At 35.1% G+C, this 59364-nt stretch overlaps 1 protein-coding gene across 1 annotated transcript; it reads left to right on the top strand.

Moving 5' to 3' along the window:
• Positions 1-24792: 24792 nt before the first annotated feature.
• Positions 24793-28049, top strand: LOC115716965 (silicon efflux transporter LSI2). Its single transcript, XM_030645891.2, has 3 exons — positions 24793-26397; positions 26490-26679; positions 27685-28049. Exons 1-3 carry the CDS (start codon positions 25075-25077, stop codon positions 27942-27944), a joined length of 1773 nt encoding a protein of 590 aa, XP_030501751.2. The 5' UTR covers positions 24793-25074; the 3' UTR covers positions 27945-28049.
• Positions 28050-59364: the final 31315 nt, after the last annotated feature.

Here is a 59364-nt window from a genome sequence, read left to right on the forward strand (position 1 = left end):
TAAATTATAGAGTTTTCTAAATAGTTTTTCGACCTAACAATATATTGGGTTAGTGAAAATTATGAGAAAATGCAGAACAAATGAAAACACAGCTCAATGGAGTCTGTGGTGAATACTTTCATATATATAGGCAGGGGAATGAGCAATACAAAGAGAGAGAGACCATATAGGTCATTACACGTGTAAAGTGAAATGCACAAAGATAAATGATACCGTTAGAATCAAATCTTATGGGGATTTGCAATTCTCTAACAACCTGCAATCCTAACAAACTTGACAGCAAGGACAGAGGAATATTCTTGTGCTGAATATTCCCTTCTATGGCTGATCAATTCTTTTCACACCACCCCTCAAACGAATGGGTGATAATGTAACTCTGAGTTTGCCAATCAAGAATTGAAAACGAGAAGGAGACAAAGCCTTAGTCAAGCAGTCAGCAATTTGATCAAAAGAGGGGACATATCTAATTTCAATCTCCTTTTGAAGCACTTTGTCACGGATGAAGTGAACATCTAATTCAATATGCTTTGTTCGTGCATGGAAGACTGGATTTGATGCTAGAGCACTGGCACTCATGTTGTCGCACCATATAATGGGAGCAGTGGCTAATTTAAACTTCATTTCTTGCAGCAGCTCTTTCACCCAAGCAATTTCAGCTGCTAACTGTGCAAGTGCACGATATTCCGATTCGGTGCTCGACCTTGCAACTACGGTTTGTTTCTTGGATGTCCAAGATATCAATGTCTCTCCAAAGAACAAGCAGTAGCCTGCAACCGATTTGCGATCATCTGGGCAGCATGCCCAATCGGCATCCGAGAAACCAGTTAGAGTTAGCCTTTCGCTGGGAGCAACATGAATGCCCTGATACTGAGTACCCTTCAAGTATCTTAGTATGCGCTTTGCAGCACTCCAATGCACTGTGGTAGGACTTTTAAGGAATTGACTTAGCTTATTCACCGCGAAGGAGATGTCAGGTCTCGTATGGCTTAGATATTGAAGTGCGCCAACAATGCTTCTGTATTCAGTTGCATTGAACAGGGGTTGACCATCTAAAATTGAGAGAGTCTTCCCAGCTGTCATGGGAGTGGGACTTGGTTTGACATTCTCCATTTTCACTTTTTGCAGCAACTCTCCAATATACTTTCCTTGAGATAGGTAAATCCCTGTTGAGTCTCTGAACACTTCAATTCCAAGAAAAAAGTGTAAGTGCCCGAGATCTTTTAGTGAGAAGATTTTGTTTAGCTTGGTGATAAAATTGTTGACTTCTGTGGTGTTATTTCCAGTTACAATAATATCATCAACGTAAATCAACACCATTATCACATGGCTTGTGTGCTTCAGCATAAAGAATGATGTGTCGACTCTAGAATTTACAAAGTTCCAATTCACCAGAGTATTTTTGAGCTGATCGTACCAAACGCGTGGGGCTTGTTTCAATCCATAGATTGACTTGTGTAATTTACAAACATGGTGCGGCTTGCTTGGATCTTCAAAACCTTGTGGTTGCATCATGTAAACATCTTCTTCGAGAGAGCCATTGAGAAATGCATTATTAATGTCGAGTTGTCTTACATCCCAATTGTATGTTACAGCAAGAGTTAACACAACTCTCACTGTACAAGCCTTGATTACGGGGCTGAAGGTCTCTCCAAAATCAACTCCGGGTCTTTGGTGGAACCCCTTAGCAACCAAGCGAGCCTTAAGCCGTTGAATAGAGCCATCACTATTGTACTTAATCCGAAATACCCACTTGTTCCCTACAATGTTAAGCAGGGAGCTAAAGGGAACAAGTGTCCATGTACCATTCCTTTTTAGAGCCAAAATTTCATCGGACATAGCATGAAACCACGCCTTATGCTGAAGTGCACTAGCAACTGTCAGAGGTTCATTGACATCAAGAGAAAAGGAACTCTGACCAAGAAAGACTCGAGGCTTGAATACACCAGCCTTGGCTCGTGTGGTCATTGGATGCGTAGGCTGGAGTGAAGCAGGTGCTGGTGCAGCAATTTGAGATGGTGGAGGAGAGTCTGCAGGAAAATTCAAAGAACCAGTACCAGGAGAACTAAGGGAATAATCAATTGGAGATGCTGGCTGAGGAGAACTTACCTCAAAAGGACATGGAGATGCTGCGGTGGGACACCCAGTATGGTCTGTATCAGCAGGTGAATGGTCAGCAGATGCAGAACTCGGAGGTGAATCGAATGGCACAGGTTGGGAAACTGAAGTGGAAGCAGTAGGGGAAGAGGAGGCACACGATGGTAAAACAAACCAAGAGTGTGGTGCAGCCATGGTGAGTTGTTGTTCAGGTTTGTAGTTGTTTAGAAACCCGGAAGCAAAAGGAAACTCAGCCTCATTAAAAACAACATGCCGAGAAAAATAAATTCGTCCATGAGGGCTCAAACATTTGTAGCCTTTATGAACTGTGCTGTATCCAAGATTTACACACTTGATAGTGTGAAATTGGAATTTATGAGTTTGATACGCACGAAGACAAGGAAAACATGCCACTCCAAAGACTTTGAGGAAATTATAATCAGGGAGTTTGGAGAAAAGAACTTCATATGGTGACTTTCCTTTAAGAATTGGAGTGGGAAGTCTATTAATTAAATAGACTGCAGATTGAAATGCCTCAGTCCAATACTTTAAAGGCATATGTGCTTGAGCTAGCATGGTGAGCCCCATTTCAACAATGTGGCGATGTTTTCGCTCGGCCCTTCCATTTTGTTCGGAAGTATGAGGACATGAGTGTTCAAATAGGATGCCATTTTCATTGACAAGTTGACTAAAGGGTTGATATTCTCCTCCTGAATCAGACCTTAAGTGCTTAATTTTAGAGTTAAATTGATTTTCTGCCATGAGTTTAAAGTGAGTGAAAGCTGCCAATGAATCTGATTTTTGTTGTAGAGGATATAGCCAAGTGTATCGGCTATAATCATCTACAAAGTGTATATAAAATTTGTAATTAGATTGTGATGTTATAGGGGCTGGCCCCCACAGATCAGTGTGAACAAGTTCAAGGACACTAGAGGCATGGCTTGTAGAATTTTTAAATGGCAAAGCATGAGATTTGCCAAATTGGCATGCATCACAAAAGGATTGAGTTTCATTAGATTTAACTCTTACATTGGACAACTTAAGAACTTTATCTAACACTTGAGATGATGGATGGCCAAGCCTTCTATGCCAAACATCTCTAAGAGAAACAGAAACATTAACAGCATTACTACTAGACTTAGATAAACTAGACACGACAGAAAGAGCAGATTTGGGCACTGGTTTAAGACTCGAGTTATTTGCAGCAGTGAAGTGATACATACCATCCTTAAGCGTTCCCCGAAGCACCTCCTTCCCTGTTAGCCGATCCTTCACACAGCAAAATTCAGCAAAGAATTCAATAGAGATATCATTGTCAGCTGTTAACCTTGATACACTAATCAAATTCTTAGCTATTTGTGGAACATGCAGTAAATCATTTAACAATAATCGAGTTGAATCACTATAGTGTAAGGCACCAGTTCCAATATGAGTTATTTGCAACTTACTGCCATTACCAACTGTTATAGTTTCCTTACCACCATATTCTGTTTTGTTTGATAGTTTGCTGCCATCTGAGGTTAGGTGATTGCTTGCTCCACTATCAATATACCAGTTATCATCCTTAACCAGATCTGGTGTGGCCACAAGAGCTTGAGGTTGGTGTCGGTTTTGATTGTTCTCCATGCCTGGAACTTGTCCCATATAAGCATCATCATGTCTATTATAGCAAATAGCAGCTGAGTGGCCATACTTGCCACAAATCTGGCAAGTAGGCTTTGAGTTATTATTCCTGCCGCCTCTTCCTCTGCCTCCTGGTACGCCTCCACGATTACCATAGTTATTTGAGCCTCTTCCTCCTCCTGTGTTGCTGAGATTTGATGGTTTTCGAGGATAGTTGGGATTTTGGGGTTTTTGTGCCATGTTTGCAGATGGAGATGCAGCAGTGCCGTTGAGAAGCTTGATCTGAGATGTCATTTCATTTAACCTTTCCAATCTGCTATCAAAACCCAACAGAATGCTCTGCAACTCTTGCCATGTTGTGCGTGGTCTGGCCTCTACTTGAAGAACAATAGGTAAGTAGCTGATGTCTAATCCTGAGAGCACATTTGAGACAAGATGTTTCTCAGGATATGATTCTCCGGTGAGTGCAAGAGAGTCGGCCCAAACCCTCTTCTGTCTCAGATAATCCGTCATGCTCATAGCCCCTTTCTTTGCTGTCTGAATCTTGTTGCGAATGTCATCCGCATGAGCTCTGGAATGAGCTCCATAGAGTTCTTCCAAAGCTGTCCAAAGTGAGGCGGCTGTCCTGCAGCCCATAACTTCCGACGCTATGCTCTCTGTCATCGATCCATATAGCCACCCCATCAGTAGCTGATCGTGAACTATCCAACTCTCATGGTCTGGATTTGGTTGTGGAACGAAGCTTGATGTTTCATCTGCTTCTGGTTGAGCTGTAAGAAACTCAGGTGGACAAGCCTTTTGGCCATTCAAGTAGCCATCCAACCTATGCCCACGAATGATAGTTGACACCATGGTTTTCCATAGTGTAAAGTTTTGTCTGTCCAATTTCAAAGAAAATGGCTGACTTAGGGTATTGCTGAAAGGATTTGCTCCTACTGAAGTATTAGACGCTGTTGCGACTTGCAGAGCAGCTGGGTTGGTTGTGGATTGGTTAGGAGCTGTGTTGATAGGTGTTTGGACAGTAGGATCATCGTTTCCAGGGATTTGACTCTGGTTGGTAGACATGGAGAAGATGGGCGACGGCCTTTAGAGGCTCTGATACCAAGTGAAAATTATGAGAAAATGCAGAACAAATGAAAACACAGCTCAATGGAGTCTGTGGTGAATACTTTCATATATATAGGCAGGGGAATGAGCAATACAAAGAGAGAGAGACCATATAGGTCATTACACGTGTAAAGTGAAATGCACAAAGATAAATGATACCGTTAGAATCAAATCTTATGGGGATTTGCAATTCTCTAACAACCTGCAATCCTAACAAACTTGACAGCAAGGACAGAGGAATATTCTTGTGCTGAATATTCCCTTCTATGGCTGATCAATTCTTTTCACAGGGTTAATAATAAACAAGACAAACTAGAAAGAAATTAACTGAGTACATGTGTCTTGTGTCTATATTATATAGACAGTGTTTTAACATTTTTATGAGGTGTCATGCTAGTACAATTTAATTAATATTTGGTCTAATTTATTTTATTTTAATAATAATTATAGAAAATAATTAGCTATTTAACATCATTGATAATATAGGGTCCTTTTGTTCTTTTTATACATATATATACATGGATAATAATAGTTTGCATGTAAGCTACGTGGACGAAAAGTAGATATACACATACCTATTGTAGATGTATATACGTTGGTACGTGTCAAGTTAGCAAGATGACACGTCATGCACATTTGAGTAGTGCAGTTCACTTAATTAAGAAAAAGGGGTTAGAGATTTTCTTTGTTACTTACGTTTACAACAACAAATCAAGTTGTTTTGTTTTGTAGTATAAGGAAATGTAATTATATACATAGTTAGAAATTCAGGTAGCTAATATGCTTGGGGAGCCCAACAACTAAATTGGACCCGTTTGGTGCCATTTCATAATAATAATTTCTTATTAATGTAGGTTTAAGTGGCTTTCAATTTATTATTATTTAAAGAGCTTAAATGTTCAGTGTACGTACCTAAAAAAAGATATTAATGATTTTCATCTTTCCAAATGGGAAACGAAATCTCCATAATTATTTGAGTAAAAGGATTCTCATATAATTGCAAATTGAGCTAAAGTTGAGATAGAAACCAACTTACTTATAACTTTTTCAACCTAGCTATTAAGAAAAGTATGAAATTAATTTATAATGTCAAGATAAATAAGATCTCACCAAATAATATACTTAAAATGAAGCTTTCAATGTTCGAAAAAGTGGACTTAAATAGACTTAATTGTGATTAGAATTCTTCATAAGTGGCAGCCTGCTTTAACCCCACTTTATTGTATAATCAAAATAAATACTACTTAATTAAATATATCATTTTCAGGTCAAAGTATATTATATTATCATGACTCAAAATACTAAAAATTAAACTAAGATTAAGAAATACTATGAATAATAAATAATTAAAAACCAGTTAAGGTATTAGGGTGACAATTAAGCTACAGAAACACATTAACTTTCAATAGAAATCTGAGGAGACTATAAATAATGAAAAGAAAAAATATGAAAAATGCACACTGAGATACTACAAGATATAGATGTATATTTATGAATAGTATAGTCAAATAATTATTTTCTTTGCGAAAAAAAAAGTCAAATATAATTATATATGAAAAACACTAATAATTTAGTAATAATTGCTCGTCCTCATCTAAGGACAATATATGATAATCGAACATAGAAAAAACCAAACATTTTCGAAACAAAAGTCTGCAATAATTTCAATGTTCTTGACTCGCTAACTAAGTCACATTTTCACATTCATTTGTCAATATTACATATAAGGCTCAAAACCAATTGTTTTATTGTTTTTAGCTGTGCTATAAATGATAATTGTCACATTTCTTGCTAGATCTCAACTCCAATAAATAAATAAAATTGGATGCCATGATAGAAAATATTGAATAAACTTATATGAACAATTTTACCAAAATATAAATCCAACTTACAAAAAATAGTTATTTTTAGTGACAATTTTTTAATTACAACATAAATTTTTTGTGACTAAATGTGATTTTTAGTCACAACAAAAATTTATTTGTGACTAAAACATAATATTTAACTACAAGTTGTCAGTAATTTAGTTTTAGTTACAAAAAGTATTGTGACTAAAAACACATTTAGTCACAACAAATTATAATTTTTGTGACTAATACTTTTATTCACGGATTTTTTAGTCACAACATAAGAATGACAATTTATAATTAGTCATAACCTTTTTACTTTTACTCACAAGTTTTGTTGTTGTTAATTTCATTTTTGGCATATTTAATTGACAAAAATATTTTATTATTTCCTATTAATTTCGGCTGGTATGTATTAATATGGTTTCCTATTTTGTGTATTCAAACTTGAAAGGAAAGTTGTCTAGCTTTCCTATTTTTTGAAAAAAAGTAAAAATGGTAAGTTTGGTTACCAATTTCTTTTTTATCTAGCCAGCTGTATAATTTGATCCTTTGTTGAGTTTCCCATTTTCTCAGATCAGATTTCTTGAAGAGAAAACCGGAGCTAAACTTTCCTTTCTATAAAAGGAAAGTTGTAGTTACTGCCCACGATTATGTAGGTACAGAAACGAAAATTCCTGGACTAATTGAAGAATTATTTTAGGGAAGTTTCTAGTGGGCTGAGGTCTTGTTTTGACCGAATGTAAGTTGTCAATAAGATGTATATTCATTATAAATACATCTTATATCAGCTAGGTTTTGTATCTCTTTCATTCACTTCCATATCTTAAGGAAAGAGTGTCTTTGTTATGTAGAGAATAGTTGTTCGACTCTTACTCTGTTTATTTGTAGTTTGTATTGTCTTGAGTCTGTATTCAAGTCTACAAAAAAGAAGAACATCAGTGCACCTTCGGGAGAAGGTATTTACAAGCTTTCGAGAGATTGCTTTTGAAGTCTTGCATCGGGAGGATACAAGCACACCTTTGGGAGAAGGGTTTTACAAGCTTTCGGGAGATTGCTTTTGAAGTCTTGCATCAGGATGATACAAGCACACAACCTTCAGGAGATGGTTGTATAGGCTTTCGGGAGATTGCCTTTAAGCCTTGAGTCAGGAGGATTCAAGCACTCTTCAAGGTGTTCGAAGGGAGTTCGAGCTCTTGGAGTTTTATCAAGATTCGGTTAGTAGGTGGAATACATCAAGCTTGCGGCATACAATAAGAGGGAGTCTATTTATGCATAAGTCAATTACTTTGTATTTTTGATACCGATCTAATGAATCTTATTTCTGGGCGTGGCCCCGTGGACTAGTAACAATCTAAAAGGATTCTTGAAACCACGTACAAAAATCTTGTGTGTTTTTTACTTTTATGCACTGTTTGTTTTTCTGGGTTTCTCTGGAGTTACAGAGTTGTATTCTGTAACTACGGAAAAACTGTTTTCAGTACCAGTTTCATTATTCCACATTTAATTAATCACTTAATTAAATAATTAAACTGGGAATATTAAAATACAGAATTTCAATTGGTATCAGAGCAAGTCACTAAATTCTTAGTGAGATCTTGAGGTTATTCCATTTAATTTGTTTTGTGTGAGATGTCTTTGTTTGCAGAAGGAAGCTCTATCTCTCGACCACCTTGTTGGGTTTTATGCCCTAAATAAAACTTATTTCAATATAATCAGATTTACTTATTAATATAGATCAGAAATAACATTTAATGTTGCATGGTTCACATGATTTATTTCATGATTATATGTACATAATGTATGAATTCTATTTAAGTTCAGAACATATCAATTTGTTAATGATTATAGTGTTGTCAACACAGTGGAATATAATCTTAATTATATGTTCGAAAGTTTATTCCCTGATTTGTCAGAACACTCGATTTAGACTGACATGGTATAATCAGCGATAGGTATTCTTACACCTTGGATAAGTGTTATGTCCTTTCCAAGATATTGGCAAAATTTACCAGCATCGAATGTATGGAGTATACATCGGAAGGGACCGATATTGAACTTTGATTAGATATATTAGAATTTAGTGTAATATCTATTCAATTCAATATCACCTGTTGATCCTAGATCAAATGATCTTAATCCTGATATGATTAGGTTCAATCTCAAGAGTGTTATTCGTGTTCTTTGATTTGTTAGTTAAGCCTACTTTTGGGTCAGGGTGATACGTACATTTTGGGAACAGGGTAGTGCAATTGAGTGGGAGCGCTAACATAAATATGGAATCTATAAACTTCTATGCAGCGAATAGAAAGTAAAGGATGATTTCCTTCGAGCTTAACCAAACGAAAATAAATGGTGGAGATCTCATTTCACTTATCTGAAATATCATTTATACAGGGTTAAGTGTTTTAAGGATAAAATACATTGTAGGGTGTTACGGTAATTTAATCCCTTTACAGTGTAAATTATCTATATAGAGGATTATTGATCACATTAGGGTTATAACAATGGATAACTAATGACGTGTCTATATCGTGGAACATATAGAGCGTTCTATATACTGAGAGTGCAATTCTAAGTTCTATGCGTGGATTCAACGAAGAATTAATAAGTCAGTGAATTTAAGATATAAATTCTTGATCTGCTTATTGGAAGCTCGGATATATAGACCCATGGTCCCCATACTAGTTGAGACCATACTAGCAAGACTCAGTTAATTGATTTTGATTAATCAATTATAATTCTAAAGTTAGACTATGTCTACTTTATGAATTTTCACTAAGCAAGGGCGAAATTGTAAAGAAAAGAGATTCTATGTTTATTTATTAATTAAGAGACTTTATATGTCTATTTAATAAATATATTAAATGACAATATTATTTAATAATTAATTTTTAGTTATTAAATAATTAGAATTGGCATTTAAATGGTTGAATTAGAAAATTAGCGTTTTTGAGAAAATTAGATACAGGAATGATAAAACAGCAAAATTGCATAAGTGAGGCCCATTATCCAAGGCCCATGGCCGGACACACTTATAGGGTTTTATCATTTATTTTTTCATTATTTTAATGCCAAATAATTCTAACTTAAACCTAGGTGGTTACCTATAAATAGATAGTGATGGCTCTCATTCACACTTAACTTTGTGAACTTCTGTCAGATGAAAACTGAGCCTCTATCTTTTCTCTATAAGCCGAACCTCTTCCCTTCTCTTTTCTTCTCTAAATTTTCGAAATCCTTGAGTGAATGAGTGAGTGCCCACACACATCAAGTGGTATCTCAATCATAGTGTGTAAGACTGTGGAAAATCAACCAACAAGAAGGAGATTCAGCATCAAAAGAAGGAGAGAAAGAGATCCAGGTTCAGATATTGATAATGCTCTGCTACAGAAAGGAATCAAGGGCTAGATATCCGAACGGAAGGAGTCATTATATTCCGCTGCACCCAATGTAAGGTTTCCTAAACTTTATATGTGTTTATTTCATTGTTTTAGAATTCATATTATGATGTTAATGAAACATACTTGTTAGTAAATCTAGATCCTGGTAAAATATATCCAACACACCTCTGTTGAATGAATCGAACTACCCTTATTGGAAGGTCAGGATGAGAGCATTTATAAAATCATAAGACCAGAAGGCTTGGAGATCTATACTTACAGGCTGGACACAACCTACTGAAAGTGATGATAAAGGTAATACTAAGGTAAAACCTAAACTCAATTGGACTATTGAAGATAAAAAATTGCCTGGTTATAATAATAAGACTTTACATGCTATTTTTAATGGTGTTGGTGAAGGCTTTATTAAATTAATTTCATCTTGTGAATATGCAAAGGAGGCATGGAAAATCCTTCAAATTCAATTTGAAGGTACCGCTGATGTAAAAAGATCATGATTTACCATGTTGCAAACTAGATTTGATGAATTAATAATGTCAGAAACTGAAACTTTAAATGATTTTTATGAAAGATTATCTAATATTTCTAATGAGTTTTTTGCCTTGGGAGAAAAATTAGATGAATCTGTCTTGGTTCGGAAAATTGTTCGAGTGCTTCCTGACAGGTTTGACACAAAATTGCTTGCAATGGAAGAGGCAAAAGACTTTGGCAAAATGAAGGTTGAGGAACTCATGGGGTCTTTAAGAACTTTTGAGTTGAATCAACAGATCAAGAAAAAGAGTAAGCAAAGTCTCTCGAATGAGAAAAGTAAAGGTATTGCCTTTAATGCTTCTGAAAATATTTCTGATGATGAAAATGACGATGAAATGGTTCTATTGGCAAAAAAATTCCAAAAATACATGAAATCTGTTGGAAATAAAAAGAACTTTTCAAAGAGCTCAAAAGGTAACATTTCTGATAATAATCCCTCTAAACCTTTTTCATCTAACAATAAAAAAGGTATTAAATGCAGAGAATGTGAAGGATTTGGTCACACTCAATCCGAATGTGCCAATACCTTAAAGAAAAATAAAAAGGGATTAAATGTTACTTGGAGTGATGATTTTGAGAGTAGTGAGAATGAAAAAGAAAAGGTTGCTCTAACAAGTGTTTTGTCAAGAATTTTGCAGGAAAAAGAAAAGACCATTTGCATGAATAATATCCTGATCGATGACAACAAGGAAGAATCTAAATCCGAATCAGATGAGTCAGAAATTGATGAGAATTCTATGGCTGAATCTTACAAGGTAATGTTTGCTAAGTGGTTGGAAACATGTGCTGAAAATCGCTCCCTGGTTAAAGATAATAAAGTCTTGTGTAACAACATTAATGAGTTGGAAGATAAACTTAAATGTTGTGAATCTGAACTGTCTTCGAAAGAGTCTAAAATTATTTCTTTAACCAAGGAACTTGATAACATTAAAAAGAATGTTAAAATGCTAAATCCAGGTTCCACTATTTTTGAAAAAAATTCAAAAATCTGGCCAAACTAATCTTGCTGGTCTGGGTTATGTTTCTAATCAACCTAATTCCAATACCACTTTTGTTAAATCTAATAGTTTTGTTTCTGGAAGAACTGTTTCTACCTCAGGTTTCTGTCTCTACAGCAAAGTACTCTGCTAATACAGAAAAGAAGCAGCACGATAAGTTTGACAATTTCAAAGGGATTGGAAGACGTTTCATCCCTATTTGCCATTTTTGTGGAATAAAAGGTCACATTCGACCTAAGTGCATAACCATGCAAAACATGTTTAAATCTAATTATCTTGGAAATAAACATGTTTTACAAAAACAAAAATGGGTTGTCAAAAACAAATGCTTGGTAGGTTCTACTTGTTTTAAAACTATTGCTTCTAACATGTGGTACTTTGATAGTGGTTGTTCTAGACACTTGACAGGTGAAAAAGATTATCTTGTGAACATAAGACCAATGCACTGTGGAGAAGTTACATTTGGTAACGGTCTTACTGGAAAAGTCATAGGAATGGGAACTCTCAAGTTCAAAGGGTTTCCTAAACTAAAGAATGTCATGTTGGTTGAAGGACTAAAAGCTAATCTACTTAGCATTAGTCAGATTTGTGATCAGGGTTATACTGTGAGCTTTGATAGTAATCATTGCTATGTATATAATATTCTTGATGAAATTGTCTTACAAGGGCTGAGATCTAGTGATAATTGTTATACTCTCACTACGTATGCTACTTGTCATTCTGTCATTGAAAATGTTACTGATTTATGGCATGAAAAACTTGGTCATATTCATTTTAAAAATCTGAAGAAATTGTCTGCTGCAGGGATTGTTCGAGGATTACCTAAATTAGGTAAGGAGTCTTTGGGAAAATGTGGACCATGTCAGCTTGGTAAGCAACTAAAAATTTCTCACAAGAGTGTCCCTGATGTGAATACTTCTAGAGTTCTCGAACTCCTGCACATGGATCTAATGGGTCCAATCCAGGTAGAAAGCTTGAATGGTAAGAGGTATATTTTTGTGTGTGTTGATGATTTTTCTCGATTTTCATGGGTGGATTTTTTGAGAGAAAAATCTGATACTTTTGAAGCTTTCCAATCTTTGTGTTTGAAATTAAGGGTTGAAAAAGATTGTAACATTGGTAAAATTGTTAGGATTAGGAGTGATCATGGAAAGGAATTTGAAAATACTATATATGATGAATTTTGTAAAGCTAACGGTATTTCTCATGAATTTTCTGCTCCTAAAACTCCTGAACAAAATGGAGTGGTTGAAAGAAAGAATCGTACTCTAACAGAAATGGCTAGAGTAATGTTGAATAGCAAGAAGCTTACAAGGCGTCTTTAGGCCGAAGCTATTAACACTGCTTGCTATACCATCAACAGAGTATTCTTACGTCCAGGTACTCACAAAACACCATATGAAATCTGGAAAGGTAAGAAACCAAATGTAAGTCACTTTCATGTGTTTGGATGTGTTTGTTATATTTTAAGAGATCGTGATTACATTGGTAAATTTGATGCTAAAAGTGATGAAGGTGTTTTCTTAGGATATTCCACAAATAGTAGGGCATATCGTGTGTATAACATGAGAACCCAAACTGTTGTGGAATCTGCTAATGTTGTTGTTGATGACCTAAAAGATTTCTTTGAGTTTTCTACAGAAAAACAGATTGAAGACCTGCTTGAAAAGCTTGCTGTCGAGGAAAAGGAACTTGACGAAGCTACAGAAGCAGTAGTCGAGGTTACAGTGCAAGAATCTGTTGCTACAGAAATCTCAACAACAAAAGAATCTGAGCATTCATCAAATTCAATCACTGATCCAATATAGAGGAAACCATCCTCCATGGTTAAAAAGAATTATCCTTCAGATCTCATCCTTGGAAACTTGGATAAGAGCATGGTTACAAGAAGAAAATATGCTAATATAATTCAATTCTTATGTTTTATTTCTTCTTTAGAACCAAAATCTGTAAAAGAAGCACTAATGGATGAAGATTGGTTTCTTGCTATGCAGGATGAGCTACATCAGTTTGTTCGAAACAAAGTCTGGAAAATGATTCCAAGACCACCGTTTGTGAACATCATTGGAACCAAGTGGATCTTCAAAAATAAGAGTGATGAGTTTGGAACTATCATTCGGAACAAGGCAAGGTTGGTTGCCCAAGGATACACTCAAGTTGAGTTTATTGACTTTGATGAAACATTTGCTCCAGTAGCTAGACTGGAATCGATCAGGTTACTTCTTTCCATAGCTTGCATTCTTGGTATTAAATTGTATCAAATGGATGTCAAATCTGCATTTTTGAATGAGCTATTAAAAGAAGAGGTGTATGTTGAACAACCTAAAGGGTTTGAGGATCCTCATTTTCCTGATCATGTCTATAAGTTAGACAAAGCCTTGTATGGTCTAAAACAAGCACCACGTGCTTGGTATGAGCGTCTAACTGAATTTTTGCTTTCTCATGATTACAAGAGAGGAAATGTTGATAAAACACTTTTCATCAAAAACATTAATTCTGATGTAATTGTTGCTCAAATATATGTTGATGATATTGTGTTTGGCTCTACTTCTAACTCTGAAGTGCAGGTTTTTGTTTCCCAAATGCAAAAGGAGTTTGAAATGAGCATGGTAGGTGAACTCACTTATTTTCTCGGTCTTCAAGTGAAGCAATCAGATGAGGGAACTTTTGTCACTCAAAGCAAGTATGCAAAGAACTTGGTGAAAAAGTTTGGTCTTGAGAAAGCCAAACATACCAACACTCCAATGAGCACAACTTTGAAATTAAGCAAAGATGAACAAGGAGTAAAGGTAGATCAAACTTTGTATCGAAGTATGATAGGTAGTTTGCTTTATTTTACTGCTAGTCGTCCTGACATTTGTTACAGTATTGGTGTTTGTGCACGATATCAGGCAAATCCCATGGAATCCCATCTTTCTGCAGTGAAAAGAATTATTCGCTATGTAAATAGCACTATTGATTTTGGGATTTGGTTTTCTAAAGACACTAACTCTAACCTTGTTTGCTTTAGTGATGCTGATTAGGCAAGTAATCCAGATGATAGAAAAAGTACTAGTGGTGGATGTTTCTATCTTGAAAACAATCTTGTTTCATGGCACAGTAAGAAGCAAAACTCAATCTCTCTGTCCACAGCTGAGGCTGAGTACATTGTTGCGGGTAGTTGTTGTACCCAATTGTTATGGATGAAAAAAATGATGGCAGATTATGGGTTTAATTTGAAAACTTTAACCATTTTCTGTGATAATACTAGTGCTATAAACATTTCAAAGAATCCTGTTCAACACTCACGCACAAAGCACATAGACATATGTCATCACTTTATTAGAGAGCTTGTGGAAAATAAAATTCTTGTCTTAGAATATGTTGAAACTAGCAAACAAATTGCAGATATTTTTACTAAAGCTCTTGACTCGGTCCGTTTTATTTCTCTAAGGAAATCCTTAGGGGTTTGTACTGTTTAATGTTTTTTGTTCTTCTTAATCCTTGATATTTGAGTTGTCTTAGAGTTCATAATGTCTTGTCCTTGTCCTAGAAGAAAATCTCAACCTTATAAGAATTACAGTCATTATTTTATTGCTAATGTTGTAATGTTATGGTGTCATACAGTTTTGTGAGGAAAATTGTTCACTCCTCACAGGAATATTCAGGTTCATCAAACAGTGTTATGTAAGCTACCATTTTCGAATAATGATGTTTAAAAACTGTGTGTTCAAGCTCCATTGGATGAATAGAGCTACCTATCTCAATGTGTGAAAGCCGTCACTGAGTAAGTTGGAACTATGTAATTAGGAGTTATGTAGAAGATACGCTACCATTAAAAAGGGCTACCATTGCGGTAGTGTGACAGCGTCTCCTATGGTTACAATTTATCAGAAAAAGTCTATTTGACAAATTGGGCAATGTTCCCTGCTTACACTTTCACACACTTATGCTTGACACAGTTTGTGGTAAAAAAATTTCTATCCTCGAAAATGGTGTTATAAAGCTGTTACATACTGTTTGATTTACTTTAATATTCTTGGTGACTGAGTCAATTTTTTTCCTGCGTAACCGGTAGACCTCATTCTACTACTTCATTAGCTTGATAAAATAATTTCTGACTATTCTTATGAGTTTGATTTTTTCATCAGGGACAAAGACAAGCGGACATTGTGAATTTTAGTTGCAAAAATATCAAGGTTATTTTATTTTTCTGTCTTTTTAAAAAAAAAAATCGTGACCAATTTTGTCAATTGAGCTTTCTTAAAAAATTCTTGTTATTTTTCTTGTTATGTTTCATATTTTCTTAGGCACTATTTTTTACTCTTAAGTGTTGATTGATGCCTTATGTGTCTCTATGTGCTCTCTTGTTCGTTCCTTGCACATTGTTTTGGGAGGCATATTTTGAAAAAATTAAAGAAAAATGGGGGCATATTTTTTTCGATTCTTTGGTAATTTTTTCTTTTATTTTTTCATTTATGGAAACATGTTTTAATTGTATTCTTTATATTGTGTTTCCTTTATTTTTGAAGATTTGGTCTTATTTTGGTGTTTTTAGGAAACTTGTTCTTAAATAATTAATTATTTTTAGTTTCCTTTTTGGTGGCAATTTCGGATTTGGTTGGGATTTTAATACTTAGATTTTGTGGGGATATTTGGTTTCTTTTTTCCATTTAAGGAAACATTGACCATTTTTTGAAAAACCTTTTTTGGTTTCCTTTTTTCCTCTCCACACGTGGTTCCAAGGTAAGGAAGTTACTTTCCTTTTCATTTTTTTTTTTTCTGATTTTGGGTAAGTAAAATCAAAGTGTATATATTCTCAACTACCCACTCACCCACGATCACCACTCTCTCTTCTCCTTTTAGTTTTTCAAAAGTCTAATCTTTTTCAAGTGTGAGAGTGCGTTTGTGTTCTAGGGTTTCAAAGAGAAATGGCCAAAACTAAGAATGCTCAACCGTCCAAGAAGCCCTCTCGTGGCTCTGCCTCTGCATCTCCGATCACCCCTCCTGCGCCGCCTGCACCAACAACCGGAGCTCCTGGTTCGTCCTCTGCTCCGACGAAATCTGCCAGAAAATCGAAGACCCAAGCTCGAAAATCAGTGATCAATCTTGCCTCTCCACTAGTCGTTGCTTCTTCAACACCCGGGTTTGGTGATCACGATGAAGCCCATTCATCCGATCACACATTGTCGAAGTCTTCTTCTTCGAATGGTGCTCCTAATGTCGACAAAGCTATGGTGACTTTGCCCACGGTGAGTTCTCGAACAAGGTCCAAGGTCTCCACTCCTCAAAAGCCCGAAGTGGTTCAACCTAAAATTGTATCCAATGGGAAAAAGGTGGTGTCTTCATCTTCAAAGGGCAAAAATCTCAAGGAGAATCCCCCTTCCGTCTCATCCTCGGATTCTGAACCTGAAGAAGAAACTGAGGAGGATCATGATTCAGAGGGCTTGTCCGATTCAAGTGAAGAATTTGTGCCCAAAGATCAACCTGTTGTTGATGATTCTGCATCCGAAAGTGAAGAACCAAAGGCTGATCCTGTCACTACAGAACCTGTTCCTGTCCCTGCTGCAGTTCCAAAGAAGGACAAAGGAAAAAGGCCCATTGTCTCTCCAAGTCCTGTTCTTCCACAGAAAAGAAAGAGACCCTCTGGTATTTCTCTTGATAACTTCAAGCCCCACTCTCATTATTTTTGTTATAATGATCATGCTAGAGATATGAAATTCTATGAGAATAGGAATTTTACTATGGAGAAAAATATTAATGTCATTGCTCATAAGCCTTTTGGGGTCTATAACATGTTGAAAGAAAGACAATGGGTAGATACTTTGATTGGCTTTGATGGCTATGTGGATAGAATCGTGGAGTTTTATGCTAACATCACTGATGAGTTTCTCGATGAGGACTCTTTTATGTTTGGCAAAGTATTTGTCAGAGGACACTGGTATTCCTTTACTGTGAAGGATGTGGCCGAAGCTCTCAATCTGCCAATGGGTATTGAGCCAACTGATGTGGAGTTTGATCGTTAAAAGGTGTTCGGTTATCTCACTGGTGATAATGATGTGGAACTCTCCGACACCATGCATATGTCTCAACTCACCTATCAACATGCTGCTCTCATGAGGTTTGCCCTATCCAATTGGTTTCCTTGATCCAATCCGATAAATGTTTCAAATGAACTTGCATTCTTTTTGTATAAAGTTTCAATTGGTGCTAAAATTGATTTGGCTGACATGATTTGGGAGCAAATTGTTTCTCTTAGAAAGGGCAAGAAACCTAGGCTCAATCTTATCTTTCCTCATTTAATCTATAAGATTTTATCTGATCAAGAGGAATTGATTCTTGAGAATGAATCAATTGAGATGCTTGCTTTTGGAACTACTTTCAAAGTTCCTGAGAAGCCTCCTCAAGGAAAAGCTGCTCAGAGAAAGGCTCGGTCTGCTTCCCCTGGTATTACAAATGATCCTGCTGATGCATCTGCTTCAACTTCTGCTCCTACAGAAATGGCAGAATTTAACTTGCGTTTGGGAAGAATGGAGTCCAGTCAAGCTTTGCTCCTTAGGAAGATGGAGAGCATCATGAAATGCTTCCGACCCAATGATGAAGAATAAGTGGTTCAATTTTTATCTCTTGCTTTTTAATTATGTATGCTTGAACTTATGACTTTGTCCATGTTTGTTTTTGTTATCTTTGGCTCCTTGATAGACGAAAAGGGGGAGTAGTATTATTTTTTTGGATTATGTTTTCCAACTCTGGACCCTTGGTTTTAGGGGGAGTTGCTTTGTTTTCAGTTTGTAAGCTTTTCCGTCCAAAAAAAGTTCTATGTTTTATGTGTTAGAGTGCTTTCATGCAGGGGGAGTATTTTCTATACTCTTGTATCTTTAAAAAGCTATTTGCTTTGGTTTCTAACACTTGATGCAAGTTTCCTCATAATAAAATGTTTTGTCAATCAAAGTGCCAAAGGGGGAGATTGTTAATTCCATTTTTGGCATATTTAATTGACAAAAATATTTTATTATTTCCTATTAATTTCGGCTGGTATGTATTAATATGGTTTCCTATTTTGTGTATTCAAACTTGAAAGGAAAGTTGTCTAGCTTTCCTATTTTTGGAAAAAAGGTAAAAATGGTAAGTTTGGTTACCCATTTCTTTTTTATCTAACCAACTGTATAATCTGATACTTTGTTGAGTTTCCCATTTTCTCATATCAGATTTCTTGAAGAGAAAACCGGAGCTAAACTTTCCTTTCTATAAAAGGAAAGTTGTAGTTACTGCCCACGATTCTGTAGGTACAGAAACGGAAATTCCTGGACTGATTGAAGAATTATTTTAGGGAAGTTTCTAGTGGGCTGAGGTCTTGTTCTGACCGAATGTAAGCTGTCAATAAGATGTATATTCATTATAAATACATCTTATATCAGCTAGGTTTTGTATCTCTTTCATTCACTTTCATATCTTAAGGAAAGAGTGTCTTTGTTATGTAGAGAAGAGTTGTTCGACTCTTACTCTTTTTATTTGTAGTTTGTATTGTCTTGAGTCTGTATTCAAGTCTACAAAAAAGAAGAACATCAGTGCACCTTTGGGAGAAGGTATTTACAAGCTTTCGGGAGATTGCTTTTGAAGTCTTGCATCAGGAGAATACAAGCACACCTTTGGGAGAAGGGTTTTACAAGCTTTCGGGAGATTGCTTTTGAAGTCTTGCATCGGGATGATACAAGCACACAACCTTCGGGAGATGGTTGTATAGGCTTTCGGGAGATTGCCTTTAAGCCTTGAGTCGGGAGGATTCAAGCACTCTTCAAGGTGTTCGAAGGGAGTTTGAGCTCTTGGAGTTTTATTAAGATTCGGTTAGTAGGTGGAATACATCAAGCTTGCGGCATACAATAAGATGGAGTCTATTTATGCATAAGTCAATTACTTTGTATTTTTAATACCGATCTAATGAATCTTATCTCTGGGCGTGGCCCCGTGGACTAGTAACAATCTGAAAGGATTGTTGAAACCACATACAAAAATCTTGTGTGTTTTTTTACTTTTATGCACTGTTTTTTTTTTTTGGGTTTCTCTAGAGTTACAGAGTTGTATTCTGTAACTACGGAAAAACTGTTTTTAGTACCAGTTTCATTATTCCGCATTTAAATAATCACTTAATTAAATAATTAAACTGGGAATATTAAAATACAGAATTTCAATTGTAATTAAAAGTAAGATTTTTTTATAGTAATATATTAAGAAGGGGTCGATATTGTCAACCTCCAACTATTGATATAGTTGACTTTGATCAAAGAATCAAAGAAACAGAGTGCAAGAAAGAAAAAGAGAGAGTGAAGAAGAAAGAGAGAATCAATTCGTGTTTTTCATTACACAATTAAAGAATGATACAGAAATTATACAGAGTAATGAGAACTAAACAACAAGAACACCAAGACTGTAATAACCTAAATAAAAGGACTCTCAACTAACTAACTAACCTAGACAGTTAGTTGTTAATAACAATGTCATTCATTTCACGAACATGCCCCCTCAAACTATTCGATCGAGAAGTATTCCATGGACAACTTGCTACAAAGAAAATTAAACTTTGGAAATGTGAGAGCCTTGGTAAACATGTCCGCAGGTTGTTCTTCAAAAGGGATGTAAGACACGACAATTTGTTTATTCAAAACCAGATCCCTAATATAATGAATATCTACTTCAATATGTTTGATTTTTGAGTGAAAAACGGGGTTGGATGCTCGCATTTGAGCTCCCTGGTTATCACACCATAACTTTGGTTTTTGAGGTAAATTGACACCCAATTCATGAAGAAGATAAAAAATCCAAACCAGTTCTGTAGTAGTAGTGGAGAGAGCTCGGTACTCAGATTCAGTACTAGACCTTCAGACAGCTTTTTGTTTCCTAAAAGCCCATGCAATAAGATTCCCTCCAAGCATTACACAAAACCAGTGACAAACTTTCTATCCAGAACGTCACAGGCCCAATCAGCATTTGAGAACCCTTCAAGGGTCAATCATTTTACAGCTTTGAACACTAGGCCTCTTGAAAGAGTACCTTGTATGTACCTTAACACCCTTTTGTAGGCACATCAGTGATTAGTAGTGGGAGAATGCATGAACTGGCTCAATTTATTCACAAAAAATTATAGAGCAAGTCTAGTAAGAGTGAGATACTTAAGTGCACCTACAATGCTTCTATAAGGAGTAGGATCTGAGAATGACTTACTTTTTGAAGTGGATAGTTTGTAGCTAGGGCTCATTGGTGTAGTAAAGGTATTTGAGTCAAGCATATTTGTTCTTTTGAGAATGTCTTGGGCATATTTGGCTATACAAAGATTGAGAGTTTGCAAGATTTCAAATCCAAGAAAGTATGTTCACTGGTCTAAGAATCTTTAAGGCAAACTGATTGTGGAGATTGGTGATAATCTGTTGAATACTCCTTGGATTTGCACCAGTAATGAGAATATCATCAACATAGACAAGCACAATTAACAACTGGTTGTCTATATGAGCATGAAATAAGGAACTATCTGAAACGGAGTTGGGGAATCCCCAAGATTCCAAGGCAGTTTTAAACTTGTCATACCGTGCTCTTGGAGCTTGATTAAGACCATAAATTTCTTTGTGAAGTTTGCAAACATGATTAGGAAACTGAGCATCTTCATAAACTTGAGGTTGTGCCATATAAATAGTTTATTTAAGATCACCATTTAAGAAGACATTGTTGACATCAATTTGTTGAATTTTCCAACCAAAAGTAACTGCCAAGGTAAAGACAATTCTAATTGTACCGGCCTTAATCACAGGACTGGAGGTATTAAAATAATCAATACTAGGGGTCTGTTAAAATCCTTTAGCAACTGTTCTAGCTTTAAACTTGTCCAATGATCCATCAACTTTGAGTTTTTTCTTGTACACCCATATATTTTCCACAATATGCATGTCATCTATGTATGGAACTAAGGTCCAGATTTCATTTCTCTTTAATGCATAATACTCAGTATCCAATTCTTTACTCCATCTTGGAGATTTTAAGGCAAGTTTGACAGTAGTATGTTCATAAAAATCATCATTAGTAAAAGTTATTTTAACTACTAATGCCCTTGGTTTTGTTATGCCATTTTTGGATCTGTTCTGCATAGAGTGAATTGAAATAGATTAAGTAGGATGTGGAGGTATAGAGGAAGCAATTTGTAAGGGTGCAACACATATAGATTGATGAGCATTGGTAAAATTTGAGCTAAGACTGGAATCTATGTTGAGACCAGTAAAGGGAGGATAGATAGGTTTAGGAAAACCAGGTTGAGGGGACTGAGATGAAGATGTGGTAGTTGTTTGAGTTCTAAAAGCTGAAGTTTTGGGAATTGTTTGGGGCATAACTAGAATAGGAGCTAGATGTGGAACTTGAGGAAAGGGTAAGAAATGTGGTGAGGAGATAGATTTGGTGGAATTAGATTTAGAGGGAGCAAAGAGAGTTTTGTAAGGAAAATAATGTTCATCAAATGTGACACTTCTAGCTATATACAATCTACCAGGTGGATGAAGACATCTATAACCTTTTGTGAGCAGGATTGTACCCCAAGAAAAGACATGCGGAGGTTTTGAAATCAAACTTATGAGAGTGATATGGCTTTAGGAAAGGGAAGCAAGCACAACCAAAAATCTTGAGAAAATTATAATCTAGTTTGGTATGAAACAAGAATTCAAAGGACGCCTTATACTCATGTTTTTGAATTGGAAGCCTATTGATAAGATAGGCAGTAGATGTGATGGCATCCCACTAAAACTTGAGAGGCAAATTAGCTTTAGCCAATAAGGTAAGAGCCGTCTCAGTGAGATGTTTGTGTTTTCTCTCAGCTTTGCCTTGTTGTTGGTGTGTATGGAGATAAGGGTGTTTAAACACAAACCTAAGTTTTAGAAGTATAGGTTTAAGGGGTCGATTTTCACCACCCCAATCAGCTTGAAGAGTTTTGACTTTGCACCCAAATTGTCTTTCAAGATAAGAGTTAAATTGCAAAAATATGTTTGGTGTTTCAAATTTGAGTTCTAATGGAATAATCCAAGTGTATCTAGTGAATTCATCAAGAAAATACACATAATATTTATATCCACCTGTAGAAACTTGATGGGAGGGACCCCATAAGTTAGTGTGAACAATATCAAAAGGAGTTTTGGCCATGTTTTCACAGAGAGGTAATGCAAATTGATGTAATTCACCAAGTTGAGATGCATAACAAAATTCAATATTAGAGCAATGAATTTGAAATTACTGAAGAATTTTATTCAAAATAACTTTATTAGGGTGGCCAAGTCATTTGTGCCAAAGATTTACAATGGTAGAATTGTTGTCAAAATTTTGAAAAAGAACTAGTATCTATAGACTTAGACACTGACACAACATGAGCCGGGTGAGATTCTTGAATCTGTAGGGTGAGAGTTTGGCATGAGACCGGTGAGACTCGAGCTAATACAAACCATCTTTAAGAGTGCCTTGAAGAAGAGGTTTCTTCGAACCCATGTCCTTAACAAAACAAAGATCAAAGGTAAATTCAATAATGAGATCATTGTCTTTAGTAAATTTAGATATACTGACGAGGTTTTCGACAATACAGGGCACATGTAGTATATTTTTGAAATATAGCATTCGATTAGCAGTGAAACAACTATTACCAATATTAAAAATAGGAAGTTTAGAACTATTACCTACAATTATTTTTTTCTTATCTTTGTAGGAGGTTCTCTGCATCAAACTTGTTTACAACGAGAACTTAGGAATTAATATCTTATATTTATATAGGTGAGACATTAATATTTGGTGAATTACCCCATATACTATTTTTTTAACTATTATTTCAAATTTACGGTTTCGGTTTCTAAAGTGGTTGCAGCGCTAGTTGCAATAGGGATTTCTATGCAGAATTCTGTAAAAATACAAAAAAAAAAAAAAAAAAAAAAAAAAAAAAACTGTTTTGAAGTGTAAAATTGAAAAAGTCCCTTAATATTTTAACAATTAATTTAAAAAATATTAAATTGGGCAATTAAAATAATTAATAAATAAATCTAACTATAATTAAAATATTTTAATTAATTATTAAATAATTTATTATATTTTACAAGGGAAATTTGATTTTCTATACTTAGAAAATCAAAAAATTTGATTTCTAAACCAATAATTTAAACCCTAAAAAAACTATACATTTTTTTTCAAAACCCCAAAAATACCCCCAAACTCTCACAGCATCTCTCTTTCTCTCTCTATCTCGGCCGGTCCCAAGAATCCCACACCCAGGTCCGATGGTCGGACCATGGGGTCCGATGGGGTCCGACCAATCGGACCCATCGGACCCCATGGTCCGACCATCGGACCTCTCTCTTCCCCTCTCTCTCTCAAATCGCAGGAAAAAAAAAAATTTCACAGACGGTCGGACCTTTGGGTCCGATGGGTCCGACCAATCGGACCCATCGGACCCAAAGGTCCGACCATCGGACCTCTTTCTTCCTCTCTCTCTCAAATCGCAGAAAAAAAAAAAAAATTAAAAGACGGTCGGACCTTGGGGTCCGATGGGTCCGATTGGTCGGACCCATCGGACCCCAAGGTCCGACCATCGGACCTCTGTCTTCTTCCCTCTCTCAAATCGCAGGAAAAAAAAAAAGTTTCAGAGACGGTCGGACGGGTTGGGGTCGGACTGGGGTTGCTCTTTCGGGTTGGGGTTGGGGTCGGAAGGGTTGGGGTCGTGGTCGACGGGGGTGAGGGTGGTGATCGGCGTTGGGGTTGACGTGGGTGGGTGAGGGTGGTTCGGGTGAGGGTGGGCGGTTGGGGTGAGATAGAGGGAGAGAGAGATGATGCAGAGAGAGAGAGAGAATATTGTGAGGGGGGTATTTTTGGGGTTTTGAAAAAAAAGAATAGTTTTTTTAGGTTTTAAATTTTTGGTTTAGGGAAAAAAAATTTTGATTTTCTAAGTATAGAAAATCAAATTTCCCTTTTACAAATCGAATAAAATAAAATATTTATATAAAATTATCCTAACATGCCACACATTTTCACATTCAAATAATAAAAAAGCTAGCCAAGTAATAAAATTTGTTTCATCACATTTGGATTTATTTATTTTATTATTTTTTAGAATGAATAATAAAATTATCAAAATCCCTAAAAAACCAAACACTTGGATTATTACTACCAACACATGTCACAGTTTACTTTCTTCCAAATCCCATTTGACTCGTTAAATACTTTTTTAATAAGCTATTTTACATCCATGAGATTTCCATGAACAGGTTGTGACACTAACCCAGACACACATTACCTCCCAAAAAAGAAACAAAGAAAAAAAAAAGGTTAAAACAGAGTCTTTAACAAAACTTGTTTTTTCTTTCACTACCCCACTTCTAATTCTCTCTTAATGAAGCTATCAATCTTGTATAAATATACACACACCACTGGAAGAGTTTAGAATAAGAACCCAACAATTAAAAAAAAAAAAATAGAGTTCCAAAAATGGCGTTGGGTTCACCTGTAAAAGTAGTTTTAGGGTCTATAGCCTTTGGGATTTTCTGGATAATGGCTGTTTTTCCTTCAGTGCCATGTTTACCTATTGGTAGAACTGCAGGGTCCCTATTAGGGGCTATGCTTATGGTAATCTTTATGGTGTTAACACCAGAGGAAGCTTACCATGCTATTGATCTTCCAATTTTGGGACTCTTATTTGGTACAATGGTGGTAAGCGTTTATCTTGAAAGAGCAGATATGTTTATGTATCTAGGGAAATTACTTTCATGGAAAAGCAAAGGAGCAAAAGACTTACTTTGTCGTATTTGCCTAATTTCCGCCGTTTCAAGTGCTTTATTCACAAACGACACCGCTTGTGTCGTTTTGACCGAGTTTGTCCTCAAAGTCGCCAGACAACACAATCTCCCGCCACACCCCTTTCTTCTCGCCCTAGCCACCAGCTCCAACATCGGCTCAGCCGCCACGCCAATCGGAAACCCCCAAAATCTCGTCATCGCTGTTCTCAGCAAAATCACCTTCGGCCAATTTCTCGTCGGGGTTTTACCGGCCACGCTTTTAGGTGTCTCTGTTAACGCCGTACTCCTCCTCTGCATGTACTGGAAACCGTTATCGATTAAGAAACAAGAAGAAGATCCGATCGTCGGAGCCGCCGCGGAAGAGGCTGTTAACTCCCACCGATTCTCTCCGGCAACTTTGTCTCACATTTCGTCGTTGAATTCACAAGACTGGAGCTCGAAATTGGAGAATCTGAACGTACAAAGCTCCCCGAATCTGACCGCGAACGCCGGCGGCTCCAGTTCCGGCGCCGAGCAGAGCCTGAGAACGCGATTGAGCTCGAGCGAGAACGAAATCAATGGAGCCGTAACGGAAGCTCTGACGCCAAAAAATAAGGAGGTGGCGATCGAAGTAACGTCGATTCATCACAAAAAGGACGATTCAATCCATTCGGTTCATTCGCTACATTCTATTCATCATAAAAAGGAGGATTCAGTTCAGTCAATCCATTCGGTTCATCATAAAAAGGAGGATTCAGTTCAGTCAATCCATTCTGTTCATTCGAATCGGGTGGCCTCGGTGGATGGACTATCCGACAACGAGGCTTCGTTGAAATCTGTAGAAGGAAACAAGGGCAAAAGAGTAATTTTGTCACCAAAATGGAGAAGGCTATTGTGGAAAACTTGTGTTTATTTAGTTACCGTTGGAATGTTAGTTGCTTTGCTGTTGGGGCTCGATATGTCTTGGACTGCAATAACTGCTGCTTTGGCTCTTGTTGTTCTTGATTTCCAAGATGCCCAACACTGCTTAGAAAAGGTTTTGTGTTAGCAATAGCATTTCTCATAGCACAATCTATACATATATTTTCTTTTTCTATTTTTAAATTTAATTATGCTTTTTTTGAACAGGTATCTTATTCACTTCTAATATTCTTCTGTGGAATGTTTATTACGGTGGAGGGTTTTAACAAGACAGGGATACCAGGCACACTATGGGATCTGATAGAGCCTTTTGCACAAATCAACCGTGTTAGTGGGATAACTGTGCTTGCTTTAGTCATTATTGCTCTATCTAATTTGGCTTCAAATGTCCCAACTGGTAACTTTTCTTTTCTTTTTTTTTTTGGTATTAAGTATTAGACTTTCTACTGTGTACGTATAAGGAAACAGAAAATGTCTGATTACAAAAAAAAAAATAGTTTGTATAAATCTTGAAGATGTGATTTATTAGGCTAGTAATAGACTGAGCATATTTTCAATTTTGTGTTATCATGGGTCGTTTTCAAACCTCATAGATTTCAGAAGCTTTGGTCTTTTTGAGTCCTTTTCGAGTGTAGACTTTAGAGATACTGTCATTCTTGAACTCTAAAAGTCTTTTAGTGTATTTAACTAAATCTTTTAAGTAATATATGTTTTTAGATAATGCTAATTAAGATTTTTATCCTGAAATTTGACATGTACCAAATCATTTTCTTTAAATTTTACTAATGATTAAAAATTTCTCATAAGCTTTGACATGTATCAAATCATGCCTTTAAATTTTTGTCCAATTTTATTCAATTTATTAATTTAGTGATTGTTCATGTACTAAATTATGCTCTTCGAACTTTGATATCTACCAAATTATGTTGCTCGAACTTTGACATGTGTCAAATCATGCCCTCTTGAATTTTCATTTATATTAGATTTTTTTTACTAAAATTAGACCAAAGTCTTTAAATTCAACAATCTCAATAATTCAAGGAGAAATAACAGTTTTTAAAGTTTAAGGGACATGATTAGGTGCATGTCAAAGTTTAGCAAAAATCCTAAAATCCCAATTAGCCTTTAGATTACTTGACCATTTTTATATATATATAATATATCTTTATGCACGCAAAGTTTCCTACTAAAGTTTCCTACTAAAAGCTTCACATACCAAGAAGAGAAACTCTGTTTCTCCTTTATGTGTATAAAGATCATGCATTTTTTTTTCAAGAAAATAAAAGTGGTACTGGCAAATATCTGTCACATTTTGATATAAATCAAAGATAATTGTAATATAAGTACATTTTAATGGATTTTATTTTAAGTAGTGTTTTGAGAGACATTTTTGTTGTACTAGTTCTTTTGCTGGGAGGAAGAGTGGCGGCATCGGCAGCTCGGATCTCGCCAGAGGAGGAAAGGAAGGCATGGCTAATGTTAGCATATGTGAGCACAGTAGGAGGGAACCTGTCATTGCTGGGATCAGCAGCAAATTTGATAGTGTGTGAACAAGCAGGCAGGGCACAACTTGGATACAACTTATCATTTTGGAACCATATCAAATTTGGACTCCCTTCCACTATTATTGTTACTGCTGTTGGTTTGACTGTAATTAGATAGGTTTTCTTTCATTCCTAATTTATATTTATATATGTGAGCTCTATAATGTTATTGTTAAGATTGTAAGGTTGAGTTCCAACTTCTAATAACCACCAATTCAACAAATCTCAGTTTTAGAGTTGATTTAGCTACAAAAAAAAAAAATGCTACAACTCCATAGTCGCTTTCGTAGTTATTTTGGTAAATCCTATTGTTGTTGCGGAGACCGATTAGCAAGTACTAATAGCTTATTTTATTTCTTATTTGGTAATCAAAATTTGAATATTTAAAATTAAAAATAATAAATAACGAAATTGAATGAAGAACAAAAAAAAAAGGTAAAAACTCAAATATTTATATAAAGGAGAAATTAGGGATTCTAATTTTCTTAATTATCCACTTTATTATTTATTAATGCAATCACAAAAATAGGACTTCTCACTAAGATGAAAGACATACAAAAGTGTTAAATATTTAGATTAAGAAATATAAAACTCTTGTTAGGATTTTGACAACTCAATCCCTACACCAACTCAATATACACATTAGATCATCAAGGTCCAAGCTTCACAATCATGACATACTCAATTACACACATACACGTTCGAATTCCAATATTTGAATGCGAACTGAATTGAACAACTTTTGAATATTCAATTTGCATACAAACCAGTTAGGATTAGCAATTCAAACATGAATTAACAATGCAATCATAGTAGGAAACATAAATAATAATAAATCTCTATAATTAATAAATTACACTTATTTATCCACTTATTACAAAATTAAAATTTATACTGAAGTAGATGAGTAGGATCATAATCTCACTTATTACTTGATTATCCCATAATATATATAAACTCTAATTATTTACCAATAGTCTTATCGAGATATTATAGTACTATTCTTCATATTCTAAGTGATAACCTACATACATGTGCGAGCATTCAATGTGTTCTAGCTGAAAGGTGCTAATATTTGAGGTTTATGGTGGGAGGGATGCGAGTATTCAACCCTTAGGTAAAACAAATTCAGAATAGTTCCCTTTCGGCCTATTTTTTCCTAGAATGTTACTACCCAGAACCTAGCCTATCGTTTTCATACGTTCTTACCCTAAAAACCCAAAAGAACGATTAAACCTCAACTTAACCAGGCATTTCTTTGAAAGACTAACCTTTGATTTTCGAAGGAGTTTTTGATTATAATTCTAACTTCAAGATCTCTTGAAACGCAAGTTTCGGCGAAGAACCTGTTAGAAAAGCTTCTGATTCAATGGATGTTTTTTCAAATTTTTGAGAGGAAAATTTTTAGAAAACTTGAAAATGAAAGGGAACTGAGATTTTTATTTCATATTAGGAAGGCTTATATAAGGGTCAAACTTATTTGTTAAGATTATGATACAAGGCATTCGAAGACCAAAGGTCATATAATCCAATGGTTATCTCGAGTCACACCTACACGAACCCCCCGAAGGGTCTAGTGACAAGACAACCAAGAGTCACCGCGATGTGGCGGAAGCAACTTGCTTGTCCCTTAAGAATAGTTTTTCTATTTGACAAACAACTATCATTGCAAAACTAAGGGCATGTATTATAATACAAATTTTCCACCTAAAAATATGAGTACAATCTCGTGAAAAGTCGACATGTGGACCCATTTTTCCAAAGGAAAATAGTGACGTGTCAATAACATGGCTCTCGAAGAGTTAACCTCGCATGACTAAAACTTGCGAGAGGAGGCGATCGAGACAAGAGTCTAGTCGCATAATGTTTAAAGTCCAAATCTGACTTCCACTAGCAGTGGTTGTAGTATAGATCGGGCGGTCGATTCCACAGGGAGGTGATTATAGGTAAAAACGTTTGTAAAAAAATAAACACAAGCAATAATGAGTTTGAGAATTTTTGTTTTGGTAATAAATATTATAAGAAAGCAAATAAAGTGTGTAATCAATGGTAAAAAGAGAAAGGTTTTAAGAGTCATCCATATGCTTGTTTAGCTATTTTGTACCTTTGATTCACAAAGTTGAGACAAATGATGTAACATTAAAGTTCATTATATGTTGAGTATACAAGTTCTTGAAAATAAAATAAATAATTTAATCTTATGTAGAATCTAGAAATGACATTATACATCAAGCAATAATGCAATAAAAGGTTAAACATAAAACTAAACATCAATATTATTTTTACTAAATAGTAACTGTAATGACCACATGTTAAATTATGGATTAGTAAAGGCAATTAGCATTAATTATTGATATTTTATAATTATATATGATTTTTTATTGTTGTGGACTTCATTTTTAGAAGTGGGCATTAGAGTTATAATTTCTCAATTTTGGAGATTTTATTAAACTCTAAGAGTATTGTTTATCCTAGATATAAATTATGCAATTTTTATAATTTTTGTTCGGTGACGATAGAAAATGCGATGGATGGCCATTAGAGTCACATGGGTAAGTTTAGAGCCTAATTCTTAATGGGAAAAAATATTTGAGATACTTTGAATATCGAGATTAGGCGGGGCTATGGTGTTGGACCATTTTACCCTTAAGCCACTTTACCATTTAAGCATGTTAGTGAGGGTATTTTTTTCATTGTGGTGTTATGGATAGGTGGCATGTCCTCTTCTTGGCAGCTGGTGTAGATAAAATATAATTTAGGTTTTATCATTAATTCATTTAAACCAAGTAATAATTATGAACAATCAAATGAAGAGCAAACTCCATTTTTGTTTGTCCTCTCTCTATTTTCGGCCAAGGAAGACCAGCACAATTTCATTGCAATATCTTTGGTTTTCAAGGATTATCTAGCTGAAATCTAGGAGCTTAACCTCAAGGTAACACCTTAATTTAATTCTATCAAGTTCTACTAAGTTATTTGAGGATTTTTTTTTTGGGTTTTTAGGTTCAAATTGGGGGATTAGGTTCTATATATTTTGGTTTTAGTTAGAAGCTATTCTATAGGTTGAATTTCGGTTGTAGTAGCTGGTTTTGGATTTCTTTTGCAGCTGAAGCAAGTCTAGAGAAAGTTTGAATTTATGAACTCAAGCTTTGCTCTCAAATGGTGGATTTTGATTCATGTGGTTTTTGTTGTGTTTAAGCTATGGTATATATTCTTTATGTGGTATATAGATGCTCTGGAAAGTTTGGTGGTGATTGGGGAAGATTTGAGTAGGTTTCGGGGGCTTAAAGTTTGAGAATTTTTGTGTTAAATCTGCCCAAACAACCGCAATCCGATTGGTTCAGGGCTGTTCCAACCGGAATTCCAGTTGACAGTATCGGGGAAGGCCAATTTTCGTATTTTGGCCATAACTTTTCACTAGGGTATCCGTTTTAGACGTTCTATATACCGTTTTAAAGCTTATCGCGAGCTCTACAATATGGTACATAAACTAGAGCCAAATTATGTATTCTATTTTAGGGTGTCTTCACCACAAAGTTCAGTAGAAAAACCATAGGTTCTTTTCAGGCATTAGAGAAGTGTTCTAGGGTAAACACTTATGAATTTTATGTTGTGACATAGGGTGTAACGCCCTAATGCTAAGGCACGCTACAGTGCTTTTTCAATAATTGTGCGATCTTTGCTAATCAAAGAAATTTCTCGAAAAACGTGTCAAATTAAAACTTTTGCATTAAACATTAAACTTTGTAATTTAATAAAATATTTACGAGTGCCGGGATCCCGATTTTTAAAACTTTACAAACTTTACTTTTTAAATATACATTCCAAAATATACAAATTTACAGGTCGCACAGCGACTTTCAAAATACAACTCCCAGATGTCCCGAGACTGAACACTCCAGGTCGCGCTGCTTGACATGTACAATCTCACCCGAGCTCAGGTTCACTCCTGTTCAGCTTTCGCCTTTCCTTTACCTACACAAGGAAGTAGAAACTGTGAGTCAACAGACTCAGTAAGAAATGCATATAACATATCATATAATTTCCGACCTGTAAATAGGCGCCCATACACCTATTTACAGAGCTTAACAGATGAGTATGAACGTTCTAACTGGGACACGACCATGTACCATGTACCACATACCCTTATTATACCTTCGTATTAGTATAGGTAAGGTATGACCGCACCCTGAGTACTCTAGTGTTGTACCACAACCACCTTGTACCTTCCCGTACAAGTGCTGGTAACACCAAGATGTACTTCCAAACATCACACACCTCACCAATGCACTCCGTACCACAACCGTACAAGTGTTGGTAGTGTATGAATCACAATAAATAAGCATGTATACATATTAACACATACATACATTCAGATAACCACATCATACATTATACACAGTTCTTACCTGTTTTCCGAATTCAAGTGTGCTAGCCGACCTGAACGGAATTTCTGTGCTAGATGGATGCCCTAATCACATTTTGAAACCGGGTAAGTCACATGATTAAAACCCTAATCCCGGGAATCCCAAAACCAAAACCCTAGGTTCTGCTATGCTCTAAAGGGGTTATTCTAACTCTGGAAATGGGGAAACACCCAACCGAGGTACCGAAATGGACAAAAATTGAGAAAACGAAGTGTTCGGGAATCCTGCCAAAACCGGCAAACCGGTTTTTGGGGCATGGCAAACCGGTTTGCCGGTTTGCACCAGTAATCCCAAATCACTTCCTTTTTTGCTCAATTTTCCACCAAATGATACCAAACTTTCCAGAGCTCCTAAACAATGCATACACAATAAATCCCAGCCAGTATTTCACAGAAAAACACAATAAATATCAACTTGCCATTAAAGCTTAAAGCTTGAACTCAAAGCTTAGAATTGCACAAAACTTACAACCAACCCCAAAACCAGCTGCTAGGATTGCAAAACAACTCAAACTAATCATAAAATTCGAACTCCAAATAACTCTAACCCTAACAGCTCCTACTACCCAAAATCACCTCAAAAACCAACTTACAACCTCATGAACTTGAAAGAGAAGGGAGCTAGGGTTACCTTAAATATTATTCCTTGAATCCTTGGATGGAAATCCAGAAATTATGATGGAAACTTTGGGTTTTCCTTCTGGTTTGAGAGAGCCGAACCCCAAGAGAGAGAAAAGAGGATTGGTTTTGATTTTCTTTAATTTTTAATCTCTTTTTTCAAAATAAACCCCTTTCATTTAATTAAAATTCAAAAGTAAATAGGTGTCAACACTAAGGGCAGCCACCTACCCCTCACCAATTAGGAAAAGACTAAAAAGCCCTTAAGGTTATAACTTAGTTAATTCTAAAGCTAGGGGTAAAATGGTCAATTCCATAACCCCGCTCAATCCCGATAAAATATTTTCTCTAAAATATTTCCCACTATGAAATAAGGTTCTAAACTTACCCATGTGATCAATCTAGCCATCCATCGCATTTTCCGTTGTCGCCAAACAAAAATTACAAAAAATAACATATTGCACATATAAGCTAGATAATACCCCTAGAGTTTAATAAAATCTCCGAAATTGAGAAATTATAACTCTAATATTTATTTCTAAATATTGGGGTCCACATTTAAATTTAATTCATAAATAATAATAAAATAATAAAAATTAGTGCTAATTGCCTTTACTAATCCAAATACTAGAGCGGTCATTACAATTATCCCCCCGTTAATAGGATTTCGTCCCCGAAATCTAACCTGAATAGCTCTGGATGCTGAGTTCTCATAGCTGATTCCAACTCCCAGGTGGCTTCTTCCACCTTACTATTCCTCCAGAGCACCTTAACCAGTGCAATAGTCTTGTTCCGAAGAACTTTTTCTTTTCTATCCAAAATTTGAACAGGTTGCTCTTCATAGGATAAATCTGATTGAAGTTCAAGGGCTTCATAACTCAAGACATGAGTCGGGTCTGATACGTATTTCCTTAACATAGAAATGTGAAATACGTCATGAACAGCCGATAGTGCTGGTGGTAAGGCTAGCCGATACGCTACCTGCCCGACCTTCTCAAGTATCTGAAATGGCCCAATGAACCTAGGGCTTAACTTACCCTTCTTCCCGAAGCGTCGAATACCCTTCATGGGTGAAACTCGCAGGAAAACATGTTCCCCTGCCTGAAATGTGACATCTCTGCGCTTCGGATCAGCATAACTTTTCTGCCTGCTTTGAGAAGCAAGCATCCGAGCCTTGATCTTATCAATAGCTTCATTGGTTCTCTGTACTAATTCTGGACCCAGGTACTTCCTTTCTCCTGTCTCGTCCCAATGAATAGGAGAACGACATTTTCTACCATATAACATCTCATAGGGAGCCATCCCTATTGTACTTTGGTAGCTGTTGTTGTAGGAGAATTCAATTAGAGGCAAGTACTTAATCCATGAACCCTCAAAGTCCATGACACAGGCTCGCAATAGGTCTTCTAAAATCTGGATAGTTCTTTCTGATTGACCATCAGTTTGAGGGTGAAAGGCTGTACTAAACTTTAACTTGGTACCCATAGCCTTCTGGAGACTCACCCAAAACTTCGATGTGAACTTTGGATCCCTGTCTGACACAATAGATTTAGGGGCTCCATGGAGACGAACTATCTCCTTCACATACAATTCAGCATATTGATCCACTGAATATGTAACTTTCACTGGTAAGAAGTGAGCTGACTTTGTGAATCTGTCCACGATGACCCAAACAGAATCATACATTCCTGTAGTTCTAGGTAACCCAGTTACAAAGTCCATTGCGATGTCCTCCCACTTCCATTCTGGAAGGATTAAAGGTTGCAATAACCCTGCCGGCCTCTGATGTTCAGCCTTAATCTGCTGGCAGGTTAAACACTTGGACACATAGTCCACTACATCTCTCTTCATCCCATACCACCAGAAGTAGGGTTTCAAATCCTGATACATCTTGGTGGTTCCCGGATGCAACGAATAAGGCGTGGTGTGAGCTTCATCAAGTATCTCTTTCTTGAGCTCATCCACATAAGGAACACAAACTCGAGCTTTATATAGCAACATTCCACTGCTCGAGACTGTAAAACCTTTAGGCCGACCAGTTACCACTTCATCTCGAACTTTAACTAGCTCGGGATCTTCTAATTGTGCCTTTTTGATTCTCTCCAACAGATCAGATTGGAGTGTTAAATTATGTAGTTTCCCGACCACGAACTCAATTCCTGCACTAACCATTTCCGAGGCTAGTTGAGGAGCTATCATAACCGTAGTACACACTTGACCGGGACCTTTTCGGCTTAGAGCATCGGCCACGACATTGGCTTTCCCGGGGTGATACAGTATTTCACAATCGTAGTCCTTAACCAACTCCAACCACCTTCTCTGCCTCATATTCAGATCTTTCTGGGTGAAAAAGTATTTAAGACTTTTATGATCAGTATAAATTTCACACTTTTCACCATAAAGATAATGTCGCCATATCTTTAAAGCGAAAACCACAGCAGCGAGCTCTAAATCATGAGTTGGGTAACGCTGCTCATAATCCTTCAGTTGACGAGAGGCATAGGCTATGACTCTGTCAGCTTGCATCAGAACACATCCCAGACCCTGTCTGGATGCATCACAATACACAACAAATTTCTCTTGATCTGATGGCAAAGCTAACACCGGAGCTGTTATCAAACGTTGCTTCAACTCTTGAAAGCTTGATTCACATTTATCCGACCACACAAATCTTTGATTTTTCTTAGTCAATTCGGTTAGGGGCATAGAAAGTTTAGAAAATCCTTCGACGAAACGTCGATAATACCCTGCTAACTCGAGAAAACTTCGAATTTCCGTCACAGACCTAGGCCTCGGCCAATTCTTCACTGATTCCACCTTGTTTGGATCGACCATAATTCCATTCTTCCCCACAATATGTCCCAGAAAGGATACCTCGGACAACCAGAATTCACACTTTTTGAACTTGGCATACAGTTTGTGATCCCTAAGTCGCTGTAACACCATTCGAAGATAATGCTCGTGCTCCTCATCTGACCGAGAGTATACAAGAATGTCATCGATAAACACTATAACGCAGTTATCGAGGAAATCCTTGAATACTCTATTCATAAGATCCATAAAGGCCGCAGGAGCATTAGTCAATCCGAATGACATTACCAGAAACTCATAGTGCCCATATCTGGTTCTAAAAGCAGTCTTCGGTATATCCTCCTCCCGAATTCTGAGTTGGTGATAACCCGACCGTAAATCAATCTTTGAAAACACAGTCTTTCCCTGAAGCTGATCGAACAGATCATCGATCCTAGGCAACGGGTACTTGTTCTTAATCGTCAGCTTGTTTAGTTCCCGATAATCAATACACATTCTGAGGGAACCATCTTTCTTTTTTACAAAGAGAACCGGAGCTCCCCAGGGCGATACACTGGGTCGAACAAACCCAATATCCAGCATCCCCTGAAGTTGCAACTTAAGCTCCTTGAGTTCTGCTGGAGCCATCCTATATGGAGCTTTAGAAACAGGTTCGACTCCAGGTGCCAAATCAATAACAAAATCAATCTCTCGTTGTGGCGGCAATCCCGGCAACTCCTCGGGAAACACATCAAGAAAATCTTTCACTACCCGAACTACCTCAGGCCCAAATGTTTCAGGTCTGCTGGAGTCAAATACTACCGCTAGAAATCCTACACAACCATTGCATAGTAAATCCCTAGCTCTCAACACAGAAATAACCGGAATCCGAGACCCCTGAACCGATCCAACATAAACAAATGGATCTTCACCTTCCGGCTGAAAAGTCACCATTTTACGCCTACAATCTATACTGGCCGAATACTTGGATAAGAAATCCATTCCCAGTATAATATCAAACTCAGTTAGTTTCAACTCTATGAGATCAGCACTCAATTCCCTATCTTCGATTCTAATTGGCATAGACCTAATGCGCCTATTAGAGATAACCAATTCCCCGCTAGGCATTAGGGTTCCGAACCCTCTTTCTAAAATTTCACAAGGCCTACCCAAAAGATCAATCACTCTTGTAGCCACATATGAACGTGTAGCTCCCGAGTCAAATAATACAGTAAATAACAAGTTGTTGACGGGAAGGCGACTGTCACAACGAAGGATAGGCTGCGGCGTCGGCTTGGGTAATGGCAAACACACGAGCAGAACCGGTTTCACCTCGGCTTTCGGCTCCTCTTTCTTTGCCTGGGGGCAATCTTTCTTGAAATGCCCCACCATGCCACACAAGAAGCATGTCTTCCGGTTACACTCTCCCGGATGGTGTTTCTTGCATCTTGGACACTCAGGATAAGAGTAACCCTGGCGTCCCCCTCTGCCTTGGTTCCCACGGAACCGCTTGCTTTGCCCCGAGCCACCAGAAGCTGGAACAACTTTTCTTTTCTGCTCGGTGGTGGAGTCACCACCATCCCTACCATAAACAGGAGTAGAAATAGTGGGGGTTCCACCAACACTCGGAGTCACCCGGGCCTCCTGAAGGAACTTTACCGCACCTTCGGCTCTCAAAGCCTTTTCAACCATCTCCGCATAAGTGGTTGCCTCGGTAGTAGTAATAACCAAATCATGTCTAATTTTTGCACTCAAACCCGCCAAGTATTTTTCCTTTTTACTGAAGTCGGTTGGCACAATTCCCGCTGCCAACTTGGCCAACCGGTCAAACTTCGTCGTATATTCAGTAACCGACATTCCCTCAGTTTGAACCAGATCAGTGAACTCTTTCCGCTTTGCACTGCGGACTGCTTCATTGTAATACTTGGAGTTAAACAACTCCTTAAACTCTTCCCAGGTCATTAGCGTGACGTCTCGAGTGAGGGTTATCAACTCCCACCACACGAGAGCGTCTTCCTGAAACTGGAAAGTGGCACAGGTTACCCGGTCATTTCCAACCACTCCCATAAAATTGAGGATGCGTTCTATTACCGAAAGCCACTGCTCGGCCTTCATCACATCAGGGCCTCCCAGAAACACTGGAGGTGCCTGTTTTCGAAATCTTTCATACAACGGTTCCATACGGTTGCCAACAGCAGGTTGTTCTGCCGGCACCGCGGGAACTGCAACAGCGACTGCACCAAGGAGGCACGGCGGAGGACCTGTTTGCCTCGGCCTTTGGATCTCTTCGTCTTGCGGCGGATTCTATCTTGCATCTCCGCAAATCTTTGCTCCCAATCGGGAGGAGCTTGAGGTGGATTCTGGGCGACCACCCCGAGCTGCGCCACGGCCACGGCCGCGACCACGAGGATTTTGAGGATTCCTCTGACCGCCTCCGGTCTCAACCATGCCACCCTGACTTCTTGTATTTCGCGGGGCGTCCATTTAATAGGACTTAGCCTGCGAATCCATAAGCCAGGCAGGTTAGACAGCGATCAAAATTAACACCGCTCTTAATAATTTAAAGGCAACACACTTTCTTTTCTTTTAAGAAAATATATTCGATTTAAATCTAATATGCTTCCTAACATGCTTTCACATTCACATTTATTTAAGATATTAAACAAGTACAGGCTTACTGAACCGTGAACCGAGCTTTCTCTGATGAAGATTGTACATGTCATAGCAAGCTTCGGTAGACAAACCTGGCGGCTCTGATACCAAAATTGTAACGCCCTAATGCTAAGGCACGCTACAGTGCTTTTTCAATAATTGTGCGATCTTTGCTAATCAAAGAAATTTCTCGAAAAACGTGTCAAATTAAAACTTTTGCATTAAACATTAAACTTTGTAATTTAATAAAATATTTACGAGTGCCGGGATCCCGATTTTTAAAACTTTACAAACTTTACTTTTTAAATATACATTCCAAAATATACAAATTTACAGGTCGCACAGCGACTTTCAAAATACAACTCCCAGATGTCCCGAGACTGAACACTCCAGGTCGCGCTGCTTGACATGTACAATCTCACCCGAGCTCAGGTTCACTCCTGTTCAGCTTTCGCCTTTCCTTTACCTACACAAGGAAGTAGAAACTGTGAGTCAACAGACTCAGTAAGAAATGCATATAACATATCATATAATTTCCGACCTGTAAATAGGCGCCCATACACCTATTTACAGAGCTTAACAGATGAGTATGAACGTTCTAACTGGGACACGACCATGTACCATGTACCACATACCCTTATTATACCTTCGTATTAGTATAGGTAAGGTATGACCGCACCCTGAGTACTCTAGTGTTGTACCACAACCACCTTGTACCTTCCCGTACAAGTGCTGGTAACACCAAGATGTACTTCCAAACATCACACACCTCACCAATGCACTCCGTACCACAACCGTACAAGTGTTGGTAGTGTATGAATCACAATAAATAAGCATGTATACATATTAACACATACATACATTCAGATAACCACATCATACATTATACACAGTTCTTACCTGTTTTCCGAATTCAAGTGTGCTAGCCGACACAGGAATTTACGTGCTAGATGGATGCCCTAATCACATTTTGAAACCGGGTAAGTCACATGATTAAAACCCTAATCCCGGGAATCCCAAAACCAAAACCCTAGGTTCTGCTATGCTCTAAAGGGGTTATTCTAACTCTGGAAATGGGGAAACACCCAACCGAGGTACCGAAATGGACAAAAATTGAGAAAACGAAGTGTTCGGGAATCCTGCCAAAACCGGCAAACCGGTTTTTGGGGCATGGCAAACCGGTTTGCCGGTTTGCACCGCGGTCCCAAATCACTTCCTTTTTTGCTCAATTTTCCACCAAATGATACCAAACTTTCCAGAGCTCCTAAACAATGCATACACAATAAATCCCAGCCAGTATTTCACAGAAAAACACAATAAATATCAACTTGCCATTAAAGCTTAAAGCTTGAACTCAAAGCTTAGAATTGCACAAAACTTACAACCAACCCCAAAACCAGCTGCTAGGATTGCAAAACAACTCAAACTAATCATAAAATTCGAACTCCAAATAACTCTAACCCTAACAGCTCCTACTACCCAAAATCACCTCAAAAACCAACTTACAACCTCATGAACTTGAAAGAGAAGGGAGCTAGGGTTACCTTAAATATTATTCCTTGAATCCTTGGATGGAAATCCAGAAATTATGATGGAAACTTTGGGTTTTCCTTCTGGTTTGAGAGAGCCGAACCCCAAGAGAGAGAAAAGAGGATTGGTTTTGATTTTCTTTAATTTTTAATCTCTTTTTTCAAAATAAACCCCTTTCATTTAATTAAAATTCAAAAGTAAATAGGTGTCAACACTAAGGGCAGCCACCTACCCCTCACCAATTAGGAAAAGACTAAAAAGCCCTTAAGGTTATAACTTAGTTAATTCTAAAGCTAGGGGTAAAATGGTCAATTCCATAACCCCGCTCAATCCCGATAAAATATTTTCTCTAAAATATTTCCCACTATGAAATAAGGTTCTAAACTTACCCATGTGATCAATCTAGCCATCCATCGCATTTTCCGTTGTCGCCAAACAAAAATTACAAAAAATAACATATTGCACATATAAGCTAGATAATACCCCTAGAGTTTAATAAAATCTCCGAAATTGAGAAATTATAACTCTAATATTTATTTCTAAATATTGGGGTCCACATTTAAATTTAATTCATAAATAATAATAAAATAATAAAAATTAGTGCTAATTGCCTTTACTAATCCAAATACTAGAGCGGTCATTACATAGGGCCTCCATTCAACGCGTAATTTTTCCATTCAGATCGTCCGGCACATTTGAATTCGAAAATGAGGTAAGACTAGCATAGAACACATTATATATATGCATGTTGTGTTTGTGACAGTATATGTTTTGGGTGATATCATAGCGTCACAATTATTGTGTCAGTTCGGCAGTATAGGCACCGTACTGGTTAAGAGTGATATTCACCCCAGAAAGTATTAATTGGCGCTATCATAGCAGCACAACTATTGTGTCGGTTCGGCAGTACGGGCATAGTACTGGTTAAGAGTGATATCATGGCCAATTATACTTTTGGGTACTATTGATGCTATCATAGCGGTACGAACATAGTGCCGATCCCGCAGTGCGATCATAGTGCTGGTAGTGGGTGATATCATGGTCGATAGTACCAACTGTTAAGAACGTTCTTGATCATTTGGTAAGCCTTGTGAATAGGTGTATAGGCGCCTAGACACAGGTCGATTATTTATATTTTGTTGTATGCTATTCTTACTGAGTCTATTGGCTCACAGATTCTACTTTTCTGTGTAGGTAAAAGAAAGGTTGAAGCTGAATAGGAGTGAGTTCCGAGCTCGAGTAATGATTGTACATTTCAAGGCGGAGCAATCTGGAGTGTTCAGTCTCGGGACATCTGGGGATATATTTTGTAGTCGCTATGCGACAAGTTTGAAAAAGAATATTTTCAAAATGTTTATAAAAGTTTTTAGCACGGGATCCCAGTTATATAATATATATATATATATGTTAGCCCAAGATATGTTTCCAAGAGGGAGGTGAATTGGAAATTTATACTAATTTCGGTAAATCAAAACTTTTAACACAAAATTAAGCAATTAGCCACTTAATCAAATAAAAGCAAGTAATATGGCAAGCAATATATTATGACAAATAATCAAACTTGTAAAGTAAAAAGTTCAAGGATTAGAAAATGCAAACTCTCAATTTTTACAAGGTTCGGTAGAACTATGCCACCTACGTCCTTGGTCTTCAAAGCTATGGACCTAGCTTTGAGTTCCAATATCGAGCCAAGTTAACGGGCTTGACTAACCCTTACAACCGGGGAATTTTTCACCAAGGTTCTTCCCAAACTTCTCACAATAGTTTTCTTCCAAGGAAGGACTATCAACCTCACTGGATTGTTGAAGTGCCAATCTCACTTTTCTCGGGTTGTTTACAAAATCAGTGTCAACCTCACCTACAACCGAGTTGTTTTTCTACCGGTGCCAACCTCACCTCTCAATACAATGAATATGTAATTTTGAAATACAAAGCAAACTCTCTCTAATAAGATGGAAAACAAAGTAAAATCCTAGAGAGAATCGCAAGCACACTAGAGAAGATAAGAACAAGTTTGGCTCAAGTGTGTGTGGTTGGTGTGTTTATGAAAAGATGATAACTCTTTAGTTTAGAACACTTAGAATGATATTATATGATGAATAGAAGCTCAACCAACCTCCATTTTTGAGTGAAAAATGAGTTTATATAGTGTAGGAATGAAAACTAGTCGTTTATAGCCGTTAGCACATTTTTCGAGACCACTTCAGTTGTGATCCGAAATTCCGGATTGGTTACAACCGGAATTCTGGTTGGCAACCGGAATTCCGGATGGGAACCGGAATTCCAGATGCAAAAGGTTCATTTTTTCGAACTAAAACGTGCATAACTTTTTACTCGTTTATCCAATTTCAAAAATTCCAGTTGCGTTCTCTTAGTTAAATGATATGTGATCTTAAAAGTCAATTTAGAAAATTTAGATATCATTTTTTGTGAAATAACTTGTCGCACAAGTTAGTGAGCCAAACTTTTGAACTTATAAATCCTAGTGTACTATGCAAATCACTTTAACAAGACTAAAACAAATTTATACCATTTGATTGTTTGTAGTCTTGATGTAGATGAGCTTCCTAGCTTGATTTGCATGTTTTGATCCAAAGTTGACTTTTCCCGAGAGTTCACCTTGACTTTGACTTTGACTTTGACTTCGGGTTGACTTTTGACTTTGGGCTTTTGAAGACCTCTTTTGAATAGGGTCTTGATTTGTTGATCCCTTGATGAATCTTTTGCTCTTATGAAGTATGAAGTAGTTGATATACTTGTTGAATATACTTCTTTGATTATGTTTGACTTTACCGAGCAAATATTGATACTTTGTGAACTTGCTTGCAAAATGATCAAGAAAAGATTAGTAACAAAAATAATCAAATATTTGTTTATCATCAAAATAAATGAGTGATTTGACTTTTTGTCAACAATATATACATATGTATGTTTATAAGTTTATTAATTTTATTCAAGTTTTGATTTGACACGATTTTTGAAGAAAATCCTTTATTAGCAAGGTAGTATATTATTTGGAAAATTACTGTAGCGCGCCTAAGCATCAAGGCGTTACAGTAACACATAGAAAGAGCATGACCAATCTTATATATTTTTAGTAAAAATAATGACAAAGAGAAATAGAGATGGAGATGGTGGTGATAGTGAAGGAAATGAACATTAATATTACTTACTTTTATTAATTTTTAGACACATATGGAGAGCATGACTAAACCTATATATCATTTAACAAAAAATAAATAAAAATGAACAAAAAAGATAGGAATGAACAATACTATCATTATTATAATCACTAAATATATATAAAATTAGAAAGAATATGACTAAGTCTATATATATTTGGTATATAATAGCATAGATAGTAGTATAGATGGATGAAGAAAATAAAAATAAAAGTAGAATATGAACTTGCATTACTCAAATAAATATTACAACAAAAAGTGAATCAAAGATACAAAATAACATCACTTTGCATATGGAATCATCCCTAATATTCCAAAAAAGATTAGGCTATTATGCTAACCATTCTCATAAAATTTATAAAGAGAAAAGATGAGAAGAAAAGTGAAGAGAAATTTTGCTATAATTTCTCTACTCTAAAAATTACATTAAAAATTACCCTTTACAAATAAAATGAGCTTCTATTTATAGAATCTCAAAATGATTAAAAAGAAAATTACAAATAAAATTGGGTTACAAAATAAATAATAAAAACAATAAAAATCTGATTAGTGACATGATTAATTTTATTATCCAAAGTATTATCTCATACCTAGTGGCAGGGACGGAGGGACTTTAGCCCATGTGTGGGCTAAAGCCCTCACTCAAATATATACATCAAATTTTTTATATGTAGATATATACATATATTAATTCACTTTGTTCAATTTATTAAAGTCCAATTCACAAAAGCCCTCACTCAATATCTTAATCATGATTCATGAGCTTACTCTTATTCTAATCAAGCCCATTTTAAAAGTAGTCCAATACAAATAATAAAAAAAATAATACTTTATTAAAAAATAAAATAATACCATTGACAATATTTTATTTTATTTTTGTCAACAGTATTATTTTATTTTGTTGAAGATGAAAATTTGAAAGATACATTTATCATTATTTTTATTAGTTTTGACTTAATATTTATTCAAGCCCTCACTCAACTAAATTTCTGGCTTCGTCACTGCCTAGTGGTATTTAAGATAAATTGAGTGTTTTGGTGGTAATTTAATGGTCCATAAAATGTACTTTTATTGTAGGAAGTTGGGCTCGAATTGGGTTGAGTGTCCTCAAGCCCAAAGTGTAGAAGCTCATGGGAAAAGACACATTATGGCAGCTGGAAAGGAAAAGAAGAGAAGGGACCAATGGGAGCCTGACATGTGCCGCACGCGTGGACAATGAGATAGGTTGATGGAAGAATGCAGCGAATGAGGACATGCCATGTGGCTACGGGGCTGGAAAGAAGAAGCGCCTCTTTGGCGCTGACGGGACCGCCAGTGACGAATTATGGAGTGCCAACTGGCGCTGACTTGGTAGGTGGGACCCATTAAGTTGGGCTGATGGAAGAGAAGGCAGCCCTAATTTGGGCTCTTCTCTTGGGCCCTTTTCTTTTTCTTTCTTTTGGAAATGGGCTTCTTCTTCTCTGTTTATTTTTTTTTTACTTTATTCTCTTTCTTTCTTTTCAATTTTGTCACTTGTTTTCTCATTTTTTTTTCCATTTCCTTCATTAACAACACTTTAATTCCTACAAAATTACAGTAAATTTAATCCAAATAAATATTTTTAATATAAAATATATTTCATTAATTTTATGAAAATATTAATTCGAACTTAATTTATTTTAAACTTTATGACCGATAATTGTGTATTTTCACCATTAATCGCATAACCATACCTGGCATGGCCGAAAGATAAGTGGGGACCAAGAGAATTTAATAACTGATCGCGCATATCGATTGTATGCAATGAGCAAGTAAATCTCTCACGCGACAAATAAAAACTGTTTCTTTTGTATAAGTATAGTCTGAATGAATAAATGTGTTCAATGACTCGTCAAAAACTTGCATGCTCTAAGTCGTTAGCACATGAAATGTTCGAATATGCGATCAAAGATGATCGTAGACATTCATAAATTAAACTTGGGCTCAAAGGTCTATTATGAGAGAACAATATTGAGCCCAAAGGCTCGTGCGCTTGGAATAAGAATGGACAAACTGCGACTTAGTAAGTCGCATACATTGCTCCAATTAAGATAAGAACGGGCAAAATTATTCTTGCATTTATTTTTTGAAATATTTCTATTAATTAAAATGTGTAATTATCGTGATAACGGTCTTGTCTAATCGATTATGTAATCTTAATGGATACTTGCTTTCTATATAAACGGGTGATTCAAATCTAATAAACTAGGCTGAAAGCAATTATCAAAAAGTAGACTAAGCATACCGAGCTCTAACTATACCATGTAATTCTCTAGTCTCTTTTATATTTCTATTATTGCTTTGTCTATTTCGTAGCCCAAACTATTGAGTACTCGCAATTTTAAGGGAGTATACTCGCATAATTGTTGTTGAGTGTTCTAAGTTTGCTTGAATACTCGCACAAATTTAGTGTTGTCTAAATTTCTCCGACAACATAAGGTCATCTCCAATTCAACGTTAAAATATTATATATAATGTGATTTTTTTTTCACAAAATGCTCTAGCCAAACTAGAAAATCTATCATATTTTCATGAGAGTCTACACTGTCCCACTAATAATGGTAGACATTGTAAATTACAATATTTTTTTTTTTACTTTTTAATAATTTGATAATATATTTTGGGTTGGAATTTGAAAAAAAAATAGTACTAAAATAATATAATAATAAAGAAATATTTTTTAATGTAATTTATAGTATTGTAGTTGGAATTTTTTTTTAAAAAAAAATCTACTGCTAAAATTGTATTTTTTGGTGTTGATTAAATTCAAAATTTGGCTTCATGATTGGAGTTACCTAAGTGCTCTGTGAATGATATATTGGTTGAATGAAGTGTTTTATTTAAAAATATATGTATATATCTTTATATATTAAAAGTGTCTATTTAACGGCAATTCTTGTTTTAACGATTCTTGGTTTAACGATTCCTTTTTTTATTTACCCTTACACGATTAACTTAATAGACTGTTAATGTTATATTATTTTTAATATAATAATATGTAGATTAAAATGTGGTAATATATAATATTATGTGAATAATATATATTAAGTGTGTATGGTAAATAAATGTGTAACCTATAACTTAACTTACACTTTTGTAACCTACATAGTAACTTGGAGAGGAGTTACAATTTGTTGTCATTTGTAACTCTTGTGCTGATCACATATTATTAGTGTAATAAAAGGGTTGTTACACAATTTGGTTTAAGGATTTCAAAATTATGATGATATAGTTGTTACAAAATGTAATACTCATTTATGGGAGAGAAATGAGGTGGTATTTTGAATCCTTATAGTGATCATCTAAACACTATATAAAGGAGTCTAATGTGCTCATTGAGATGAAGTTTTCTATCAAAAAAGCACATTGCTAGAAAACCCTAAGGCTTGATAATTCCTAAAGCTATTTCCTAGAGAGTTCCCTTAGTGCTTAGAGATAGGGGAAATAAGCTTTTGGACAAAGGTGTAATACCTTGTTCAAGTCATGGTGATCCCCACTAATCTACACTCAAGGTTGTGAGTGAGTGTATACATATATATTATTCTCTTGTTTTATATATATATACATATATTATATTACATGTATTGAATCTTCTCTTCTACCTTTCATATATATATATATGTAATATATAGTGTATATATATGTATTGTAACATATATTTAATCAAATCTCTTTTATTGTCCTTGTATTATTTTTACAATTGAGTTGTATATATCTTGGTTTATCTTCCATTGTAATAATATCTCTAACAGTTAACGTTAGACGTTAACAAATAAATAAACCCAATAATTAAACCCAAAAAATTAAACAATCTTTTTTTTAAATTAAAAAAATATCTTACCCACATATCTCTCTAACAAATCCTACCATTTTTGAAAATTTTTTACACGACTAAATTCAAATTTCAAAAAATAAACTCAATAATTAAACCAAAAAATTAAATAATATATACGATTAACTTACATATCTCTCTAACAAATTATAATTTTTGAAATTTTTTTAATTTCAAAAAATAAACCCAATAATTAAACCAAAAAAATTAAACAATCTTTACGAGGCAAACACAACAAAAGCCTCTCTCTCTCAATTTCACCTACTGAAACAGAATGCAATCATCAGTTGTTAATTCTCATTGGTTTTGGTAAAATTTACACCTTCAATACTTCTTTGTTACTTTTGTTGTGCTATTTTGAGTGAAGGTGGCTTTATAATGAGCAGATAAAATTTTAATACTTCTTTGTTACTTTATAATCGAGACTTTGAGAATTGAGGGTTCCTTCTTTGTCTAATTTACACACGCTTTGCGTATTCTTAATTTTGTAATATTTGTCTTTCTAGGTCAAAGATGTTCTTGTTTAATTTAAATTTATTATTCAAATCTATCTAAATTAAATATTATTTATTTTTAATTCATTTATTTCCTTCCGAACTCATAATATAATACTTAATATAAAACATAGCATACGTGCATCGCACGTAACAATATACTAGTATATATATATTAAAAATTGAAAAACAAGTGTATCTATTTAATATTTCCTTCCTTAAAGTGATATATATGATGATAAGGAAGTTGTTATGTTCATTTCAAATCGTACGATATTGAAGTTGATAGGTAATAAGAAAATTTAATTTACTAATATTGACTTCAAAAACTTTTTATAACTGTTGACTACAATTGAATAAAATACTTGTTAATGTATGTGTATAGTATAGTTTTGTTTCACATTTGTGCATAATAATATTTGGATAAAATAAAAGTCGTGTATATAAGTTGGTCAGAATATTATATTAAATATTTTTGCATGTATTTCATACATATATAAAGTAATTTAGGAATTTGCTTGGGTGTGGTGGTTGAAAATTGTCTCTATCAAAAATAATTGCCGACGTATCGTCTTTATTAAGTACTCTTCATTTAAGTTTCCATAATTATCATTGTAAGTCTCACATTATAATGTAGAAATTAAATATTACACATAAAATATGGGCTATTTCGATTTTAAGATAAAACCATATAGATTTTATTATATACTTATAAATTCATACTTCTTCAACTATACAATCTTAAATTCTAATATAGTATTAGAGTCAAATTAGGATTTTAAATGGGGTTTTAAATGTAATAAATTTCAAATAATTTTACATAATTGATTATATATTAGAAATTAAAATTAGTGTTGTTTAATTTCTATTTTATTTTTTCTGTTAATTCTATTATGAAGTCGGTTAAGGATAAGCTGACACAAGTTAGTTGTTCCAACTAACTTGATCACCTCCTCATCCTATATAAACCATCTTAGCCATTGTACTCATAATTCAATTCAATTCAGTGAAAATATATTCAAGCTTTTCTCTCTCTCTCATTTTCTCTCATGGTATCAGAAGACAATTCCCACATATCCACCATGGCCAGACCTTCGACTAGATCTCAATATGGGATTCTCCCATCCAATTCTGATCAAGTTCAGTCCCAACCTGATGCCATTCCTGACATCGCCTCTGTTCCAAACCAACCTCTCCTTGCTGCGACTCCTCGTCGATCTTCAAGACCTCGATCGCAAGCTGGACCAGATTCATCAGCTCCTTCTCCGGCTGATACTCCTCGTCCCCTCCAAGATCGTGGATCGCTTGAAGACGCTTCCTGTCCCTTCTTCCTCAGCTTAGGAGGCCTCGTGTTGGTTTCCTCTATTCTTACAGGGACAAACTATCAATCATGGAAACGTGGTATCACCATGGCCCTCGCTGCCAAGAACAAAACAACTTTCATAGACGGCTCTCTTTCTCGTCCTACTGTTGGTAATCTCCTCAGTTCTTGGCTCCACTGCAATAACATGGTAATGCCTTGGCTTGTAAACTCTGTTTCCCCTGATATTGCACAAAGTATTATGCACTTTGATATAGTTGTTGAAATGTGGCAAGATCTTGCTGAAAGATTCAATGAGGCCAATGGCCCTCGAATCTTTCAATTGCAAACACAGCTCACTCGTTTGCACCAAGGTGATCAATCCGTCACCTCATACTTCACCAAACTCAAATCCCTATGGGATGAACTAAAAGAGTTTCAACCTAATACACCATGTACTTGTGGTTGACTATCACAATCAAAGTCAAGCTCTCCAATTCTTGACTGGTTTGAATGAATTTTATGCATATGTTCGTGCTCAAATCCTTCTTAATGAGCCTATCCTAAACTTGTCTAGAGTCTTCTCTATGATTGTTCGAGAAGAGCGTCAAAGGACCCTTGTCGACTCAGATATTCCATCCCTTGCTTCCTCAGTTCGCCCTTCTTCATCCACCAATCCTCCAAGAACCAAGAAACCAAGACCATCATGCTCCAACTGTGGCAAACCAGGTTGGTTGACAAGTGCTTCTTCATTCATGGCTTTCCTCCTAGTTATGGAGACAAGAAAAAAAAAGGCAAAGGCAAAACCTCTACTCATCAAGCTGTTGCGAAAATTATTAATTACTACGCAAGTGCACGCAATCAAGTAGTATACTCACGCAAGTGAGGTCGAACCACAGGGAATTGGATTAATTACTACTAAACTATACTTATAATTCTATTTGGCGAATCAAAAGTATTTATGATTGCAAAAGGAAAAAAGAAATTCAAGAAACTTAAAGAAACAAGTAAATATTAATCAAGATGAGAGAATAGGGAGACGAATCCTGTTGTTAAGTTACCAATGTTAATGTCTAATTTTTATCCTTCTCTTGAAGTGAATGACAGATTATAAATTAACCTAGCTCTTTTCAGATCTTCTAGGTTCTAAATCTCATGCTCTCTAATTAATCTCTTAATTAAATTAACATGAAATCAGCATTAAGCAATAATCTAAATGTCACAAAGGCTATGTAAATACTTTCGTTTCACATCAAAACCTAGACTATCCAATTTTAGCATTCTCAATTCTCACTTTTCAGATTTCGAATTGAGATCATAAAACATGTAAAAGGTGATCAATCTTGCACATGGAAATTAAACACAAATATGAATAGTGTTCACAATCAAGATGGAGGAATGACAATTATTGATTAACTAGGAAAAACTTAAATAACATTCATCATTCTCCCTAAATAGGAGTTTAGTTCAAAACATCCATCATCAAATCCATAATTAAAATTGAAACAGAAAATAGCATAGAAAAATTAAAGAGAAGAGAAAGAACTAGTTGAAGCAATTGATTCGGGTCGCCACAAGCCGCTCTTCTAGCCTCCTCCTTTGTTTCTAGGGTTCCAATTCTGAATGAACCCTAATTTTCACGAACTCCCTTTATTTAAACCAAGTCTCATCCTTAAAATTCGTGAAATTACAAAACTGCCCAAAAATCACGTCTCTGGGTCCCCGTCGCGATTGGCAAAGCCCCCGTCGCGACGGGGTTAAACAACTTTGTCTCGAAATTCTCTCTGCCAGTTCCCGTCGCGACTGGCATGTTCCCCGTCGCGACTGGGTTACACTTCGACTCCTTGGAGATGTCTCTGCCAGTTCCCGTCGCGACTGGCAAATTCCCCGTCGCGACTGGAACAGGCAGCGACACCAATCTTGGATTTTCTTCTCGATTCTTTCACAACTTTTCCTCAATTCTTGAACATACTTTCTTTAAATGCTCGAGGACCTGAAACCAAAGAATCAAACGTAATATAGCCCTAAAACTAGAAACAAAGAGTGAAAACTAACCGAAAATATGACCCGAAACTTAGACTAATTTTAGCCTAACAAATTCCCCCAAACTAGATTCTTACTCGCCCTCGAGTAAGATAAATACTACTAACTACTAATCTACTAACTACGCTATAAGATAATCACAATACTACTGCTCATGTGCTGTTCTCTTTCATTGCCCAAACTAGAATTTCAATTCCACCAACTCTAACAATTAATTTCGACACTCAGTTTATCACATACTGCACAAACACAAGATGACTTCACAATCGAAACAGTGTTATAATGGTTTTACTCTTTCCAACCATTCCACTACCCGATAACTCATATGCTTGCATGCTTACCTCTCTCCACTAATGTTGACAACATCCTTTCAGAATCAATAGGGCTTTTTGAGGTTTATAAAGTATGGCTTAGATATTTGGAAAATGAAAAACAATTTTGGCTAAAGATATCATAAGCACAAAAATAACCCACAAGCTTCTTTTAATTTTAAATTTCCCAAAGTATTCCCACAACTCGCCATGATTGAGAAAAATTATTTTCCTTCTTATCCTCAACGTCACTGAATTTTATTATTTTTTTCCTGAATCATGTTTTTTTTTTCTTTTCTTCTTTTTCAGTGATATTGATCTTACAACTTATATTTTTTTCTCAATCTTGCACGTTTTTTTTTCTATCTTCTCTCACACCATGCATTTTGCTCCCCCAAACTAATTATATAGCTTATGATATCATTGATAAAATAGTGAGGACAAAATTTAACAGTGTGGATACATATTTCGGTTCAACAGGTGAAGAACAAAACAAGTTTAGGCTCAAGAGGGTTAACTAAGGATAATCATTTCATGGTAGGCTTGAAAGGCTTAAACTATCCAACAAATGCCTAAATCATATTCATATTGAATGTTGTCAAGGATTTCGCCTCAAAAGAATAAGACATGCAAGTTCTAAGCTATTCAGTCAATCTTACCACAAACCATAGTAAAACAATTATAACATATTTCACAGATCATCAAATTGCATTCTTACACATGTTATACGAGCATCCAAACTAATCCAAAGAGTTAACAAAATTAAACACATAGTTATTTTGCAATTTCAGAGCACATTACATTAAAGAGAAGCACACGATTATCTTTTAGCTTATTGCCATCCTTAACTAAAACAGAAAAAAAAAAACTAACACAGAAAATTAAAGTGCAGAAAATAAAATTTTTAAATCTTTCCCCCCAAACTAAATATGACATTGTCCCCAATGTGTTAAAATAAAATTGTGGTTGAGAGATACTTACTTGCGCGCCACATCAACAAACGGTTGACGCCCGTAATAAGCGTCATGCAAGACAACTTGAAAATTATTGTTGTACTCGCCTTCAAGCTTGGCAAGCGATGAGTTTGAACAAAAGTCAGCACCAACAACATAAGACTTTGGATGATGTGCTTGTTGGAAATTATTTTACCAGGATCTTAGATCTACTCACAAGTATGTTTATTAACATCCTAAATATGAACTTTCTAAAACGATAAATTAAACACATATAAAGTTTAAGAAACCTTACATTGGGTGCAGCGGAATAATATGACTCCTTCCGTTCAGATATCTAGCCCTTGATTCCTTTCTGTAGCAGAGCATTATCAATATCTGAACCTGGATCTCTTTCTCTGAATCTTTGATGCTGAAACTCCTTTGCTGATGATCTTTCTTCACAATCTTCCTCACTATGATTGAGGTATCACTTGCTGTGTGTGGGCACTACTCATACACTAAGAAATTTCGAAATTTCAAGAGGGAAGAGAAAGAAGTGGCAGCTAAAGATAGGGAGAGAGAAAGGCTCAGGTTTTTCTCTGAAGGAAAAATAGAAAATTTAAGTGTAATTTTCCTGAAGCCTTCACTATCTATTTATAGCATTCCACTAGGGTTAGGTTTGAATTATTTGGCATTAAAATAATGAAAATATCAGTTTAAATTTCCTACAAAAGTGGCAGGCCCTATACTAGTGGATTTGGGCCTCACTTTTTGCAATTTTGCAGTTTTACCTTTTCTGCATCTGATTTTCTCAAAAACGCCAATTTTCTAATTCAACCATTTAAATGCCAATTCTAACTATTTAATAACTATAAATAATTATTAAATAATATTGTCATTTATCGTATTCATTAATTGAACCATACAAAGTATCATAATTAACAAATATGCCCCTATAAACTCTTTCTTTACAATTTCGCCCTTACTTAGTGAAAAATTCACAAATAGACATAGTCTGATTTGAGAATTATAATTGATTAATCAAAACCAATTACATGAGTCTTACAAACAATATTATCTCAACTAGTGGGGGGACCATGGGTCAATATAACCGAGCTTCCAATAAGTAGATCAAGAATTTAGCACTAAAATTCACTAACTTATTAATTCTTCGTTGAATCCACGCATAGAACTTAGAATTGCACTCTCAGTATATAGAATGCTCTATATGTTCCACCATATAGACACATCATTAGTTATCCATTGTTATAATCCTAATGTGATCAATGATCCTCTATATGAATGATCTACACTGTAAAGGGATTAAATTACCGTTACACCCTACAATGTATTTATTCCTTAAAACACTTGACCCCGTATAAATGATATTTCAGCATATGTGAAATGAGTACTCCACCATTTATGTTCGTTTGGTCAAGCTCGAAGGAGATCATCCTTTGCTTACTATTCGCCAGATAGAAGCTATAGATTCCATGTTTATGCTAGCGCTCCCACTCAATTGCACTACCGTGTTCCCAAAATGTACGTATCACCCTGACCTAAAAGTAGGCTTAACTAACAAATCAAAGAACACGAATAGCCTCTCGAGATTGAGCCTAATCATAACAGGATTAAGAACATTTGATCTAGGATCAACTAGGCGATATTGACTTGAATAGATATTACGGTAAGTTTAATGAATCTAAGTCAAAGTTCAATATCGGTCCCTTCCGATGCATACTCCATGCATCCAACCTGAGCTTTACTTTAACCAATGCTCTGGAAAGAACATAACACTTCTCCAAATGCAAGTAAACTCTGTTGTAGATTATCATATCAGTAAAACCCTGTGTCTGATAAATCTAGGAAACTTTATTCACATAGTCATGTTTACTTTCCAATGTGTTGACGGCACAATAAACAGGATCAAGTATGTGAAAAGGGTTTCAGATGAATTTATACATTATGTACATATAATCATGAAATAAATCATGTGAACCATGCAACATTAAATGTTGTTTCTGATCTATATTAATAAGTAAATCTGATTATTTTTAAATGAGTTTTATTTAGGGCATAAAACCCAACAAACTCCCACTTGCACTAATATAAAACAAAAAGTGCGTTTCAAATAATCTCAACACCTTGATATACAAATCAAGTGTAGTAGTAGTAAACTCCTCGTAATAGGATCTGAAAGGTTGAATTAAACACAACCTTTTCTGCACCATTACTCTTCCTTAATCACAAAATCATTGATAATGTGAAATTCCTCTCTATATGTCTACTCTCTTGGGATACTGGATTCTATACCTTTGGCAACTACTTTTGGTTAATCAGGAAATTAACACTAGTAGTTTAAGGCAATTTGGAATGGTGCCAAAGATGTATAGAACTTTCCTTAGACTGAATAAGTACCTTTCCTGCAGCTTTAACATTCAGTCCCTCTCTGGTAGACCTAGAAACTTCAGATAGGTTTTTACACTTCTCCAAAATCACTATTCCACCCCCAGAGTAATCACCATCTTATCAGAAAGATTTACTAGCACAAAGGCAAATTTTGAAATCTGATATGGTGTAGTCTAAGAGTTTTAAACACACCCTTATAGACTAACATATAGTTCCTCTTCTTTATCTTAGGATTTACTTGATTGTCTTCCAATGTTCTTCTCCTGGATTAATCTGATACCTACTCATTACTCCCACTCAACAAAGTGTCCGGTCTAAGGCATACAAAAGCATATCTAAGACCTCTCACTGTTGATGTAAGAAATTCTTTCATGGCTTTATCTTTTCTGGAATAGTCAAGACTTTTCCTTAGATAAATAAAATCTATACCTAAGAAGTTGTGAAGCTTCTATAGATTGCCATTAGAAAGAAAATGCTTCAGCATCTTACTAAAGTAAGTTTCTTGCATTAGAGTAAGTAATTACCAGGTATACCACAAGCCATAGGTTTAGATAAACTCAAACCTATAATACTAGGAACAAGAAGTTTTGTTAAGTCTATTGAATGGACTTATAAACGAAAATTTCCTTTTATGTCCTTGTAATAGAAAACTTTAGGTTATTCCATGTGAATGGATTAAACCATAGTTCTATTGGCTTTCTTCTTAGTTTCTTATCTTGACAATCCATTACTTGTTTAAACTTACAATGGATTTTAATCACTAGTGTCTCCCAAGTCATAAGAAGGTGAGTTCCTAGAAACTCTCCCACTACGACAAGGTACTGTGAATTATGTCGAAGAAAACTAAATGGTATTGATCTCTTCGGTTGTGACAAGACAACAGAGGCAGTAGGATCAGCATATGTTATATAAGATGATAGAACACTTTTGGAATCAAGAATAAATATCTCCTTTATTTGCTACTTGTTTTTCAGACTTAGTCATTTTCTTAGAAAAGTAGTATTTGTTTGAACAAACACTTTCTTATCTATTGACAATGGGATGGTCCACCCCTAATCATTTAGAATAGCTAACAAACCATGGTTAACAGTTCTAGCTTTTCTTAAGATTTTGATTAGGTCATCCATGAATCTGGTAATGATTTACGTTAAGTATACAACCATTACATCATTCTGAAATTGTATTACCATAGAAGGAATTAGGCAACGACTAGTAACTAATCATCAATATGCAACTCGAAATTTCTGGGGAGGTAAGTTTGGATATAATTCAAATATCAATTTAATGATCTTTGAACTGCATATCTACTAACTATTTCTCCACCCCTATCAGTTCGCAAGATCTTTAACCACTTACCTTAATGGTTTTAACCATTGCTAGAAATTAATGAAATTTTTCAAACATTTCAAATTTCTTTGCTAAAAGGTATAATCTAGAATTATCGTTTTAAGAATACAACGAAAAACTCATATCCACCCCTGAATGTACATCCATCTACGAATGAGATGAACTACTTTCAGTGGATATAGGCATATTAACTCTTTGCAGAGATTGATCTTGTCAAATCCACTATGAACAAGATACAAATGCCATAGATTAAGAAAAATGTGGTAGTGTCTATGATGACATAGGTTTAGTTACATCAAAGAGTTCTTAGAATACTGCAAGTGGATCCTGGTCACAGAATACCTAACTCATATTCCATACAGTTTTAATCCATTAATAGAAGATGGATATAAACACTTGAGAAAGTGTAACTGTATTGTATTCTGGAATTAGAAATATAAGAAAATTTCTATTTGGAATCTAAAATTAAAGTCAAAGACTTAAATTTATACCAAATATAATGAGTAATTCTATCTTGGACCAGCACTACTAATATAACTCTAAGTCTGATTTGCCCATACAAGTAGGAGATTTCTAAGATTGAGGATTTATATCAATTGGGAATAGAATTTCGGGATTATAATCATAAGCGTCATTTAATTTCTTAAAAGAAAATATAGAATGACATGAAATGATTTATAGACCATTCATCCAATGATATGTTTTGAAGCTAATTCAAAATGAATAAGCTAAGAGGAATTAGGATAATTTCGTTTATAAATAAGAATCCAACGATGCTTCGATTAGCGAAAGTCAAAGTAATCTTATTTATACAATCTTCTTGTTTCATATCGTAAAAATACTAGTCTAAGGTGTCATCAATTGATGAACAGCTAGATGTCGCATATACAATATTTATCTTTTGAGATCTTACACTATTATGTATGTCTAATGGTGAAAATCCACTAGGGATTTATCTCATTAGATAAACAAACATGTTGGACCAACAATGAAGATTCGAAATTAAACTACAACTTAATAACAGAAAATAACATGGTTCAATATAAATTCATACACAATTCAGAAATTATAAACATATAGCAAGTAGGAATGACTAGTGAAAATACTGAAACATACAATCCTAAATAATTTCCAAGGTTTTCAATAAACTGATACAGTGTCCCGGTAGGCGAGAGTCAAAGCATCATTTATTGAATAGAGTTGTCAGCTCATCTAAACTAGAAACCATTCTAGCAACCTTTTATTCGATCAAAATAAGAATCCAACGTTGTCCCGGTAGGCGAGAGTCAAGGTTATTCTCATTTTATGAGCTTCCACCATTGTTTCATGTTTCATAAGTTTATCTCTAAGTAGTCACCGTAGGGGAGAGTCTAATAGAGACGAAAACTTACAAAACACTTATCAAATGAAATCTTACGGTGTTAAATGCGTTCAACGAATAACCATCCATAGGGGGACGAAGTCTAGCGTCTCGAGGTTATATTGAAAACATTTAACTTTTGTAAGACCAACAATGGAGATCGAATATCTTAATAATAATCAAGCTCATTATTTAAAGTGAGTTGTATTTTCTTTGATTCTCTTTATTTAATCTATTTATTTTAAATATATATTTATTTAAAATTTCCAATTTAGAATGAAAAATTCTAAATATAAATTTTAATTTAATATTTATAAATTTTACTTAGATGGATATGAAAATAATATGAATTATTTCCATCTTAGTAATAATTTCCAATAAATATTTAGAAAAATATTCAATTTAAGTTGTTACAAAATTAATTTAAATTAATTTACAACTCAAATTTAATTTTCTATAAATATATATTGCATTTCGAAAAATTAAAGTATTTAAGAATACAATTTTCGAAAAATGCATATTAAAATAAAAAATAAATCCTGGAAAAATTATTCTAATTTAATGTTGGCCCAAAATTAATTAATAAAATTAATTTACAACAAAAAATATAATTTTCCTATTTAATTAAATATATAAGAAAAATTTCAAATATTTAAGTATAATGATGAAAATCAACTTAAATATTAATTTTCTATTTAATTAAATACACTAGAAAAATACTTCAAGCAAAAATATCATCTATCTAGATTTTTCTTTGACTAATTAATTCAATTTCTAATAATATACTTTAATTTAATTTATTTTAAATTAATCAATAAATGAAAAAATCATTGATTTAAGTTGATCCAAGAATTAATTAAAATAAATAATTAATTGACAACTTAATCTATTTTTCAAGATAAAATTCGAAATTCTAGCATTTAAGAAATGCAATTTCGAAAATTGATTAATAAAATAAAAAAATATATTTTGAAAATTATTTAAATTTAGTTGAAAAAATAAATTTCAACTAAAAATAATTTTCTATTTAATTAAATGTCATGAAAAAAGAAATATTTAAGTATGATGATTAAATCAACTTAGATATTTTATTTTCAAATTAATTAAATGTATTAAATTCAAGAAATAAATAATTAAGTGTAGAGAAGGCTTAATTATTAATCTCTAGTTTAATACTAGGAAAAATATACTTAAAATAAATTGTACCAAAATTAATTATATAAATAATTAATTTCACAATTTATAATATTTTCCTATTTAATATTAGAAATAATAAGTAGTCTAGAAATAACTATCTAGAAAATATCTTATTTGACTAAGTATCTTTTCCACAAAATTTGAAAAAATATCTAATTTAAGTTGTATTAGAAAAAATCTAGAACCTAAATATTTTTCAAATTTAAATTTAATTAAATATCAAAAATTAAGTTGTAACCACTTAATTTGAAAATATTCCATTTTAAGTTAATATTCGAAAAGATATTAACTTAAAAAATATCTAAAGAATCTTAATAACCAATGCCTAAAATTCCTCAACTTAATTTTGAAATTTGAAATTCAAAAGATATTCAGATTTAAGTTGGTTAGTTGAAGATAACTAAATATCAACTTAAATAGGAATATTTAATGAAAAATTTAAATTAAGTTCCAGAAAGAATCTAGATGGTTATAATTCTATATTTAATTAAATACAAGAAAATACATATAGTTTAGCTTAGAATATAAAATTCCTTAAACTATATTTTTCTTAAATTAATTTCAAAATAAATGAAATTAATTATGTTGCTAATCAATTTTATTAGGTTAAACTAGTTTAATTAACCTAGTACAGTCATTCAAATCAGGCAAATGGGCCTTCACAATTGGGGTGGTTTGTGTGAGGGGGTGCTGGGTTCAGTATGTCGTACCCACTTCTATGGCTCCCAACTCTCACACAAGGCCCAAAAGAGAGGAATTTAACCTTAATAAGAACAACTGTTATTCATTGAATAAGCCCAATAACTAAATGGGCCTAAATAAATTCTATCAAGAACTATGATAATTTATTTTAGCAACAACAACCTATATGTATCTATAATCAAATTAAACACATAGGCTCACACAGGCACACTTTGGATGGGTCCTATCATGTTGCTAGGTCATACACAGATGAAAGAAGATTGTAAAATTTACCTGTTACAAATTATTAACTTGACCAAGGGAGCCATCAGATCATTAGATCTGGCAAAAAGTAACCATGGCTATTTGCAATCAAGTAATAATAGGTTTTGAAAACTTACAAACAAGCTAAA

Source organism: Cannabis sativa, chromosome 5, assembly GCF_029168945.1.
Source record: "Cannabis sativa cultivar Pink pepper isolate KNU-18-1 chromosome 5, ASM2916894v1, whole genome shotgun sequence".
NCBI lineage: Eukaryota > Viridiplantae > Streptophyta > Magnoliopsida > Rosales > Cannabaceae > Cannabis > Cannabis sativa.

Excerpts from the sequence above, each read along its gene's own strand:
- LOC115716965 (XM_030645891.2), top strand. The coding sequence starts at position 25,075 with ATGGCGTTGGGTTCACCTGTAAAAGTAGTTTTAGGGTCTATAGCCTTT. Across the intron at positions 26,398-26,489 it reads CCCAACACTGCTTAGAAAAG|GTATCTTATTCACTTCTAAT; the intron begins GTTTTGTGTTAG and ends TTTTTTGAACAG. Across the intron at positions 26,680-27,684 it reads GGCTTCAAATGTCCCAACTG|TTCTTTTGCTGGGAGGAAGA; the intron begins GTAACTTTTCTT and ends TTGTTGTACTAG.